This window comes from Mercurialis annua, linkage group LG1-X, assembly GCF_937616625.2.
Source record: "Mercurialis annua linkage group LG1-X, ddMerAnnu1.2, whole genome shotgun sequence".
In the NCBI taxonomy this organism is placed as follows: domain Eukaryota; kingdom Viridiplantae; phylum Streptophyta; class Magnoliopsida; order Malpighiales; family Euphorbiaceae; genus Mercurialis; species Mercurialis annua.
In genome coordinates, this window is record NC_065570.1 from 12,232,262 (window position 1) to 12,285,395 (window position 53,134).

General features: G+C 33.5%; 6 protein-coding genes and 1 long non-coding RNA gene across 10 annotated transcripts; 2 read left to right on the forward strand and 5 right to left on the reverse strand.

The window, feature by feature from the left end:
• Window positions 1-1,219: 1,219 nt before the first annotated feature.
• LOC126654784 (uncharacterized) lies at window positions 1,220-3,152 on the reverse strand. 2 transcript variants are annotated; one of them, XR_007632696.2, is made up of 3 exons: window positions 3,025-3,152; window positions 2,107-2,189; window positions 1,220-1,467 (listed from the first exon to the last, which is right to left on the reverse strand). It is a non-coding gene; the product is annotated as an uncharacterized LOC126654784 (long non-coding RNA). The 2 variants fall into 2 exon arrangements; XR_007632697.2 differs by having other exon boundaries at window positions 2,103-2,189.
• A 1,407-nt stretch (window positions 3,153-4,559) lies between these two features.
• Window positions 4,560-5,617, reverse strand: LOC126654776 (germin-like protein subfamily 1 member 20). Its single transcript, XM_050348757.2, has 2 exons — window positions 5,431-5,617; window positions 4,560-5,176 (listed from the first exon to the last, which is right to left on the reverse strand). Exons 1-2 carry the CDS (start codon window positions 5,606-5,608, stop codon window positions 4,635-4,637), a joined length of 720 nt encoding a protein of 239 aa, XP_050204714.1. The 5' UTR covers window positions 5,609-5,617; the 3' UTR covers window positions 4,560-4,634.
• A 12,089-nt stretch (window positions 5,618-17,706) lies between these two features.
• Window positions 17,707-23,606, forward strand: LOC126654770 (dehydrogenase/reductase SDR family member FEY-like). The gene is made up of 8 exons (XM_050348746.2): window positions 17,707-18,096; window positions 18,263-18,383; window positions 18,490-18,607; window positions 19,120-19,256; window positions 20,389-20,490; window positions 20,944-21,036; window positions 22,493-22,565; window positions 23,073-23,606. Exons 1-8 carry the CDS (start codon window positions 17,825-17,827, stop codon window positions 23,333-23,335), a joined length of 1,179 nt encoding a protein of 392 aa, XP_050204703.1. The 5' UTR covers window positions 17,707-17,824; the 3' UTR covers window positions 23,336-23,606.
• A 1,847-nt stretch (window positions 23,607-25,453) lies between these two features.
• LOC126654727 (G-type lectin S-receptor-like serine/threonine-protein kinase At4g03230) lies at window positions 25,454-29,909 on the reverse strand. 2 transcript variants are annotated; one of them, XM_050348690.2, is made up of 8 exons: window positions 28,461-29,904; window positions 27,563-28,081; window positions 27,332-27,481; window positions 27,047-27,255; window positions 26,651-26,861; window positions 26,248-26,485; window positions 25,995-26,145; window positions 25,454-25,929 (listed from the first exon to the last, which is right to left on the reverse strand). In XM_050348690.2, exons 1-8 carry the CDS (start codon window positions 29,719-29,721, stop codon window positions 25,639-25,641), a joined length of 3,030 nt encoding a protein of 1,009 aa, XP_050204647.1. In that variant the 5' UTR covers window positions 29,722-29,904; the 3' UTR covers window positions 25,454-25,638. The 2 variants fall into 2 exon arrangements, with proteins under 2 accessions (XP_050204647.1, XP_050204655.1); XM_050348698.2 differs by lacking the exon at window positions 25,454-25,929 and having other exon boundaries at window positions 26,000-26,128; window positions 28,461-29,909.
• Window positions 29,910-30,185: 276 nt separating this feature from the next.
• Window positions 30,186-34,960, reverse strand: LOC126654742 (subtilisin-like protease SBT5.3). Its single transcript, XM_050348710.2, has 10 exons — window positions 34,824-34,960; window positions 34,635-34,750; window positions 34,419-34,516; window positions 34,173-34,340; window positions 32,418-33,043; window positions 32,190-32,290; window positions 31,739-31,975; window positions 31,525-31,642; window positions 31,038-31,257; window positions 30,186-30,813 (listed from the first exon to the last, which is right to left on the reverse strand). Exons 1-10 carry the CDS (start codon window positions 34,890-34,892, stop codon window positions 30,287-30,289), a joined length of 2,280 nt encoding a protein of 759 aa, XP_050204667.1. The 5' UTR covers window positions 34,893-34,960; the 3' UTR covers window positions 30,186-30,286.
• Window positions 34,961-37,063: 2,103 nt separating this feature from the next.
• LOC126654751 (subtilisin-like protease SBT5.3) lies at window positions 37,064-42,465 on the reverse strand. Its single transcript, XM_050348721.2, has 10 exons — window positions 42,297-42,465; window positions 42,098-42,213; window positions 41,896-41,993; window positions 41,297-41,464; window positions 39,465-40,087; window positions 39,271-39,371; window positions 38,810-39,046; window positions 38,600-38,717; window positions 38,283-38,496; window positions 37,064-37,703 (listed from the first exon to the last, which is right to left on the reverse strand). Exons 1-10 carry the CDS (start codon window positions 42,372-42,374, stop codon window positions 37,183-37,185), a joined length of 2,274 nt encoding a protein of 757 aa, XP_050204678.1. The 5' UTR covers window positions 42,375-42,465; the 3' UTR covers window positions 37,064-37,182.
• A 4,521-nt stretch (window positions 42,466-46,986) lies between these two features.
• On the forward strand, window positions 46,987-51,827 carry LOC126654754 (subtilisin-like protease SBT5.3). 2 transcript variants are annotated; one of them, XM_050348732.2, is made up of 10 exons: window positions 46,987-47,192; window positions 47,309-47,424; window positions 47,586-47,683; window positions 47,768-47,935; window positions 49,264-49,889; window positions 49,982-50,082; window positions 50,180-50,416; window positions 50,501-50,618; window positions 50,691-50,904; window positions 51,114-51,827. In XM_050348732.2, exons 1-10 carry the CDS (start codon window positions 47,124-47,126, stop codon window positions 51,632-51,634), a joined length of 2,268 nt encoding a protein of 755 aa, XP_050204689.1. In that variant the 5' UTR covers window positions 46,987-47,123; the 3' UTR covers window positions 51,635-51,827. The 2 variants fall into 2 exon arrangements, with proteins under 2 accessions (XP_050204689.1, XP_050204693.1); XM_050348736.2 differs by lacking the exons at window positions 46,987-47,192; window positions 47,309-47,424; window positions 47,586-47,683 and having other exon boundaries at window positions 47,774-47,935; window positions 49,254-49,889.
• The last annotated feature ends 1,307 nt before the right edge of the window (window positions 51,828-53,134 follow it).

The window sequence follows — 53,134 nt, forward strand, 5'->3', positions numbered from 1 at the left end:
CCTAACCTAATATAGACTCTATGAAACCTTAATCTAAACCCTGATCCTATTTAAACAACCTTATAATAATTAAATAAGGGGAACGATAATAATATACAACACATAAAAAGAAAAAAAAACCTAATTTGTACTACACTTGGCCAAACCAATCCCCTATCACAATCCAAATTCATGAGTCGAGACCGGCGTTAGGAAATAAGAGTGATGACTCCGAAACCGATAGTAAACCTAGAAACGCTATAAATTTTTTGCTTTTCAAATCATAATAATATATAGGTCAAACGTTGTAAAAAGGCTAACCTTTTACAAAAGTCCTAACCTTTCAATTTTGTCGATTTTGGCCAGAAACAGATTATTTTGTCTCAATTTTGTCCAACCCTTAATGGACAATCAATTTTGCTGATGTGCCTATGTGGCGTGCCACACAATGTGCCACCGTTGCAATTATTAGGTTAAAAAGCTAATAAATTCTTAAATTTTTTTAAAAGAATATTTACACCCTCAAAAACGAGGAGCTGCTGCTCCTCGTCGGAGGAGCAAATCTGCTCCTCTAACCGAGGAGCAACAGCTCATCGCCCTAGGAGATGTTGCTCCTCGTTTTTGGAGCAGCAGCTCCTCCGTATTTCGAACAAATATTATAATTTTTTAAAATTTTCTTAAAATTTTTTAGCATTTTAAATTAGTTTGGTTGAAAAAAAATTCTGGCGACAGTGGTGGATCGATCGAAAAAAAATGGGACGGTTGGAAAACGGGAGAGACGGCCGAAAACGGTGCTGGTGGTATTTAATCGGGTAAAATATGTTAAAAAATTTATAAGTATAAAATTGATAATTTTTTTAAACATTAAGAGATTAAATGTACTTTTAACCTGATAATTGTCACGGTAGTATATTGTGTGGCACGCAACGTAGGCGCTACATCAACAAAATTGATTGTTGGACAAAATTGAGACAAAATAATCCGTTTCTGGCCAATATCGATAAAATTGAAAGATCAGGACTTTTGTGATACTTTTGTAAAAGGTTTGGTCTTTTTACAACATTTGGCCTAATATATAAAATATGTTTTTAGAAAACACTTTTATAAACATAACATCATTCAATGAAAGCATTTTCTGAAAACCAACATTGGGTTCACTATAGACCAGGGCTTTTCACACATTTCTTGTATTTCATATTCTACCAAGTTTCATTTATAATATCTTTGCCATATAAACCAATTTATGATATAACAACTAGTAGATCATCCATATATTATGAAAATCACGCAGGTTTTCAAACCATATATATATATAACAGTTCATATTAAAGTTGTGTAAAATAGAGTGAACTACTAAACTAAGATAACACATTCTCATATTATAAAACTACTACAACTCTAGAGATAAGATATCAGTCATCTTTATATAATTTAAAAATGCTTCCGGAATAAAAGATGGAAGCCCGGCCACTTCATAATGCTATGAACCTGAAAGGGGAAAAAATACTAAAGGGTTAGTTAAAACTGAATGAGTTCACTATTACTAATGCATATTAAATAAAATAGGACCACATATATATAAAACAAGTACAAACATAATCCAAATATTAGATCCGATCAAAACCCTAATTCCAAATTTATATTATAAGCTACTTGTACTATATCCATATTAGACCATGTCAAATCAATCCAAACCATGTGGCACGGTCCCGAGATTATCAACCGATTTACCGATACTATTTCTTAATCTCAAGTTGTGAGTTCCGAGAATCTCTACCGAGTTACTCAGTAGATATAGGTTTTGAGAATTCCACTCCATCAAGATCCCAGTCCCGAGAGGTTCTACCGAGTTTACCTCGTATCTAACATATAATGCTCAACTTTACTTTTCATTCTTATACACTAAATACGAACACATAAAAATTTAATCAACATCGGTGATAACAAAGTCCTATTGATGCCCAATAGGTAGCTCGTTTTCTCGGATCACTAAAACTGGTTTTCATAATACTATTCATGGATGATATAATAAGCATAATAGATAATATCATACGATATGCGATGCATTTATTATAATATAATATAATAAAGAATTTTAATCGCAAAAGTAAATGTAAACTCACATACACGGCTATTTCCAATCAACCACGTATATCAAAACCGCCAACCTCCTTGAACTCCCGATCCGATAGCTGGATGACCCGTCAAATCTAACATAGGACTATAATATTATAATATAATCATATATCGAATCCCTAACTTTATTCGTATCATATAACTTATAAACTTTAAATGATTTCATTCTGTAACATCTCTTTTAAAACTTAAATTTCATTCTCGGTATAAATTTATAATCTTTTTTTACTTGACTTGATCAAGTTATAACTTGATTACGTCGTCGCACCGTTTTAATAAACCAATTATATTTCATTTTATTACTCTTTTTAATATAAATTCCTAACATTTTAACATTTTTAAAATATACTTTCCAACCAATTTTCAACATGCTTTAAATCACATTTTTGAAATTCCAAAAATTATATTTTGGAGTCGTACGCACACACCAGCGTAGCCTCCGCTGTGCTCAACACAGCTGTCAGAACACATCGGCAGCCCTGCTGCAATGTGCAACAGTAGCTGCAGATTATAGCCACTGCAACAATTGGATTGCAGCAGCTGCTGCTGCCTGGCTGCTGTAGTAGTGGCGGCTGCCCCGCATTTCCGTTCGCCGGCCCGCACCAAATACACACTAAAATCACCTCGTTCTGGCATTTCGCCATCCCGTAATTTATTTTCAAAGTTAGTTCCTAGCCACGTTCTAATTTTAACCAAAACAGTTTTAATACCACACTTTTCACATTAAATCTCATTTTAAAGAATTAATAATCCATTCCAATATTAAAACCTACAATCACTTCAATCCTAATCAAATCCACAATTAAAACGTTAAATCGATACGAATTGGATCGATTCGATACGATTAATGTTATATATTTAAATATAATCCAAATTATATAAAACTGAACTCGAATTAACGATTATTACCTCATATACATGCGAATAATCGAAAGTCGAAACCGAGAAATTTGACGAAGAAATCGTAAACCTAATTTTTTTTGCCAATTTTCCTCTCTAGAATGAGCAAGCAGGCAGGTGAACATTTCAAAAATGAAACAAATAAATTCTGCCGTCCCAAACTTGCATTTGACATGTTTATATATATTTGGCTAATTGCTAAATCTTTCACTAGCTCAAACTTGTATTTTAATTCAATTTTTTAATTAGTCGTTTGTAGTTAATACGGAAATTAATTTCAAATTTCATGAAATTTTATCCAAAAATCCAATAAAATATAAAATGAATAAAAATATAACTTTTATTTGCACGAAACATATATTTTATTTTCTATAAATCTTTAAAGAGTATCCAAGGTCGCGCTCAATCCCAATTAATTATTTAACCGACGTCTAAATTTTATTGAATTTTGACGATAACTTTTTAAAAACATTTAACGAATATTAATCCTGAAAATATTCGCTCAGGACTTTAAATTATTTTATTTTAATTTTCTAATCTTTTTTTAGTTCCGGTCACACCCGCTTATTAAAAAAATTAAATTTCTAAATTTAAATTTTAACATCCTATAATTACGATATATTTTTAAGGACATTTATTAATTAAATTTATGCTTAAATTTAATTTACGTACTCCCGACTACAAAAATAACGATATATGGCCTAAATTGATAATTTAAAATTACGGGGTATTACATTCTCCCCTCTTTATAAAATTCGATCTCGAATTTAAAATTTAAACCACGCAGCTGGATAACTCCATAATGTTATTCACACGTCAAGTTATATGCTTAACATAGCATAAGCTTACTTCAATGAGATTATCTAAAAAATCTAAATAATTTTTTAGTAGGTTTTAATAAATTAAAAGAAAAACATATTTATCTATTCACCACGGCTTTAATCATTTTTTATGGGTTAATGTCATAAAAATTTATCGATTTTACACGTTTTTTCATTTTAATTAATCATGCCATTTAAAAATCGTCATGTTCATACACGAACTATCAATTTTTCTCAGGTTCATACACCGTTCAAAAATCCGGTAAAAATTGCTGAGTTGGCAACCAGATAGTGACATGTGATAAGAACCAGATAGTGACACGTCAACAATTTTTGCCGGATTTTTGAACGATGTATGGATTTGAGAAAAATTGGTAGTTGGTGTATAAAAATGACGTTTTTTAAATGGCGTGATTAAAATGAAAAAACGTATAAAGTTAGTGATTTTCACATTATCTCTTCTTTTATATATTCTCTATTTTTAAAATCGTGTCATATTTTTTTTTAACTTTTGCTAAACATACTCGCAATTGCTTTAGAGATGATGTGGTGAGATTGTATATACACCATGTAAGATTATTATTTATAAACAATTTGACAGTTCTGTTTTGTAGTAAAAGAGGCTGATGTATGTAGTTGCAATATATAGAAGCATATAATTCACTTATTTTTGTTATATATAATCTTTATTTTTCATCACAAGACAATACTCATAAACTCAAATCCAAGACCTGGTCCGGCCTTTTACAATTATTATGTTGCAAAATCTACATAAAATTGAAATACATGACAAATATTTTAAGTCCAGTCTTGTTTCTGGAGATTCACCACCGTTTTTTTATCAAGTTGGAATGACTTGACAAGAACTTCAGGGGAAATAGGCGGTGTTGATCCAAAGATTGTATTCGGTACTAATACAGCATCTGGATTTTGGCCATTGTATGCTACAATTAAAACGGCAGGAGTTTTTCCAATATTCCTCACAAAATGAATTAAGCCAACTGGAACAACAAAAACGTCTCCGGGGCGTAGAATTTTTGCAAACACACGATGATCGGGATTCGATGTGATAAAACCTACATAGATAGTACCCGCTAGGACGATACGAATCTCTGATACTCGAGGATGATAAGTTGGAGGAGTTATACCATTGGGTGCAAAATCAATACGGCCTATGGATATTCCGAGGCTATTTAATCCTTTTATTTCTTTAACTGTAACATCAGTTAAATTTGATCTTATTCTATTATTTGTGTTACTTGGTATGTTCAGTCCTGAATAGAAGAAATCATCTGCTGTAACTAACTTTGGATCCTTGCATAATTGTCCATTTTCAGTTACTACATCAAAACATATTAGTCTCAGTATGTCTAAGCACAATTATAAAGTAGCAAAAATTTATTAATATTGTGCAATTAATGTTAATTAATAAATTGATAAAACATTTTTAAATTAGGTCAAATATAATTCAAACCAAGATTAAATAGTACTAAAAATTAAGACAATTTGAAATTTATTTGACTTTAGTATATAATTTATCATACAAATTTATGGACTAAAATAACTTTTTTTAACAAAAAAAGCAATGTTTTACCCGCAAGCTTGGAGCCACTTGGTGCAAGTGCAACACAAAAGTCATCAAGAGGTGCAGGATCAACAGCAGTGACAAATGAGAAACTCAACGCCAAGAAAATAAAAATTACTAAGAATTTATCAATTCCCATAGTTTTGTGTATGGTAAATGTTATAATTTCATCCCTGAACCATAGCATTTATAAGCATACCCCAATCTTCCCTGACCAACTACTAATTTCTGTTTCATGAAAAGTTTATTATTATGGGAAAATATAGAAATCAATCCTTTTTTACCCTTCGTATCTAGAAAAGGAGCAGCATTTAATACTTCTAATTATGGACTAAAATCATAATTGACCACAAACAAATAAAAGTGACAATTTAGCATCAAGCCTTTTGCATCCAACCATTCTAATTCAGATCTTTGCTTGTATAATATTTTATCTACTTTGTTCTATCTTATTTTTAGTCGATTAATCTGCATATTAATTTAATTCAATCTACATGTGAGTGTCTAATTTTTTTATAAATTATTTATTTTATTTTTATTGTTTAATCTTTTTTTATTATAAGTGTTACTATTTAAAAAAATTAATTTTAAATTAAATAAACTAATAAAATTGAAACTTGTATACTACAACGTGAGAGTACACCACAATAGTATTAATTTTTTGCGGCCAAATATTTGGTCACCAAAACTTAAATTTTCGCCTCCAAAAATTTTAAGGGCTATTAAACTTCATACAGTTCGTAAAAAAGGGGTTGCTTATAAGATAGTTTTGGTCATTACTATCAATATTTTTAGAATCGGACTAGAGATCGAACCAGCTACATGGGGGATTCATGGTTCGAACAGTTCAACCAGGTTAGTTCGAATTTTTCAATTTTTAATAATTTAAATTTACAAAATATATTTTAAAATTTTTTAAATAAAAAAATAATAGAATATTTAAATAAAATATTTTTAGAAAAATTTGTTGTGCAAAATATACATAATGAATGATAAATGCTCAAGAGTATGTAAAATAATTATTTTATATGAGAGAAAAAAGATTTGTTTTCCTTCAAATTGTGATAAATAAAACTTATATAATTAAATATTGTAACATATAATGATATATTTAAAATAAAATTAATTATTAAAGTTTTTGTATGAAATATGATTGTAATTGATTAATATTTTGGTGTCTATAGAATGATTATTTTGTATAAGAAAGTAAAAGATAATTTTTTGATTTTTATAAATAATACAGTAAAATTTTAATAAAAATATGACAATATATTTAAATTAAAAAATAAATTCATTATGAAAAATATAATTATAATAATTAAAAATATTTAAAAATATTTAAAATAATTGTTGTATTTACATTTGAAAAAAATAGGTGAGTTTTATGAGAGAGAATGTGTTGAATATAGAAAAAATGGTATAAGAAAGATAAATTGCAAGTTACATGAGCGGTAAATTGAGATAGACACATGGATAGGGGACCAAACAATTACTTTTTGGACAAAAAAAATGAGTATTTGACTAAAATTTAAGAAAAACCAGGTTCGACTGGTTTTCGAAATAGAGAGATTTTACCAGTCTGCCTCGATTTTAAACGGTTTTTTAACTCGTAGAGTTTTACGTCAAATTGGACCAGACAATAGACCGGTTTGCAGTTAACCCGATCTAACCAGCCATTCCGGTCCGATTTTAAAAATATTGATTACTATATAGTCTTTCATAATCTAACTTTAGTACTGAAGGTGAGTTCTTGACTAATCTCCAAATTTTATGCCTTAATGTATCATTTAATAAAAGATAACTTACTGATGGATTCTGGCATCTCGACGGCATTAATCCTGCAAAACAGTGTAGATGGCTAATCGGACGGTTTGTCCGATTAGCTCTCCGATGCTTAAGTCAGTTTAGGCTTAAGAGAGAATATTTGTATTTGTTATAAGTTGTGTGTTTAGGCATACCTCAAGCTCCTTTTATAGTAGTTGAATGTATACCTTGTAGATATGGAATAGGAGAGTGATTCCTATTTAGTAGGGTTTGACCCTGATTAGGAGTGTCCTTCCTTATTCAGACAGGAGTCCTATTTAGGAAGATATTCCTAAATAGTCTCGTCTTCCTAAGTTGGAGGCTATCTTCCTAAGTTGGAATTTGTATCCAAATAGGACAGATACTCCGAATATACGTAGATCTTAGTGATCTTATCTGAATCCCGGAGTCCACGTGCTTTGTCCGAGTCCTCAGGGACTCGGTTTTTATGATGTCGAATGATGTATTCCAGTCAAGGCGGATCCGGTGGATTCGGCCATTTGGGCGGGAGTCTGGTGTCGTCTGAGAATAGATCTTCTGCGACTCGGCTCCATTATAAGTAGAATAGGATTCGGTATCCATCATTAGCCCCCCCCACAAGTGAGTTGAAGTCATGGTATTTTATGCCTTGGAGTATCTCAACTCTATTTGAGGCGAGTCGTTTTGTATTCTGGCGTTCCTTTTTGCTCTTCGAGCAAGATTCCAGTTTTTCTCCTTTTTCGCCATGTGTCGTTCATCTATTTGTTATTTTTTGAAGGTAAGACATGTGTCCATTCATTCTATCTTCCTATGTCTTTAAACTGTTGTATTTGTTTCATTTTTCATCTTTTACTCTTGGTTGTTCGAAAGTAGCTTTTCCTCATCTTCAATCTTTAATTCTCGTGTTTTCTTCTTTTGGCGAGACTCTTGGTGAATCTCGTTGATTTATTTTGATGTCTTATCTCTAGGTATTCGTTTGTTCATATTTTGAGAGTTTTACTTTCTTTTTTGGAAAGATATGAGTTCTTTGACCTCCTCCACAAGTACACTGATCTCAAAGGGTATTTATGCCCGTTTTTTAGATCATGTCTTCAATTTATTTCGTCGATTTTCCTTGATTTTAATTCTTTTCGGGCGGACTGCCTTCCTTTTTAAGATTTGTTCCTCTGATTTTGGGCGAGTTGCATGTGTTTCGTTGATTTGGGCATGTAGCCTTATTTCTTTTGATTTAAGCGAGTCTCCTTATTTTGGCACATGGCCTTATTTTACCCGAATCATTTTAGACTCGGTCTTCTGTTTTGAGATTTTTCGCATTCCTTTTGATTGACGTTTTGCCTTTCTTTCGCATTCCTCTATTTCTTGGCGTTTCGTCTTTCACTTTATTTTGCTTTATTTAGTTGATTCGCCTTTCGCTTTATTTTGCTTTGAGTTGGTTTTGATCTTTGATATTTTGCCTTTAGAGTTAATCTAAACTCTATTTTTGGCGTTTTGCTTTTATTTTTAGAGTAAATCTATACTCTGGTTTTTTGGCGTTTCGCCTTTATTTTAGAGTAAATCTATACTCTGGTTTTTTGGCGTTTCGCCTTTATTTATTCCTGATTCCTTTCTTCTTTGCTGCATTGCATGAATTAAAGATAGCTCGCACCATTGGGTATGACAAACGTCTATACTTAACAATGGGCGATTGGCACCGTCGGGTATGACAAAAGATCTATACTTGACGACGGGCGATTGACACCATTGGGTATGACAAAAAGTCTATACTTGGTGATGGGCCTTTTGACTTCTATCTTATTCATACTTCTTTCCCTCTTGGGGTTTTCTTCAAAGTTCAGACGAATCTATCTTCTTTATCCCTCTTGGGGTTTTCCTTTGGATGAGTCTTCTTTGGATGGTTCATCTTTGTCAAGCTTTTTTTTTCTTGGTTTATTCTTTTTGACCGAGCCCTATTAAGGCGAGTCTCTTCTTGTTTAAGCTTTGCCTTATTTTTCTTTGGCGGAGCTTTCTTTGTTTATTCTTTTTGACCGAGCCTTATTAAGGCGAGTCTCTTCTTGGTTAAGCCTTGGCTTATTCTTCTTTGGCAGAGCCTTTTTGGTTTATTCATTCGTTTTGCCCGAGGTCTTTTCCTTCATTTTTACATCGCTTGGTTCTTCATGATCTCAAGTGGTGTTCTCTTTGTTGATTTCTTTCTCCATCTTCATTATTGTTCTGAGTAAAATTCATTTGATTTCTTGTTTCTTCTCTTCTTTCGGATTTTATATTTATTTTTTCTTTTCTTGCCACCGATTTTTGTTATGCTTTCTATATTCTTTTACTCCTTGTAAGAGTTCTGTTGCCACCATCTCTCGTTTCATTTCTTTTTTCTGGATTTTTTCTTGTTTTTGTAATTATTAGATCTGAGTTATTTGCTTCCGCTAATTGTTTGTCTTTTATTTCTTTTCTTGATCGTATTCTTCGTGGAATTTGTATCTCTTCCTTCAAGCTCCCCCATAAATACACCGATCTCAAAGGGTATTTATGCCCGTTTTTTAGATCATGTCTTCGTTTTTCGCCTCTTGGGCCGTTTTCGTTCTTCCTTTTGTTGCGTTGATAGGGGTGAGCACTTCAGTTTCACGTCGTCCAGGTCGAGTTCTTCAGTTTTGATGTTCTTTAGTGTCTTGACTATATTTTCTTCCATAACTTCTTCCGCTATATATGTGGTTTTGCTCCGATGTGTAAATTCAAAGGATTCACCTTTGTCTTTCTAATTTTTCTTTTTGGATTAACTCCGTGGGGCTCTTTTTACTTTTGCTCTTTCTTTTCTTTTGCTTTTCTTGGAGTATTTTCCCTTTGTTTCTCTCTTCTTGAATTTGGTCCGCTCATGACTTCGTTTTAGTTTTCACTGTATCAGATGGTATCTCTGTGATCTTTTGGCATTGTCATTGTTTTCCTCATTCCTTCCGTTTTCCTTGTTTGCTTCGTTGTTTCTAGGGGTATTACGCCCTTCTTCTTTATTTTTCCGGTGCCGTTTCCTCTAATTTCTTGATCTTCAATTTTTGGTTTTTGGATCGTTTCTTTGATTTTTGCCTTTTAGGGCAATTTCTTCCTTTGTCTTCTGGGACATCTTAACCTTCGATCCTTAGACCATTTCTTCAATTTTCGTTTTCGTCTTTTGGGCGATTTCTTGGTTTTTCTTTGACTTGCAATTTTTGCAATTTTTTAAGCGTTTTATTTTTTTTCTTTGGACAGATATGTGCCCTTCGATCTCCCCGCAAATACATTTATCTCATAGGATATTTATGTCCGTTTTTGAGATCACGTCATTCAATTTATTTCTTTGATTTTGATTTTTCTTTTAAGACAACCATAATTTCTTTTTGAATTTTTGGGTCTATTCCGACCTCTAAGTTCATTTTTTTATACTCAAAAATCAAATCATATTATATTTAAAATTTTGAATTGTATTTTATTCGGTTTAATTTATTCTAAAAATTTGGTCATAATTGACTACTATGGATCAAAAAATATAAGGCGGAGATCGTTCCACAATCGGATCCAATCTTCTCAACAGCTTTAATTCTAACAATCTATAGATATTATTTAGCATCATTAAATTTTTATAAATCTCCATACCTGAGTCTTAATTTTGGAAGTCAAGAGACACTTTGATCCTCCTGCCCACGTCATCTAATAAAGTAGCCATAGCTTTCCACTTTCCAATTTCCATAATGAATTATTCAGCGAATAACGTCGAGACAAGCCTCCATGATTTGTAGTCCATTGAGTAAGTAAACTTTGATTTCATTATTTGTGATTCCACTGGACATATTTTATGGTAAATTCATTGATATTTTTCCTCGAGTTTCCTTGAAATTTATTTTGTATTACGCAGCTTTTTTGTTGGCCAAATTTTGCAGCTTCCTTTTGTTTCCCAACTTTGTATCTGCTCGCTTTTTCTTGCTTAATTTTTTTTATAGCTATTATTTGCTCGCTTCTTCTTTAATCATTCTTGATGACAATTTTTTTATTTTTTCTTGATTCTTCAGATTTAATAGATCTGTTACTTCTATTTGTCGTTCTTTTGGATTAGTCCCGTCGGATGCCTTCCTTCAATAAAAATTTATTTTGGATTCAGAAAAGCTCCTTCTAGTTTGAAGTTTTCAAGCTTTTCCCACAGACGGCGCCAATTGATGGATTCTGGCATCTCGACGGCATTAATCCTGCAAAACAGTGTAGATGGCTAATCGGACGGTTTGTCCGATTAGCTCTCCGATGCTTAAGTCAGTTTAGGCTTAAGAGAGAATATTTGTATTTGTTATAAGTTGTGTGTTTAGGCATACCTCAAGCTCCTTTTATAGTAGTTGAATGTATACCTTGTAGATATGGAATAGGAGAGTGATTCCTATTTAGTAGGGTTTGACCCTGATTAGGAGTGTCCTTCCTTATTCAGACAGGAGTCCTATTTAGGAAGATATTCCTAAATAGTCTCGTCTTCCTAAGTTGGAGGCTATCTTCCTAAGTTGGAATTTGTATCCAAATAGGACAGATACTCCGAATATACGTAGATCTTAGTGATCTTATCTGAATCCCGGAGTCCACGTGCTTTGTCCGAGTCCTCAGGGACTCGGTTTTTATGATGTCGAATGATGTATTCCAGTCAAGGCGGATCCGGTGGATTCGGCCATTTGGGCGGGAGTCTGGTGTCGTCTGAGAATAGATCTTCTGCGACTCGGCTCCATTATAAGTAGAATAGGATTCGGTATCCATCACTTACACTTGTGGCATTTGAACTTTTTAATATACTATTTAAGGGGCCGTTTAGTTCAATGTTAAAAATTAGAATGGGAATGAGAATGATTGTTTTGATATCTTGTTTGATTCAATAAATTAGTATAGAAATGAGAATGGGTAAGAGTAGGGGTGAGCAAGAATCAAACCAAACCGAAAGATCAAACTGAACCAAACCAAACTTCGTTATTTGGTTCTGTTTTTTGGTAAAAACGGTTTGGTTCAGTTTCTATTTTGGTAAAGTTTGGTGTTCGGTGTTTGGTTTCTTTGGGTGTTTTGAAAACCGAACCGATCAAAAAAATCGAATTAACCAAACTTTAATATAAAATATATATATTTTCAAAAAATAATATCCATATATATATTTATATTAATATGTTTGTTATATTTATATCTTAATTATTGTTGATGTATGGCAAGGATACAACGGAATTGATGTAGTGCAACATAATTATTAAAAGGGTAATTAATCGTTAAAAAAAATAGAATACGATTACAATTTTAATTTAGGTCTATTTATTTTATGGACAATCATATGTTCGTTAACGTAAACTCTGATATCACATATAAGTTAATTTACATGAATCTTAAGATTTTTGAACAATATGATAATCACAAATAGATAATATAAAAAAGGATAAAGGAATACCTCCTTCCATGGCGATTGCTAGTGCGGAACTATAGAATAATTAATATAATGAAGAGTTTCGGTTTCTCTCCTCTTGCCTATATATCTTTTAGTTATGTGTTTGTTAGTGTGATTTTGTGATGGTCCAAAAGCACTATATATATGATCAAAATTCCAATTAGAATTTCTCCTAAACTTTAATCTCAACCGTCCATCAAGTTAGAGTCATAATTGGAAAAGATCTCCTGTTTAATAACCAAATCAATTAGGTATGTCTTACTTCCTATAGAAATAAGATTCCTAATTAAACCACAATACGGAAAAGGAAATAGGCTTGTGGGTCAAGTAAGGACCCTTAAATTATTTTTTTACATATTAGACTCTAATTATTTAAGTAGTATGTATATATATATACTTTTTCAACTTACAAACCCTAATATTTGTAGCTATTAATGGAGATTTTTGTTTTATTATGTTATAATGTATTTATAGTTTGAATTTATGGGCTTTATTATATTTTTTTATTAAAAATTATAGGTTTTACTTTAACTTTTTTTATGAGCTTTTAAAACCTAAACCGATAAAAATTATGGAAACCGAACCGACCGAAGTTTTTCAGTTAAAAAAACTTTGATGTTTGGTTAAATAAAGAACGGTTTGGATTGAAATTTTCCGAAACCGAAAACCAAAAAAAGGAAAAAAAAATTTAACCGAACCGACCGATGCTCACCCCTAGGTATGAGTGTAATTGTTTTTAAAATATTATTTATTATTATAAATTTTTAAATAATTTTTTTTAAAGTATATTTCATTTTTTAAAATATATTTTTTATTTATTTAAAAAATAATGTTATTTTTTAAATAAAGAATTTTTTTTTATTTTTTCAAATTTTTTTTTATTTTTTTTGTTTTATAAAAAAATATTTAAAAAATATTTTTTAATATTTTTATATTATTATATTATTATTTATTAGTAAAATATTAGTTAACTTTTGATTGCCATGGAAATGCAAAGTCTATTCCTTTGGGGGGGTAAGGGGAATGCGTGATTTCCATTGAAGAGATAATCACATTCCCATTACCTAGTGATTTAGATAAAACAAACATGAATAATGGGAATGATCCATTTGCATTTTTCCCTTCTTTTTTTACGAACCAAACAGCCCCTAAGTGCATATTTTATTTGCGTGGAAATAATCTGACACACGAATCTTCAAATTATATTCAAGTTCTATCTAATTTGATGCTTTAGTCGGTTCAGTTAAAAATATGTCACAACAATATATCCAGTACCGTACTAATCCAGGAATTTGGAGTCCGAGCATGATTAGTATCAAATTATCAGTATTAATTCAGAGGTTAAGAAAACCAAGAAAAATTAATGTCAAAACTACTTAAAAGTTAAGGTTTAATTTGAAGACTAAGATAAAAAGTCTAAATTTTGTTTTTTTTTATTTGACGAATGATTATGTCTATTGATAAAAATGACTCAGCTAGTTATAAAGACAAAACCCCGAAAATAGAAAACCATACTCTAATAGGATTAAAACTCTTAAATAAAAATAGATTAGAAAATATCTAATCTAATTGGTACAACGGGTTGCATATTCAAATAAATCCATCAAAACTCATGATCCATCTCTCATATTTTGGATAAGTGTAAAGAAGACCTCCAACAATTATAATATAAATGGTCTCTCTTCTTTAAGTGATTCTTCAACTTTCTTATTGACCTTTTACTTTCTTATACATGAAATAGAAGCATTTAGTGGATATTAACTACAGTCCCACGATTGTTTCAAAGCAAATTTCGAGAACTATATAAAAAGAGAATTTTCACTTTCATCTCATAGCTCAATAAAAGTATGCACCAAACTTCTATCTTCTTTATGCAATTTCTTTTAACCTCTATTATCTACATCATTGATCGCGTCGATCCAACCGTTGTGAAAAAAGTTGCCGAAAAAATTAAGCAGTACCTATTTGAGACTTATTCTACTGTAGAGGTAATAATTCCAATTGAAAACGATCATTACTGTATCGGTCAAATCTTTAGACAACTATCTCCTTTGTGCGAACCCGCATCTATGTTCCACAACTACTCCCCCCTAGATTTTTCCGAACATATGGAGCCTTTATTTGGATTCAAGAGACTTTTAGAAATTGGCCGAACCCCACACACGATTTCCAATCTTGGGTTTGGTGATTAAGGCCTGAAGCTAGTCGGCATACTAAATTTGATAAACATCGTCCTAATAAAACATGCCTTGTTCCAGACAATATTTAATGGGTTTAACACTGTTTTGGTCCAAGTCCATAAATGAGTTTGCTTTCCACTTTGCCCCTACAAGCATCACTCTACTGGATATCACATGTATTTTAGGCGTACCGATCACAAGTCATAAGATAATTCCAACTCTGGCAGCAGACACGCCGAACCTAGAGAATGGTCGCGATAAGACATGTATCAATTTTGGCAATTTTTTGAAAGCTTATATAAAACCTGGAGGCGAACCTGTTCGCAAGGAAATGTTGACTTAATTCTTCAGTAGATTCGTTGTTTGCGACACTTCTTAAAATGTCAATAAGGATACTAGAAGCTTTCTACTACACTTGTTGATGGCCAAACTTTGAATCTTGGCGAGTGCATGGCGATCATTTACCGAGGCCTTTTTGATATGTTATCAGTAGCTGAACCTAGTGCCTGTAAAGTCTCAAGTGGACCGATCTGGATAGTATAATTTTGGTATCTATGTATTTCGCAGGACACATTGAGATTGACATTAGAGTAAAAAGTCAATGTCACACATACACTTTGCTCAAGGCTAAGCCCAAAATTGTGAATGTGTCTCTAGTGATCGACTTCTTTCTAACTAAGAGGCAAAGACCGCCTAACTCTTACTGTCCCTTAATCACTTGAAATTGTCCAACGATCTAGCCTGGCTATGGCTGTAGCGACCTCACTGAGGTAGAAGCATAAATAAAAAAAACACTTGCGGGTGTGAAGGTTACTTCCTCAGTACTTCGCTCGCCAACTTGGGTGATTACAAGGCTTACCCAACTCTCGGGTTATTGATTCTGGGAGTCATTGTACTTTCCCAAAGTTGCAAAATGGTCACCGAACAATTTTTTGTTCCAAAATGGTCACCGAACAATTTTTTGTTCCAAAATGGTCACAGTACTTTGTGATTAGTAACTTCCGGCGATCACTAAATAAAATCCGGTGACTTTTGTCCTATGTGGCTTGCCGGAAGCTGACTCACACTTTTCTTTTTGCCGGAAAATGTTTAAAAAATTAGGGAAGAAGATGATGATGTAGAAAAATAAGAGTGATATCGACAATGACATGGCAAAAAGAAAGGTGTGAGTAACCTTCCGGCAAGCCACGTAGGACAAAAGTTACCGGATTTCATTTGGTGATCGCCGGAAGTTACTAATCACAAAGTATAGTGACCATTTTGGAACAAAAAATTATTCGATGACCATTTTGCAATTTTGGAAAAGTACAATAACTCACAGAACCAATAACCCCCCCAACCCTCTGTAGCTTGATTGGAACGAACATAGTTCTCCACAAAATGAACTCACCTCTCTTATAGACATCAAGTATTTAGGTATACTTGAACACAAAGTACTTACCCCCAATCGGAGATATCCCATTTCCAAAAAACAATCATATGACTGATTCATTGTTCGTCGACTAGCAAGGGAGTAATGTGAATCAACACTTCAAATTTCAGACAAATAAAATTCTAGAAATGCATAACTTTTATATTCCTCCTCTTCATTGAAAAGCATCTCACGAAGAAGTTTTTATTTACAAAGAGGCCAATCCAATAAATCCGGAGGTAAAGATACTTCACTTTTTTTTTTAAATCATACATTTATCAAATTTTCTAAAAAAAATTCGACTTCTATTTGATCCCTAATACTCAATAAGTTTTCAAATTTCAATTAGAAATTTCTGGCTAATTTGAAAATCTTGTGCTGTTGTGGAGGAAATTCAAGAGAAATATCCAACTCCCTTACCTAATGATTAGGAGGTAATTATGAAGAAGCACTAAACCAATGTTAATTAAGAAAAGTCTTCTGAGAAGAAAACTCAGCAAGTTCGGCAAAAGGGGAAAACTGGGCAAAGTTTGGCAACTCAAATGGTAGACGAGGACGTTGATGTTTTTAGTTTTTGATGTCTTGAGACAGTTTGATTATTTTTTCAAATATCGGTATTCAATTGAATCAACGATTTTTGATGCCTAGATTCTAATATTTTATATTTGAATCAATAGAGTTTAGAAGTTAATTGCTGGAATTATTTGATAATCAACCGCTTTTAAATTATCCTTGTGTTTATTTGGGATCCGCTATATTAATATCTCAAAAAACAACTTTTAATGTATCCACTGATTTACTGTCACGTCAGGTGGGTTAAACAAATTGAGTTAAAAAAGAGGGACATCAAAGTTGTTTTTGAGATAGATTTAAGTAGCAATTTGCCCTCTCAACTTGTAAACAATGGGAATTAACGCATAAATTAATTTTGTGGGCAAATTAGTCATGAACTTGCTGATTGTGGGCAATTAGCCCCATTTAAAAAAAAAGTTTAAAATTTGATGGGGCAATTGAGGGACAAATAATTTACAAATTTAGGGGGAAAATTGTAAAATGGAGCTAATTGCCCATAATATACAAATTCATAATTAATTTGTCCACAAAATTAATTTGTGTGTTAATTGCTTATTGTCTGTAAATTGAGGGGGAAAATTGCTACTTAAATCTTTTTGAGATATATAACTTCTTCAACCAATTTGATGTGATAATAAAACAGTGGATTAAAAGTTGTTTTTTGATATATATATTTTTGGAGGGAAATTAAAACGAATAAAATACTGTCACATAAGGAGAGCTTTAAAGATTACAAAATGGCGACTTAAATAGCATTTTATACCGATATATGGTCCTAAGTCTTAATCTGCCCTTCCAAATTCCAACCTGGTCCTAACTCTTAATCTGCCCTTCCAAATTCCAACCTGGTCCTAACCTACCCTGATCAACCTAACCCTCATATCTAGTTAACAGCTGTTTAGAATTAGATTTTTAAATTCCCCTAGGCACTTTTCGGTAATTTTGTCTGCCCATAGAGATTCTTTCTGGTAACAGTTAGCTGGCTAAACCAGAGTGTACAGATTCTACTGGACGAACAGACGAGGAGATCTCAAATCAAAAAAAATGGCAACCAAAACGACGTCGTCTTCCTCTTCTTCGTCATCCTCAACAGCACCGCCACCACCGGAAGCAATTCCACCGCCGTCAATGGCGAAAAGAAAAAAAGGATTAGGATGGATAGAATGGCTAAGAGGATGGATGTACGTAATCCACGAGATGCTATTTCAAAGAATAATGGCGAGTCACTTGCAAAACCCTATGCCTTTGCCTCCTGTTAATGACCTCACTTGCATTGTTACTGGATCCACCAGTGGTATCGGCTCTGAAACCGCCAGGTTTTTTCTTCTGTTCGGTTTCTTTTTCGAATAGAATTCAATTGAACGTTATCTGTTTGATAAAATGACAAGCTGGTGTTTATTTTTCCATTTGGATTTCTTATGCTCCTAATGTTTTGGGTTTCTCGCTACTACCAACTACAGCAACTGATTGAACTGAATGCAGGCAATTGGCAGAGGCAGGGGCGCATGTTATAATGGCGGTCAGGAACACGAAAGGCGCTCATGAGCTGATTCGTAAGTGGCAGAATGAGTGGTCAGGAATTGGCCTTCCTCTAAATATTGAGGTGAAACTGATTTTTGTTAACATTTGTATATTGATGTTCATGTATGATTGGAAAAGGTTAATGAAAAATTGATGTTTTTGACTTTTTTTTTGTGTGGTTTATGAAGGTAATGGAACTTGATCTTCTGTCGTTGGAGTCTGTTGCGAAGTTTGCTGAAGCGTGGAATGCGCGTTCTGGACCTTTGCATGCTCTTATTAATAATGCTGGAATATTTGCTATTGGAGGTTGGTCTTTTCTAAACATTTACTTGTCATTTGCTGCTTGGTTTTGTTTATTTTGTTTATATTGTTGCAGCTTCATTATATTCCTTGTTTTTTAATTTAAATTTGTGATGGAGTCCACCTTTAAACTTGTGCTTTCAGGGCCTTAGAGAGCTTGTCTTTATGTGTTTTCAGCATGCTTAGATAGTGTATCTTCAGTTACTTGGATTTGTTTTATGCTCTCTATATCTTTGTTGATTTTTTTTTTTGCCAAAGATCTTTGTTGATTAGGCTGGGAGGTTATCTTCTTTTTTCTCTTTTCAAATTTGCGTGTTATCAAATAGGCTATAAAATTGGGTATTCCTATAAGCTTGGTTGTTCACTACTCATAAATACTTTTAGTAACAATAAGTGAATAGTACATGAACAATTATGTATGTTTTTTTTCAAGCGTTATCAACCTTTGAAGTTAGATATGATTTTCACATCCATTACATGGTGTCAAAAACTGATGATCGATTTTTTCTTGTATTCAGAACCACAAAAATTTTCAAAAGATGGGTATGAACAGCACATGCAAGTGAATCATCTAGCTCCAGCATTGCTTTCAATATTGCTTTTGCCATCCCTAATCAAAGGCTCTCCTAGCCGAATTATTAATGTGAATTCAGTTGTAAGTGTCGCAGTAAATAAAACTATAAAATACAAACCATTTGCTGCATTTTCATGTATCTTTTATGACCATCTTTGCGAATTCATGGAACATTATCTATCATCAGCTCTGAATGGTAGAAATTTGTGACTTTTACCATTTGCTATTCTGTTTAGCAGCTGCTGTTGTTAAGAGCAATATAGTCGAATACTGCTTTTGTCATCCCTAACTAAAGGCTTTCCAAGCCATACTATCAATATGAATTCAGTTGTACATGCTGTGCCATAAAAAATTTCTTACCTATTATGCTGATTTTCATTTAAGAAACATGCCAGCATCTTTGTAAATTTATGAAACATTAGTTACCGTCAGTAGTTGAATGGCATACATTTCTGAATTTTACCTAGTTGAATGGCATAAATTTCTGAATTTCTCCTACTACGGTGTTTAACAATTAATATTGTTGATCAGATAAAGAAGAAGTTTATTCACTAAATAGGAAGGAAGCTTGTGGACTCTCGCGATCATGTAGAACTGCATTTTAAAGTAGTATTTTGCTGTCTCTTTCATGCAATTGCAAAAACGATTCTAGGGTTTGTTTATAGTGAATATGCCAAGGGATCTATTTTAGATAAGAAGAATAGAAAAGACAACCAAATTATAACAAAACAACAGTAATAAGAGGGAAGATGGCCATTTCTTTCAGATAACACGTAGCAGGAAACTCATGAAGCAGTGGCTACCCAGGGAAGCCTTGATCTTCTCTTCCCATGTTGCAAAAACCTGCAACCAACTATATTAGGAATCTATGCGAAAAAGGAAATGAAGAAGAGGACAGGATGGTACCACCTAATCATTGAGTAATGATGTCAAATTTGATTATCCTCTTTTGAGATCTGTAATTTCCTTCAACAAAAGACACCAATAGCCTGGCTTGTATTCCCCATCAAATACTTCATGGAGAGAACATTTTGTTTGTGCTGTAGTAGATCTAAAGAAAACTAATTTCTAGTACTTTTAGTTTGAATATGTAACTTCTCTCATCAACCGCTTTTATCTAGTTCACTAACATGTCATCATCATATAACATCTAAGTTTTTCTAGACCTTGCTATTTCATGTGGGGTTGGTTTTAACATTTTTTTCTTTTGCAGATGCATTACGTTGGCTTTGTTGACACAGAGGACATGAATGTTGTTTCTGGGAAGCGAAAGTATACAAGCTTATTGGGCTACTCTAGCAGCAAGTTAGCACAGGTGCTCTTGTCATAAATTATTTCCTCAGTAGTTTAATTGAAGAAGCCTTTGCATTATTGTTTATGTTTTTTCCAACCTTGCTTCCATATAAGTTCATGTCGCTTTTATGTGACATGGGATTGAGTGATATGTTTTTTTACTCCCCTCCACTTCCTCAAACTTTTACCCCATTCTTGAAGGGGAACAAGCTATTTGAAGGTTTTTCTTCCCTTTGCTCCTGAGTTCAAACAATACATTACTATTTATGCTTTAACAGGTTGATTGTTAATGCTTGTAGTTGTGCATAGAGTAAGTCCTTGATTAAATGGATACTTGATTAATTTTATTACTGGTTAAGCGCACTTGAAATTTTTCCCAAGTGAGTGCGTGAATGTAGAGGTAAAAGTACACCTCTTTCAACATTTGTGACCATTTATGTAGTGAATTTTAAATGTCGTGGCCTTTGAATTGCAGGTTATGTTTAGTAGTGTTCTTCATAAGCGCCTTCCTGCAGAAGCCGGCATCAATGTAGTATGCGTCTCTCCTGGAGTTGTCCAGACCAATGTTGTAAGTCTCCTGAGAGATATTAACTTTATTTTTTTAATTTTGTGTAAATACATGAGCATGTTTTTGTGTGTTTTCTACTCTTTCTTGTATAGAGAAGTAATTTGTATGATCGTACTGGACTGAAAAGGTTTCAAGGGAATGTGATGATAGAATGTTTTGCAAGAGTGAGAACTTTTTCGTCCTGCAAAAGAGATGAAAATTATCGATATTTCTCTTCAAATAACTTGCTCTGCTGCCACTTATTTTACCGTCTTTTAAAAGCATGGCCTGTTTTTCTAATTTATACGTTTCCGCAATAATCTGAAGTTATAAATTTTCATTTGAGCCTTGTTTTGGTACTTCTACCATTGCTATTAAGTGTTTCAGGAACCAACTAATATTTTACTAGAATCTATCCCTGATACTGGCTGCTGAGTTTTTCTAAAGAATGCTAAAATCTAATCATTTTTCTTAACAATTTTGTGAGAATTTGTGCATGGTCTTCAAATATATTTAACCATGAATTCTTGATTCCTTTGTCATTTACATTAGACTTAGATATGCTTATTCAAAGCTGGTTTATCCTTGTGATTTTTATTAAAAAGCTTCAAATCATATATAATTCATGCTGTGCTTTATGCCTATTGGTCTGCATATCGTATGTGCTGTCTGCTTTGATTCGTGCCTCTAATCATTCCCAATACTAAATAGCTCTAGTCATCTCTGCAAGTGAATGTTTAATAGGATAACAAATATAGAAATAGAATGGTGAAGCACCCACCATTCAAAATAAATTTGGGAACTGAATATTTTCGACAGGTAGAGTAGAAGATACACCTTTAACAAGAGTTCCATCGGATAAGTTAGGTTAGGATGTGGTTTACCACTGACCATAGTTGATGATATTATCCATGTTAATTAACATTGATATAGTTAAAGTTATAGACATTAATGTCCTTTTCTCTTTGATATAGCATAACATAAATTTGGCTTCATTTCTTCACAATCACTGCCGTCCTTCCACCCCACAATCTTCTCCCAACACATTGGAAGCATCAATTATTTCTAAGAAGATTTCTAAGGATTCATTTTATTGTTCATTTTTGAAACATCCATCTTAGTGTAATCTTTAGCTCTTTTCATGTTGGTCTTTTGTCTTCTGTTGCAATGGGCACAATTCACTTATCTTGTTGTTCCAGTTTGTTCATACAATTAAAATTCATTGGAATATAGAGCTGAAATTATAAGAAGCAGAACTAACAAATTATCAGTTCAGTGAGTTTTTTTTTTTTTGAAACTCAGATCAGTTTAGTGAGTAAGTTAATTAATTCGAGTGAATAGTTTGATTGGAGTATTTCCTTTTAAAGTTTACATTTTTGTTGCCCAACTAAACATCTACTCAGATTACATTATTATGTATGTATGTCAAATTATATGATCATGCCTTACACTGTATTTCAAATTTATCTGAGCGCAGGCAAGGGATCTTCCCAGAATCGTGCAAGCAGGTTACCGCCTGATACCGTATTTTATCTTCAGTCCGCAGGAGGGTAAGTCTTCCAAATGCCAGTACATTGTTTCTTATCAACTGCATTGGACAGTAACGCCAGCTTCTTATAGTGATATTATCAAATTTAAATGAGTGGTGATCCTTAAATTTTTGCCTAGTCCAATTAAATTTGAGTTCTAGTAATCTATTTCAGTAAACTAATATCTATTTACATACAAAAGATCAAATGAAACATTCGATTTTGTTTCCATGTGCGATACGCTTTCCAGAGTTCTTTTAATCAAGGGCCAAAGTTGATTTAAAAAAGTGTCCATGTTTGTTCATTCGAAAAAATTAAGCTGCATCAATAATTATTATATGATATAAAGTAATAGAAAATGATCTTTCCAATCAAAAATGATAGTGGATAAGGCACATAATAGTTTGTCTGGAATGATCTCACGGTGAGCCTACCTTAAACTTTTTAAGGGAAAAAGGAGTGTGGCAAGTATTGAAAGAAAGTGATGAGAAGCTCAATCTAAAGTTGTTCAATTCGATACTGTTTCAGGTTCGAGAAGTGCTCTTTTTTCAGCCACCGATCCTCAAGTTCCAGAATACTGTGAACATTTAAAAGCAGATGAGTGGCCTGTTTGTGCGTTCATCTCTCAAGATTGTCGACCAACAAATCCTTCCGAGGAAGCACACAGTATTGAAACTTCGCATAGATTGTGGGAAAAGACATTAGAGATGATTGGCCTTCCTTCAGATGCAGTGGAAAGACTTGTGGAAGGGGAAGAAGTTACATGTCGCTATGGAAACCATCAGGAGTAGTCTGTGTTGCTGTAACACGCAAAATTATTAGTTCTTACTGGGTAGCTTACGTGGAAAGGCCGTTCCTGCATGATGTATCTGTAACGTTTTAAAATCAGTTATCAAGTAATTTTATTTGTTATAGGATTGGATTTTCATCACTGCTAGCAATTGTTATATTTAGTGATACGGAATGGCCGCAAAAGTTTGTAACCATCTTCACTGTAACCCTCTGAATAAAATTCTTAGAAAATGTTATTAGAAATCAATTGATACTTCTACTGTTGTTTGAGGAGGTAGCGATAAAAAATGTAAGTATTTCATTTGGATTTTTGATAGATTTTTGTATTAAAAAGCTACATGACTTGCATGGAATCAAAGTATAAGATCATGACAAATGCAGTTGATTTAATGAAAAAATAGTTTACTCTATAAATTTCTTTTGATCTAAGCTCGGCTTCATGCTTTCAGAACACTGAAATTGGACTCCTTACGAAGTGCACTCCATCGGACCATATCAGCCTACCAAAAGCAGAGTCGTGAGTCTCTAGTCCCTCTCTTTATTGTCGCTTTGAATTTTTTCTCTTGATACATCTTGTTAAATTTCAAACTCGCCATACAGACCTTGAATGATAATCTTCTAGACACTCGGACACAGGACTTTATATATGCCTGCCGTTCCCACATTCTTTAAGGTTCAAGTCAATGTTACATTATCTAAGAGATCGGGGATAGTGATTGCTGGGTAGTTGAAGTCCAGCAGACTAATGTTGGCTGATGGGCACTTATACGACTTGTCGGAAATTGACATTGCGGATTTATTGTAGCCAAGAGAGCATAGAAGATTCAAGTAACCAATAGTACTTAAATCATAAACCAAGCCTGGATCAATTGCTCGATCTGGCATGAGTTGGCAATAACTGTATCCGAAAGGGGTTGCTTCCTCAAAGAAAATTGGCCTTTTGATATTACTTCTGGTTCTTGCTGAAACATTGTAATCATTTGAGGAGACTGAGGGGTTACTAAAGTGAAGTGTTTGGCAAGAATTAACTTGTAGTACCTGTGGTCATGATTTCAGTTTTAATTGCAGAAGGACTCCAATCAGGATGCATGCTTTTCAGAAGAGCAGCAATTCCAACAACATGAGTGGTTGACGCTGAAGTTCCTGAAAGAATTGCAAACGGAACATCGATGGTCTTTCCGTTGAGATGTCGGCCCTTTGTTCCCTACATAAGCAGCTAAAATGTCGACTCCAGGTGCAATGATATCAGGCTGAAACGTTATAGTAAGAAATCAAACATTAGCTTTAAACATAGATGGTTATGTTGCACGGAAATCTCTCAAGTTTTATATTTCAGTGTTCCATTTTCATTTTCAAAACCAAATCTATATTTATAACCTATTCTCGTGATAAATGTGGTTTCACCGTTTCGTGTTTTCCATTTTAGCGTTTTCATTTCAGTGTTACATAGATAGATGGTATCTTCCAAATCAAAAGTAGTAGTAGTTAATGCAAAGCTTGTATATTCAAATTAGACCAACGTTTGAATTTACGGAGATTCCAGGTTAGTGGAAGTGACAGAAGAAAGGTTGAAACCTTATCACGACCGGTTAATACACTTCTTCTTCTCGCATTATCGAAATCGAGGTATTTCTCTGATCATTTATCTAATTATTTGAGCACTAGAACTTCTTGCTTTGCCAGAAGATGGAGTCTCTAGATTACTTCTTGACATCGGTATGTTTATGTTTGTACTCGTATGCATGTTCTTCACATAGTCATAATAATACTAAATATACGTTCTCAGTAATTTGAGATTTTCATTAGCATAGATAACAGTGGGAGAATTGATATTTTTATATAACATATTTTCTTCATCAATTAGTTTGCCCCGTCGATATGCAATGCTAATTAGTATTCGATCAATGAAAATTATGATAAATTAAAATTTTATATTCTTCATGTATGATTTTTGTTAGAACCGTTTTTGCCTCTTCTGAATTTTATACTGTCATTAAAATTATCAAGTATTTTTACAAATGCCTATTCTAAATCTTGTTAATTTGTTCATTAGAAGTGTCTGAGAATTTTTTTATTTCCTATTACAAAAAAAATCCGAATGCCCATTTGCTCATGCCTTTGCTGTAATTTCTGCATAGAATCACAATAACCATTTTGGTCACATATTATTGCTTATACAACAACTGCTAACCTGCCGCTATACCATAGCCTTTGCAGTGTATATAAAAATGTAAGCGAAAATGGAAGAATTGAAGAATGCGAAATAAAAATCACTTCCTCACTATATTTTAAAATTCTTCGTCTAACTCGAAAATTCCAACGACTTTTCGTCTTTATTCGAGGAAGACGGAGTATATGATACATCTGTTGTATCAACAAATGCTGGCTGCTTAGGGGATGGAAATGTTGCAGTATCACTAGTGTTGCTCAGCATGGCAACAACATTTGACATGGTGGGACGATCTGCTGGATCTTGTTGTACACATAATAGTGCAATGTGTAGACACTTTAGAAATTCATTTCTTATACAATTTCCGTTGAGTGTACCGTCCATCAAATTTAGAGCCTTGTCTTCTTCCCACAATCTCCATGCCTGGCAATGTCATGTTAGTTAAATTATCAAGTTAAGGAATCGTTTAGATAATAAGCAACACTTACATAAGCTAGGAGGTTCAAGGCCGGTGTTGTCTTAAAAACTCCGATGCTCCTTCTTCCACTCAGAATCTCTAGGACAACTACTCCGAAGCTAAAAACATCCGATTTATCTGAGAATACTCCGTCTAATGCATACTCTGGGGACATATACCCACTGCATTTCATCAGTTATCACCATTTATGTTACACCGAAATAGAAAAACAAATCCGGGGCTGAATATAATTCTGTAAAAATATAATCCTTAATTAATCTTACTATGTTCCAATGACTCTGTTTGTGGTTCCCTCTGTTTGTTTGCCTTCAAATATCCTTGCCAGACCAAAATCAGAAATCTTGGGGTTCATTTCTTCATCTAGTAATATGTTGCTTGTTTTCAAATCTCTATGAATAATCCTCAGCCTTGAATCTTGATGCAGATAAAGAATCCCTCGAGCAACTCCCGCAATGATGTTGAACCGCATCTCCCAATTCAAATGAACGCTTAGTTGTTCATCTTCAAGGCGACATATATTAATAACAATCAGTAGTTCACGACAAGCTTCTTTAATGCATTATATATTCGGAAAAATATTGCAATATTAACATTTCATGATGGACCACTCTTGTATAAGTGAAAAAAATTTCCCTATACCGATATAGTTTATCATGCAAGACTTACCGAAAAGGAAGAAGTCTAAGCTTTTATTAGACATATATTCATAAAGCAATAACTTCTCTTCTCCTTTAATGCAATAGCCCAAAAGTCTGACGAGATTTCTATGTTGAAGTCTAGCGATCAGCACAACCTCGTTTTTAAATTCCTCTAATCCTTGTCCTGAAACACTTGACAATCTCTTTATAGCAATTTCCCGACCTCCGGGAAAAACACCCTGAAACCGACATTGTAATTATGGTTATTCACTGTCAAACTACCAATCCACCCAAAAGTTCTAACTCAGAGATGCAAAGGATTAGACTCTAGACTTTACGATTATAAACACTCTGATATTATATCAAGTAACCAATCCAACAATTAGGGAATAGAAGAAAACTTAATGACTAAAGAAGAATTTACCTTGTAAACAGGCCCGAATCCTCCTCGTCCAAGCTTGTTAAACTCCGAGAAATTATTTGTAGCGGCTAGTATGCTGTCTAAATCAAAAGAAGGCACATCTATGGCGTTTTTGTCCTCTTCCTTGAAATCTTCGGAGTCTATAAAGTCCTTGACACGTTTCTCAGTGCCATATAAAATAGTTGCATTTCTTTCGGTGCTTTCTCTTCTTTCTGAATTCAAGAAAATAAAAATAAGTGTAAACTACATGTTTATCACATGAAGATGAAGAACTTATATTCTATTCACCTTTTCTTCTGGCCATTTGTCTCCTCCATATGAAAGTAATAGCACAGGAAAGAAGTATGACACTTGCAATTGTCAATCCAATTCCAATGATCAACGCCAATGGTTTCTTTCCTTTTGAAGATTTTCCATATAATTCATGGTTTTTCACATCTACAAGGAGGCAAAAGAATTTTTTTCTGTTAGTGAACGCTTGAAAATGGAAATGGAAATGCATTATGATAAGATATTCACCAGAAGTACAATTCAGAGCTGAGCCATTCCATCGAAAGTTGGCATTGCATAGGCACCTCCTCTGCATACCATTTGATGTCACATTGCATACCGAATATGGCCAATCCTTACAATCAGCAGAAGTTTCGCAGCTTGGCTCAACAGGTGGATCCCAACTTATCTCTATTTCAGTGATATCTTTTGATGAAATATCAGGACTAAGTTCTGCGTCAGCCCCGCAGAATGGTGTCACTTTTTTCAATTTGAAAGGTAACGAGTCTAATGACTGGTTGAGCATCAAAACTGTGCTAGTTCTGGCATTGCAGTTATCTAATGCTTTTGCTTGGATGACAAATGTTCCTGTATCTGGATTGATGTTAGTGACATTGTAGATGCCACCGGGTGCTTTAAACCTCAGCTTGCCCTCAGACGTGTTGCAGTCGAAGCTGAAGTAGGTAGGGTCCCCGCAATTTAACCCAGTGCTTAGAGGATAAGGAATCACATCTGCTCCACAAGCTCCACAACTTCTGATAGTTGATTCTGCAAAAAAGGCGAAGGTCGTCTTCTATATATAGTGAGGAATGAAATGCTGAAACAAGCAAAACACGAAAACTGAAAATAGAGTTTCGGATTCTCAGAAGTCTTTTTCTTATAGGAATTGAAAAGTTTCCGTGCAACATGGGTCATCATGTTAAGCTCAAAACATTAACTTCCTTCAAATGACTGAAGTTGGAAATCTAATTATTGTTGGTTACTAAAACAACATTGTTCAAACGGGAAACCAGTTTTTTTTTTTCGAATCTATCGACGTTCTAAAAGAAGTTTTGTTTTCAAAAATAGGGGCTTCTGAAACATTTCCGAAATGCTTAAACATTAATGAAGTTAAGGTGCGTTATGAGCTATCAGTAAAAGTATATACCCAAATTTGATACCCGAACAAAGAGGTCATGACCGCCATTAGCATACTCCTCCTGCAGATTTTTAAGATCCTCAGTCCAAATCCAGCAAGTAGAATTAATAGGTTTGATATCACTCCCTGTACTGTTTTTCTCTTCACTATAGGAATAAGCTAGGCACCGACAATTTTTGAGACACTGATCTCTACATTCTGTCACATTTTTAACATCAAGCTTTATTTCTGTGTTCTCGACTCTCATCATTTTCAAGTTCAAGAACATGTCGTCATCTATGCCACACGCAGTTGATTTACTGATGCATCCACTAGTAAAGATTCCCTTGCTCCATTCATCTGCAAGTTTAGGCTTGAAACCTGCCAAACATTTACATAACATCTTGTTGTTATTATTGCAGCTGCCAAATACCCCACAAGCTTCAAGAACACTGCACCGATCTTTTGGCTGCTGCCACTCCAATGACCATTCACCTCGATCCGTCAAGCTCCAATATTGTATTTCCCCATTAAAACTTATCACGACCCTTGTATTATTGTAATTGTAAGATGATGAATAAACTGTGGTTCCGTTGAGTCGAACACTTGTGTAGTTCAGCAAAAGATGCGATACTTTAGAAGGTACCTTTTCTGATGTGAAGAATTCACCAGAAACTCCACTTTTCCAATGAGCTATATAATCATTCAAAATGACAAACTGGTTCTTGTTATTTTGATCTTGCTTAAACATGAACTTTCCTGGTGCTGGGTCAACTTGACTAGTCCATGAAGTCAACATAATAATATGCTTGAGATTCATGCCCGGAAGGAATGTATCGGTTGGGTGTTCAAAGCTCTGCCATACCATCATTCCCACTTGATTTGTTAAGATCAAATTTCCAGAATCCATTAATCTAGCCTCCAGCTTGTATCTTACTTGTGCTTTAAGGTTTGTAGACCAAGAAGATTTTCCAAATGGATCAAAAACTTCCAAGTTACCACTTTGAACAGAAAAATAGCCACCTGTATTCAAAAGTGGCTTTTCTCTATTGGCAACCCATACAACTGTTCTTGGGTCCAACTTGTAATACCATATTCCGACGTACCGAGCGTTCTCAGAAGTTCCGGCAGGAGTGAAAAAACCAAGTTCAAATCTCCCACCAGCTGAAATAAGAGTTTCTCCATCTCTAAGAGTGGTGTTTACTGCAATGGTATCTGCAGCATATGAATATAGAAGTAGAGAGCACAATATGATCATCTCACAGCAAATACAGATGATAACTGCTGCCATATTGTCTAGTATAGATTAGAAGAATAGCGTATTATGTCTGCTGCTCTTTCTTAGCCATTAGACACTCATCTTTCTATAGAATAGTCAATGAAATAATTTTCCCATGTTTTGGTTAAATTGTTACCATGGGGACCAATTGCTTTGTATAGTAGAGATCATAATTCTGTGACATCACAAATGCCAACAGCTTAAAGACAACCAAAATATAAATGCATTCATAGTCTATCGCAACTTGCAACTCGTAAACGGTAGCCACACGTAATTTGTAATAGATTTGAGTCGAGTCGGAATGTTTTTATTTTTAAAGATTTGATCCCATTAGTATCTAGATCGATCAAACTGTACATGACTTGTATGAAATCATATAGTAATAACATAGTTTTTGAAGAAAAATTTCAGTTGAGATTACATTTATTTAGTACTTACCGTTAACCTTTATTGATTCAATAACTACTTTTAAGAGATTACCTTGCAATGCACTTCAAATAGACTAATATTCGATTTACTACAAGAAACGAGTAGAATACATTTTACGATTTCATTATAAGCGCAAGAATTCATGCTTTCAGAAAACCGTAACTGGACTCCTTACGGAATGCACTCCATCAGACCATATCAGCCTACCAAAAGCAGAGCTGTGAGTCTCTAGTCCCTCTCTCTTTATTGTCACCTTGAATGTTTTCTTTTCATACATCTTAGTGAACTTCAAACTTGTCGGGTCGACCTTGATTGACAATCCCTTAGGCATTTGAATACGGACTTTATATACCCCTGGAGTTCCTACATTCTTTAAGGTTCTAGTCACTGTTACATTATCCAAGAGATCAGGGAGAGTGATTGTTGGGTAGTTGAAGTCCAGCAGACTGATGTTGGTTGATGGGCACTTATACGACTTGTCGAAAACTGACATTTCCGTTTTGTTGTTACCAAGGGAGCATAGAAAATTCAAGTAATCTTTAGTACTTAGATCATAAACCAAGCCTGGATCCATTGCTCGGTTTGGCATGATATGGCCAGAACCGTATGAAAAAGGGCCTGCCTTGAAATTTTCCTCGGCGAAAATAGGCTTTCTGACATTATCTCTAGTTCTTGCTGAAATATCAGAAAAGTTATATGCGGAGTTTGTTAGGAAAAATAGAATGTTGTCTATATTGCACGGAAACTTTTGAGACCTACATTTTAACAACGCTTCAGAAATTGTATATTTACAAGCTATTTTTATAGAACATATCATTTTTCCGTGTCCTAATTCAGCATTCTCCATTTCAATGTTTTCATTTCCGTGCAACATACAATGTTGTGCAAGAAAGTAGTACCTGTTGTCATGATTGCAGATTTAATTGCAGAAGGACTCCAATCAGGATGCAATGTTTTAAGAAGACCGGCAATGCCAGCAACATGAGGAGCTGCCATTGAAGTTCCAAAAAGAATAGTGAACGGAACATGTCTATGGTCTTCGTAATTGTTTGCAGTAACCGGCCCTTTGTTTTGTACAAATGCAGCTAAAATGTTGACTCCAGGTGCTAAAATATCAGGCTGAAATACATGTAAGAAATTTGATGCAAGTCATAGTTATTTGTGATGCAAGTCATAGTATCTATATTACCAGAAAATTGTGGAGTTCTACGTTTTGACATTTCGTTACTTTTTCTTCCCCGAAACACTTTTGAAAATTTGAAATTTCAGATTTATAGCTTAAAAAAATGTTGTTTCTCTCTGTTTTTCTTTCAGCATTTACCCGTTTCACTGTTTTCATTTCCATGTAACATAGATAGTAGTTAATGGTTGAAGTGGATAATGCACCTTAAGGATTTCTCGAGTAATCCGACTAGGTCCAGTAGATGAAAATGCAGCCACGACAGGTGCAGGTGCAGCGTCTTTTCCATACACTGTTCCACCACTTATATAAGCTACCGGGGACCTAAACATCACGAAAAAACATTAGAGTTTTATGCTAAATGCTGACATATCCATATATCCATTACATAGGTTGCAAACATGAAACATGGAGCTTTACTTAGTACTGTTTATGTAAGACAAAATCCGTTGACCATCGTCTTCAAAAACAACTGAAGTAGGAACGAAGTGAGGTTCAAAATCATCGGCAAATTCAGATCTAGCAATTATCACTCCAATGCCACCAGCTTGAGACACAACAAAGCTCTTATCAATGTCCGAAACAAAATTGCTTGCACAATAAACAATTTTTCCTTTAACCTTGCTTGGTTCGAGGGATCCATGAGCGCATGACTGCCTGCAAACCAAATAAGAAGAAACCGACATTTAAAACTGCGTAATTCACGAGAGATTCTTAGGTTAATCCAGTTAACTCAATCGCCATTTGGTGTCATTTCTATTAATTGGTAACTGTAACCCAAAACCTACATATACAGTGAACTGGATTCACCTAAGAATTTCTTATAAATCAGTAATGTTAACATAGTAAATGGAATCATTTCTCTGCTTACGCTTCATCGGAGGAAGCATTGGCAGCCTTGGCATCCAAAGCGTAAACCAGCGGATAATACTTCTTAGCAGGTAAAGTATTGGTATGGAAACTGAGGCTTCCCTGCTCATACATTGAGAAACAAATGATAGATTAGTCAAATTACATTATCTATTCCACTCTAGATAAATTCATTTAGTAAATAATTTATGATCACTTCTACATAACTCAATATAAATAAAATGCAAACCTTGATTTTCTTTTTATTTCCAAGTGTGGTATCAGAAGTAAAATTGCGATCAATAGTACCAGCTCCAACTGTGAGCATCCAAGGTGCTACATTTCGCACCCTTCCTCCTTCGCCCTCTCCTTGATTCCCAGCCGATGCAACCACAAGAATCCCATTACTAACCGCATGAAAAGATCCAACCGATATAGCATCCTCCGCGTAAGGGGAGGGGCGACTACTAAGGGAAAGGTTTATAATATCAACACCATCATGAATAGCAGCATCAAATCCAGCTAAAATATCAGCAGAATCGCAGCCTCTCCAGCAAACTTTGTACGAAGCAACTCGAGCATTAGGAGCACCTCCTTTTGCAGTTCCATTGGCTGAACCAAGCAGGTTAGCACCTGGAACAAACCGACCGCCAGCTGTGGAAAGCGTGTGCGTGCCATGACCATCTCTATCTCGAGCATCGATTTCCGAGGAATTGAGAGCAATGCCGGAAGCTTCAAAGCCCTTGCTGAAGTATCTTGCCCCTATTAGCTTCTTGTTGCATTTGAAACCATTTTTTGTATCACATTGACCTTTCCAATTTGATGGTATAGGTCCCATACCTTCATCATTGAAGCTTTCCGATTCCGGCCACACACCTATATATGTGAATTACTTTTGAGAAACTAAGTACCAATTAGTGCAGTATAATAAAATAAGGTTGTATGAATAAAAATTCTAATGCTAAACTGGACTACATTATGGGATAGAACTACAACTATGGGACATACAAAGTAAAGACATAAAATTTGTCAAGATGGAATGTTTTATACAAACAAATATGGACAACCACTCCACTCAAAAGGTATCAAAATTTTAAGTAAAAATCAGAAAATTGTGTTTATATAAACCGAGTACATTACACACAGCAATTCAATTTAGAATCTATATAGTTTAAATTTATTTATTGAGACATATATTATATTTTCATTAATCAAGTTCAAAACAGTTATTACACGTGTCAAACATCCAGTAAATGGATATATATACATACGGGGTAATTTTCTAGAAATAAATACTATCTTGGTTTCATTTATATATTCCATTTCTTTTGAAATGACTTAAAAAGTATGTTTCATTTTTATAATTAGTCTTTTTAATTTTTCTTTATTATTTATATATTCAATTTTAAATAATGAATTAATATAAAAGAAATTTGAGATTTTTTAGTTAAAAAAGGTGCCATCTAGAGTATTTTATTATATAAATAAATGTAACTTCATCCATTTAGCACAAATTGAATGAATAACAATTCATTTCATCAAATAGTTAAACAGATAAAGTACTTTATAAACAAAATAATCACAGAAAATCTCTATCACAAAGTGTCTGCAGTTACTTAATTTTTTTTATTGAGTTAATATTACTTTTTCCAATGTATAGTTGTTGGATGAATAAGAATCACTTTTCAGTCAGTGGCAAACTAACAAATTTTTTATAAGATGGATAAAATTATAATGAAAGTTTGTAAAATGGGTAAAATGGACAAAAATGTAAATTTTAAGATGGTAAAACTATATTATTCAATTCTATAATGTTTTTATAAAAGAATTCAAAGTTATTCATAGAAAAAAAAAAGAATTCAAAGTTACAAGGTGGACAATTGCCCAACATAATCTCTTTCTTCCTCGATCCGCCTCTGCTTTCATTCGATTGTTAAATAAGTAAAATACGCTAAATATTATTTTATCCGCTTATCATATTAAAAGTGAGTAGTGTAATAATTACCACTGTCAAGATTTGCTACAATGGCATCTTCTCCAAATCTTGCTTTTGGCCAGAGAGAATGAGCAAGAACTTCTCCATTTCTTTCTAATCCAAGAAACTCCCATGATCTTGTTGTATCTAGCTCATATTTTACTTCACTCGGAAAAATCGATACGACCTCCGGATGCTCTGATTTCACATTCAACACAAAACAAATCAAACTCTGCATCACAAAACAAACTGAACAAAATAAAAATAAAATCATACTCGAAATCTTTTCGACTTCTTCGTCGTCAAGAACCGCAGCAAAACCATTGATAGAGTTAGTATACGAATAGAATATAGCCTCTCTTGCCTTCTCCTTTCTGCAAGCATATATGTGACATTAATTATAAACTCGAAAATATAATTGGTTAAGCGATAAGCAGGATTCTGCTATATCGCGGATTCAATTCCTCCCACAAGCGTTAGTTAGTTAGTTACATTGTCATGCAAGAACCAAGAAGCTCATAGTGTGAATTAGCAACTGCAGTGGCATGATCCAGTGTGGACGAGAGTTGAGATCCATGGGAATGGCCTCCTAAGTAGACCACATAAGACTGAAAAAAAATAGAAAAAGATAATTATATTTTGGAATTAAAGAAAATGATAATGTAACTAAAGGATGATTGCCTTGCGGGCAGCTTCTATTGGGCTCTGCAACAAAAACAAGAGAGGAAGGATAAAGTAAAAAATCCTCATAATATGGTGTTGCTCAACTGGGCAGACTGACCGACAAGTCAGTGCAAGCAATTATAGAGCACCTTTAGTTGTAGATGTACAGATATCTAAATTGAAAAATGGAAAAAGACATTATTTGGTCGGTTCGGTTTGGGCAATTATAGAGTACCTTTAGTCATAGATGTATAAATATTCTATTAAACTGATGATTTTTGATCGGTTCGGTCCGGTTTGTTCGATTTTAATATAAAAAATTGATTTTCAGATACCAGTTCAGTTTGGAATCTGAATTATCCAAATTAACTGAACCGACTGAAAAAACAGAAAAATGATTTTTTTTAAATTTTTTTTAATTCTTTCTTCTACTTTTATCAATTTTAATCGAACTGACCAATTTACCGACCTTTTCAGTTTTGATTTTTATTCGGTCGATTTGATTTTGATTTTTTATTCGATCGGTTCGATTCTAACTACTCAATCGATGATTTGGTTTGGAGATCGTGGGTTGCTCACCCAACTTAGAGTTTTGCCTTGTTTATTTAATTTATTGATAAATATAAGTGGGGCAAAGTATTACCGAGAAAGAATAGCATTTTTTTTTTCATTTTGTACATTTTCTTTTATAAACTTTCTATTAGATTCATCTGTCTTTATCCTTTATTTTAAAAGACCAACCTGTTGTTTGATATTTGATTGAAAAAAAAAATTGAATTATTGAACATCATTTTTTTATTATAAATAATTATGAACTTCATTTATTATTATTTGATATTTGATATTATGATAATTTAATTTTAATTTTAATTTTTTAACAACATGATATTATTCAATTAATATAATGAATTATCGCTTATGTGGCCTATAAAAAGTTATGTGGTGCTGATTCCTTTATTGCTACATAAATAATTATTGATTTGGATTGTGATGGTAAACTTTCATTTTAATAAAATGAAAGTTTAATTATTAAAATTTTAAAATGAAACGATGGTTGTAGAAGTGTAAAAAGTTTATAGTTCATTAATCATAAAAAAATGATCTGTTTGATATTGTATATTTTTTAAAAAAATTCTAAAATATATTAACTTCTTAATATAATTATACAAATTTAAATTGATAGTTAAATTTATATACTATCAATTGTTAAAAAAAATATTATATATATCAACTTTTGAGATTTCATTTGATAGGAAAAGAAGATAATAACAGCTGCCGTTGGCATTTTCTTAGCCATTAGACACTTAATATCTTTTTATATATTTCGCAAAGCAATAAATCTGCCACTACAGAACATGCTCACTGACTATGGCATAGTCAATGCCCCAATTTTAAGTAAATGTTCGTTCCTCTATTTTATTACTTTTATTTGAAAAGTCTCTATCTCAAAAATAGTATTACCGGTTCTTTTACTTATTTTGCGATTTTTATGTGACTAGATAAAAAAATATTATAGTAGAAAGACTGGAAAGATAAATTTTTCGAAATAAAGACTTCTCGAATATAAGTATTAAATTACAAGGGCTTCGAAATAAATTTAGCATAAATATTCTAATGCCAAACCCATCATGAGTTTTATGTACTTTTATTATTTGGTTTATTTGTTTTTTTTATATTGTCTTTAGTTTTTATATTTAATTTATTATGAATTTTTAAATTCTTTTTGGATGGAAAATGAATATGCACTACTATCCCGGTGAACCGCGCGTGAGGACAAACTAAAAAGAGACTAGATAAACAAAAATATAAAAACATATTGGATAAAAAAAAGTAATCCAATGATTAAAATCCACTTTATCATTTTTCACGTGGTAATGGTAACAGCGACTAGATATACACATATAAATCCCGTTCAAAAATGGAACTACTAGATCATATCCATTCAAATTTCTTGTATTTTCCATTCTTATTCTCATTCTCATTTCAAAACCTCCAATAAATAATTACTATTTGGTTTTAAATCATACAATATTTCAACATTTTTTTCTTTACTTATCTATGGAGGTAAACAATATATCACTTAGTATCCGTATTTGATTGCTTCTGCAAAAGCTTTGAGAGAAATTTTAAGTTTTTGATCAAACAGTACATGACTTGTATGATATCAAATAGTAAAACCATAGTTTCTGAAGAGAAATTTCAAGTTGAGATTACATTTGTTTAGTACATATCATTAACCTTAATTGATTCAACAGCTATATCCAAATATTACTTGCAATGCACTTCAAATAGAGTAATATTCAACTTAATTTAAGAAACGAGTAGTATACATTTTATGATCTCAATAAAGGCGCACGAAACTTTTGAGTTCATGCTTTCAGAAAACCGTAATCGGACTCCTTACAAAGTGATCTCCATCAGACCATATCAGCCTACCAACACCAAAGCTGTCTAGTCCCTCTCTCTTTATTGTCACCTTGAAACTTTTCTGTTGATACATCTTGCTGAATTTCAAACTCGTCGGATCCACCTTGATTGATAATCCTTTAGGCGCTTGAACACGAACTTTATATACACCTGAAGTTCCTACATTCTTTAAGGTTCTAGTTACTGTTACATTGTCCAAGAGATCAGGGAGAGTGATTGCTGGGTAGTTGAAGTCCAGTAGACTAATGTTGGTTGAGGGGCACTTATGCGACTTGTCGAAAACTGACATTTCCGTTTTGTTGTTGCCAAGGGAGCATAGAAAATTCAAGTAGTCTTTAGTACTTAAATCGTAAACCAAGCCTGGATCCATTGCTCGGTTTGGCATAATATGACCAGATCCGTATTCAAGAGGGGTTGCCTTGAAATTTTCCTCGGCGAAAATAGGCTTTCCGGCATTATCCCTAGTTCTTGCTGAAATATGAGACAATTTAAATGCAGAGAGTTTGTAAGAAAAAACCAAATCTTGGTTTTGTTGCATGAAAACCTTTTGAAACCTATACTTTGGCGTTCTGATTTTGGCAATTTTTTTTTTGATTCACAACTTTAATTATTTTCTAAACTATATGCTAAAAAATAATTTGGATATTCTGATTCGCCAATTTTATGAATTGAGACAAATTTATCAAATCTTTCAATTTAAACCTATTTTTGAGCAGATAATCCTTATTTTAAACCAAATTACATTTATAAACCGAAATTAGAGATCAGTTGTGTCAAATAATCATCCAAGTAACCAAAAACCTATAAAAATAAGTTCTGAAAATAGGTATAATTTGAGAATTGGATGTATATGTCTCAATTCGTAAAATTGATAGAGCAGAATGTTCAAATTATATTTTGGGGATATATTTGACAAAATGAAAACACTTTTGAAATTCCGAAATTTTATACCTACAATCTAATTTTATGAAAAAATATTGTTTCTATGTCTATTATTTTCAGAATTTTCTATTTCCATGCAACATATAATGTTGGCCAGGAAAGTAGTACCTGTGGTCATGATTGCAGATTTGATTGCAGAAGGACTCCAATCAGGATGAAAGGCTTTAAGAAGACCAGCAACGCCAGCAACATGAGGGGCTGCCATTGAAGTTCCAAAAAGAATAGTGAATGGAACATGTCTATGGTCTTCAGGTATAGAAGCCGGCCCTTTGTTTCGAACGTAAGCAGCTAAAATGTTCACGCCAGGAGCTAAGATATCAGGCTGAATCACATAATAGTACAAAATCCGACGTAAGTCATAGTTATTTGTAACAATTCTTCCGAATCAAACTACTAGTAGTAAATGGTTGAAGTGGATAATGCACCTTAAGGATTTCTGGAGTAATCGAATTAGGTCCAGTAGATGAAAATGCAGCGACGACAGGTGCTGGTGCAGCAGCTTTTCCATATACTGTTCCACCACTTATGTAAGCTACTGGTGACCTAAACATCGCGAAAAAAAACATTATTCTGAATGCTGACATATCCATAAATTCCATTGCATAGTTTGCAAAGATGAAAACAGAGAGCTTTACCTAGTGCTGTTTATATAAGATAAAATGTCTTCACCATCTTCTTCAAAAATAGCTGTAGTAGGAATGAAGTGAGGTTCAACTTTATCTGATAATACAGATCTAGCAAAGATCACTCCAACGCCACCAGCTTGCGCCACAACGAAGCTCTTATCAACGTCGAAAACAAAACTCCTTGCACAATACACAATTTTGCCTTTAACCTTGCTTGGTTCAAGGGATCCTTGAGCGCAGGACTGTCTGCAAACGAAATAAGAAAAAATCTACATCATAAATGCAAATTCTCAAGTGAATCCAGTTAACTCAATCACCCATTGATGTGGCTTCTATTTAATGGTAACTTTAATCCAATTACGTCACAGGAATGAAAAAGTTCATAATTCTACATGTGATGAATTGGTATCACCTAACCACTTTTCATAATTTTATGTTGACATGGTAAATGTAATCATTTATCGTCTTACGCATCATCAGAAGATGCATTGGAGGCCTTGGCATCCAAAGCATAAACCAGGGGATAGTACTTTTTAGCAGGTAAAGTATTGGTATGAAAACTGAGGCCTCCCTGATCATAGATTGAGAAACAAGTGATAGATTAGTCAAATGACTTAATTAAAGTAAAAAATCGACAAGATTTGTGTTAAAATAAAATGCAAACCTTGATTGTCTTTTTATTTCCAAGTACAACATCAGAAGTAAAATTGCGATCAATGGTCCCAGCTCCAACTGTGAGCATCCATGGTGCTCCATTTCGCACCCTCCCTCCTTCGTCCCCTTGATTTCCAGCTGAGGCGACGACAAGAATCCCACTGCTAGTAGCATGGAAAGATCCAATCGATATGGCACTCTCCGCGAAAGGGGCAGGACGACTACTAAGCGAAAGATTTATAATATCAACACCATCATGAATAGCAGCATCAAATCCAGCTAATATATCAGCATCAGTGCAGCCTCCCCAGCAAACTTTGTATGCAGCAACTCGAGCATTGGGCGCTCCTCCTTTCGCAGTTCCATTGGCTGAACCAAGCAGGTTAGCACCTGGAACAAACCGACCGCCTGCTGTAGAAAGCGTGTGTGTGCCATGACCGTCTCTGTCTCGAGCATCGATTTCAGAAGAATTGAGAGCAATGCCTGAAGCTTCAAAGCCCTTGCTGAAGTATCTTGCCCCAATGAGCTTCTTGTTGCATTTGAACCCATTTTTTGTATCACAATGACCTTTCCAAGTTGACGGTATAGGTTCCATCCCTTCATCATTGAAGCTTTCAGATTCCGGCCACACACCTATGTATGTGAATTTCTTTGATTAGTTCAGAAAACAAAATCAGAAACTATGACTTAGACTTAGGGGTGAGCATTCGGTCGGTTCGGTCAAAACCGATCCGAAAATGGCTAAACCGACCAAACCGAATGTTGTAATATTTTTGACCGAACCGACCGAACAAAGAACATTAACCGAATCATTTTCGACCGAATTTTTTTCGGTCGGTTCGGTCGGTTCGGTTAAATGGGCTATTTATGGGCTTTTTCAATTACATATGCTTTAAAGATCAATTAATTTTTTTCACAAATTCAAATAATTGAATTCTATGAAAATTAGAAAGAAATCAAGCATTTTCTTACAAATCCAAACAATATACTATAGCAAAAATTAAATTCAAAAAAGATATCAACTACTTTTCATAATAAGCATTCAAAATTTAAAGTATTCGGTCGGTTCGGTTAAAGTGTAAATTTTAAATTCTTAACCGAACCGTTAACCGATAACCGAAAATTTATATTTTTTTAACCGAACCGACCGAATGAAAATTTATCACCGAACCAAACCGACCTAAATTCACCGGTTCGGTCGGTTTGGTCGGTTTTTTTAAAACTTTGCTCACCCCTACTTAGACTAATGGATATGGTCAAGTGCAGATATTAAACTCCCTGGGTCACTCAAGTCTCAGGAAATCTCAAAAAGGTCACTAAAATCAATTTTCATACAAAATGGTCACTGAACTATACCTTTTATTACAAAAGAGTTCACCCATATAAAACGACGTGAAAACCCAGCATTTTTACTTACGTGGCAAACCAAAAGTACAAAAAAGAACATAGTTCAATGACCTTTTTGTAATTAAAGGAATAACCTAATTACTTTTTTGTAATTTACAAAAAATTTAGTGTTCTTTTCGCAACAATAGAGATATTTTTGTAATAAAAGGTATAATTCAGCGATCACTTTATAAGAAAATTGACTTTAGTGACCTTTTTGAGATTTTCTGAGACTTGAGTGACTCAGGGAGTTTAATATCCGGTCAAGTGCCCTCTTCCAACTTAACACTGTTGAATAAATAACAATCACTTTCAATAAAATAGATGAAGTATTACTGAAATTAAATTATATTTTTAATGTAAGACGAAATATATAAAAGAAAAACCTACATTTTTTTATCATGATATTAAACTTTGTATTAAACAAGTACTAATAGAGTTTAGTGTATTAGTTACCACTGTCAAGGTTTGCAACAATGGCATCTTCTCCAAATTTTGATTTTGGCCAGAGAGAATTAGGAACAACTTCGCCATTTTTCTCTAATCCAAGAAACTCCCATGATCTTGTTGTTTCTAGTTCATTTTCTAATCCATTGGGAAAAACTGATACAACATCTGGATGCTCTGAACAATTAATAATCAAACTCAGCATACTTTTTTTTATATAACAAACGGTCAACGAGACTCTCACCTTTGTATTTCGGAATCAAATAACTTTATTTTGACTTTATGGGTTAATTAAGTCCTTAAACCTGCATTTTCGGGTCAAGTAAGTCTTTTTTTTCTTATTAGTCAACTAGGTCCTTAAACTCTTAATTTATATCAAGTAATCCCTTCAAATGCGTGACTTGAGTTGACTAAATAAGTTAAAAGTGACTAATTTGATTTAGAAATAAAAATTTAAAAATTTAATTGATAAAAAAAAATAAAAAATGATTTATTTAACCTCCTGACGTAAGTTCAAAAACCGTATTGACTTTTTTTTTTAAAAAAAAAATTACTTCTTAAACGGGACGGAGGGATTATAAAAGAAACCGAAAAAAGTAAAATCATACTCGAAATCTTTAGGACTTCTTCATCATCAAGTACAGCTGCAAATCCATTGATAGAGTTGGTATATGAATAGAATATCGCTTCTCTTGCCTTCTCCTTTCTGCAAATTCCAAACGCCAACGTTTCAAATGAGTAAATAGTATATAGCATATGATATGCCATTAATTATATACTCCAAAATCGAAGTAAAGAAATATATATCACATTGTCATGCAAGAACTCAAAAGCTCGTAGTGTGAATTAGCAACTGCAGCGGTATGATCTAGTGTCAAAGAGAGCCGAAATCCATGAGAATGGCCTCCTAAGTACACCACATACGACTGCGAAAAATGGAGGATAAATAATTACATTTTTTCAATTAAAGCTGAATGTAATTAAAGGATGATGAAGTATTTTTGCTTGCCTTTTGGGCAGCTTCTATTGGAGTCTGCAACAAAGAGATGAAAAACAAAAGACAAATGATAGACATCAAAATTTTCATATTTTTCTTGCTCAACAATGATGGAGTTGCCTTTAATTATAGAAATGTTTCAAGGGGCAACCCATTCTGTCTATATCCAATTCGAAAATGAAATTGTATTTGTTGGAATATGCTTAGAATTCTAATTCCTATTTGGATTAGGACTCTAATGTGGAGTATTTAGGTGAAGGATAACTTTGTTGTCATTGAGTAATTAGGAAGTATAAATCCAATTAGGATTAATATTCCTAATGCCATATAGACTATTTATTCACTATATATACACTACCTTATTCACCTTTTAGAAGACACCAAAAACCGAACACACAATGTAGACATTGATGTGAATAAGGGGAAAAGGGGGTGTGTGTGATGTGAGGAATATAAGTTAATTCTTATCCTTTTGGTTTACTTCTTGTAGAGAGTTAAACACTTTGTGGGTTTTTATTCTAAGGGCATATTTACTAGAGATGTTCTCTATTTGGTGGTTCTCCACCAATTTTGTACTCCTTTTGATGATTAGTGGATGGCTCGAATCTTTCCCCCGTGGATGTACGCTTTAAAGCAGAACCACGTAAATCTCTTGTGTTATTTATTATTTTGCTATATTATTGTTTGTTGATCAAATCCATAATTAAATACCTACTAATGGTTTCGATTCCGCTGCGCATACCAATCCGGTCAAGAACCGGTCACGACAATTGGTACCAAAGATTCAACAATCGGTATCAATGTTACAACAATTGGTATCGGAGCCAATTTGGTTTTCAGATTTATTATGGATTATGATTATTATGGCAAAGTATTATTTGGAGGATTTTGCTAGGCGAAATTACTTTACACAAAGAAGATTATTTGGAGATAGAGAAGCCACCAAATTTGGAAGTGCCGAAAGTCGTCAATTGAAGACAGACTTGGGTATTAAAATTCTTAAGGAGATTTTTGTGATGGAGATTAATATGCTACTTTAAACTACAAAGAAAAAGGTATGACTTTTCTAAACACACAACTATTTGAGGATTTTATAGAGCCTTTGTAAGATGAATGATTGGGGTAATCTCTTTATACTCTCATAAAATTCTATTAGTAATATAAAAATTACTTTTAAGAGTTTGTTGAATGAAGAGTTCGTTTGGGCATAATCAGATTTTGATAAAATCATGATATTGCAAAAGAGATTTTGTTTTAAATAAGTAGCAATCTTAGACACAAGATGGATTACAACGTTTGTAATTTGGAATAGCATCATTATTGGAGCACTCATAAGTCAATTTGTTTGGAGATAATTAGATGAGGACTGAATGCTAGCGATTACAGGCGAATCAGGTTAGAGAACCAGTCTACGCTTAAAATTGCAGCATAATTGTTTTTTTATCCGAAATTTATGCAGATTCAGGTTGTTCATATCACATTTGTGCCAATTTCGATTGGTTTTCCGTCTACAACTGAGTTGATAGTGGAGTGTAGTTATGTGTAACGGTCAATACATGCAGAATTTTGGGATATTGGTTCAGTTAAGGGCAAGATGCATAATGAGACGGTTAGAGCAATAATGAATGTTTAACATGATTTCTATATGCACATGTCTGGTATCTCAATATATAAAATTACGAGTTTTATGGGTTATTTGGCGATGAAGTGAGATTGAATGCTGCACTTGTGATGTATGCTCATTGAGTTGGTCGACTTATGAAGATTAAGGGTTATGCTACGACCTCAACATTTGTTTTTTGATTAATCATTATAGGCTACTAATGACGTTTGTTTCTGTTATCAGTTTTAAGACCAACAAAATTCGAAGCTTCGTGAAATTTTGATTGATACGCCCGAAGATAGTAAATCTTCAAGTCATTTTGGTTTCAGCAAGTTCAAGACGTTCTTGAAACTTGTATGGTCCTCCTCAAAGAACCTCTTTTGGAATAAGTTCAGTTTGAACTTAAATGGAGAAGGTGGAGCACAACAGTAATCACAGTTTATTGGAGAATTCAAGTCAAGGTGGAGATTGTTGGAATATGCCTAGAATTCTAATTCCTATTTGGATTAGGACTCTATTGTGGAGTATTTAGGTGAAGGATAACTTTGTTGTCATTGAGTAATTAGGAAGTATAAATCCAATTAGGATTAATATTCCTAATGTCATATAGACTATTTATTCACTATATATACACTACCTTATTCACCTTTTAGAAGACACCAAAAACCGAACACACAATGTAGACATTGATGTGAATAAGGGGAAAAGGGGGTGTGTGTGATGTGAGGAATATAAGTTAATTCTTATCCTTTTGGTTTACTTCTTGTAGAGAGTTAAACATTTTGTGGGTTTTTATTCTAAGGGCATATTTACTAGAGATGTTCTCTATTTGGTGATTCTCCATCAATTTTGTACTTCTTTTGATGATTAGTGGATGACTCGAATCTTTCGCGCGTGGATGTACGCTTTAAAGCAGAACCACGTAAATCTCTTGTGTTATTTATTATTTTACTATATTATTGTTTGTTGATCAAATCCATAATTAAATACCTACTAATGGTTTCGATTCCGCTGCGCATACCAATCCGGTCAAGAACCGGTCACGACAATTGGTACCAAAGATTTAACAATCGGTATCAATGTTACAACAGTATTCATAAGATTGCAAATCCGAGTAACTTAATATAAAAACTCACACCCTGTTCGGCCTGAATTAATCAATACAGTAGTTCTAAACATCGGACGATATATATTTTAAAAAATGTATATACAAAATCGTGCATACTTAAATCGAACCCAACTGATTAAGCTTAGTTTCTATTATTTACTTTTATATATATATAAATTAACATTTGGAAGAAAGTGTTTTATTTTAAAAAATTTAACATGATTATACTAAAAATATAATTGTTTTGATATTAAAAACATTTTTAATCAGTCTAAATATTGATCAATTATTTTGCAGTGCCACGTTACTTTATGAAAGAGACAATTGTATATAGGAAAAATATAAATAAAGGGGCGGCTAGTGCAACAGCCTAATTATTTCATTTTACGTGGCCCTCTATTTTTCCATTATTGCCGATCCATGTTGGTTTCGAAGTAGCACATAGTTTGTATTTAGTATGTGTTAATTTTGTTTTTTGTTATCGGATAATATATTTTTATTTTTATTTTTATTATTGATAGCAAAAAAATGATGTAAACATTAAGGTGTTAGTCTAGTTGAGATATTTGACTGCATTTTCTAATTTCTCGACTTTAATTGTACGTAAAAAAATGAAAGAGGGGAAAGGATTTTTCTTGGCTGAACTCGTTTTCATGTCTCTGCATTTGACGAGTTTTTTATTTGCGATTTTCATATAAAAAATATGAGACTCGAAATTCTTTTACTTTGGAACTTTCATCTTTAATTCGAGATCTTTCTCTCCATGCAAGGAGTGACTATGTTAAATTAGCCGATTTTAATTGATTTTGCTAAAAAAAAATTCAAAAATCTCATATCATTCAAAATCGGTTAGTTTAGTTCATTCACAAATGTCAAAATTTTCAGTTTGATTCACGGACGGCAAGAAAAAATTTCAAATATCCCAAATGGGCTAAATTAGCTGATTTTGACAGATTTAGTTATAACTGACAAACCACAAACGTTTGATATTTTATTGAAATTAACCCTATTTATAATAGTTATGTACTGTTTTTTTAAATCGAATATAACTCCTCAAATATTAGTTTGGGATGCAATTTTTTATGTTTGATGTTCTCAAACGTACATGCTTCTTTGCTAACTCTTTTCAATGCTACTATTATTTTTAGTTAATATGAAAAACATTTTCACTCAAAAAAATCAAAAACAATTAATCCTCTTTTCTACTCCCTCCGTCCCACTTTAGAAATCCCATTTGACTTTACACACAGATTAAGAAAACATTAATTATTCTTGTCTTTTCATGTTTTTTCATGTTTTGCCCCTATTAATGATAATGAAATTTTCCATAGAACTCTTTTAAGATAACTAAAATAAGGGTGAAATGGGGTATTCAATGGAAAAGTATTCTAAAAATAGTAATAAGACTTTTTAAATGGGACATCCCAAAATAGAATATGGGACTTCTTAAACGGGACGGAGAGAGTATCAATTTAATATTGGAACCGAATAGGACAATCATGTAATTAGTGAAATCAAAACGCATTATCACTTATATTTCCTCTCAATTTTTTTGAATAGCAAAAGAAAAAGGAAGAAGAAAGCTTGAGATAAAGAAAAAAAAAGATAAAATATTCTTACTAACAAAAAGAGAAAGAATATGAGGAAGCAATAAAAGTCCTTTCCTATCTTTTGGTTTATTGACCAAAAAAATATGGACCCACAAATTTGTGAAAAATAGAAGTTTATGTAACATTAATAATTGAGGTGTTACAATAGCCGACCATTTGTTTATTTTTTTCTTATGTAATAGCCAATTGATATAATCCATGTTAATACTATTCATTATTAATTAAAATTGTTTTTATGTCAAAATATTGATTTTCTAAGATAATTTCTTTTTATAAATCAAAATTGAAGTTCTTCAAAATTTTAACAAATCGTATACGCAAAAGTAAAGCAGAAAAACTGAACTTACTCAAATTCAATTGATTTAGGTCGGTGACTTTTTATATTAATTTAGCTAAATTTGTAATGTGATAATTTCATAGTATTTTGTTTTAAAATTGGATTTAGACAGAATGGTCGCCTCGCCTCTATAATTGCTCGCACTGACTGGTCAGCCACTCTAACTAATTGAGCAACAAAGATGAACTTTATTTTTTTTCTCTTGTTTTTTCTCTCTTTTTTGCAGACTCCAATAGAAGCTGCACAAAAGGCAAGCGAATTCTTTACGGAACTTAATTTGAAAGCCATATTTCGATCCGGACATTTTCGAGATTTTCTTCAATTGAAAAATATACTTATCCTTCATATTTTGCTGTTTTTTTGCAGTCGTATGTGGTCTACTTAGGAGGCCATTCTCATGACTCTCAACTCTCCTCCACACTGGATCATACCACTGCAGTTGCTAATTCACACTATGAGCTTTTGGGTTCTTGCATGACAATGTAATTAACTAATTCATTTTTTTTTTATATAAAACGGGAGTTGAATGAACGTTTGTGTGAAGAATTGAACCCACGATATAACAGTATCCTGCTTATCGCTTAACTAATTCTATTTGCGAGTTAACAATTAATGCCATATATATGCCGTTTGAAATTTGCAGAAAGGAGAAGGCAAGAGAGGCTATATTCTATTCCTACGCGAACGCTATCAATGGCTTTGCAGCGATACTTGAAGATGAAGAAGTCGAAAAGATTTCGAGTATGATTTCAGTTTGTTTATTATATACTAATCGTATTGATTATATGCAGAGTTTGATTTGTTTGGTATTGAATGTGAAATCAGAGCATCCGGAGGTTGTATCGGTTTTTCGGAATGAATTAAAATATAAACTCGAAACAACAAGATCATGGGAGTTTCTTGGATTAGAAAGGAATGGAGAAGTCCTTCCTCATTCTATCTGGCCAAAAGCAAGATTTGGGGAAGATGTCATTGTTGCAAATCTTGACAGTGGTAATTAATACACTACTCACTACTTATTTAAATATTTTGCTGATTCAAATACTTGTTTTATTGTAAACTAAAGTAATACTGTTAGTGTTATCCTAAAAAATACAAGTAATAGCTGTTTGGGTATATTTGGAATGGGATCCCATTCCTCGGATAAATATTTAAAGTCATGGTAATAACCAATCCTAAAATCCATGTTTTTTTTTGTTTACTTTATCCTTATTCGATTTGTTTGCTTTATTTAATCCCTTCACTATAAAAGAATTGGGATAAAAAGTCCACATATGGACGGAACTTGGAAAGTGGGGGCTCTAAATTAAAATAGAGCCGAAAGATAATTGCCAAAATTCATTCTGGTGTTTTTTTATTTAGCGTTTTTTGTTTACTTCGTCCTTTCCGGCAATGTCGACCCTTAGGGTGGTGAAATTCACGGCTCGTCGGTAAATGTTTTCCCACATTTGTGTTATGGGTCGGTGAAAAGGTTTATCTAAACATTTGTGCTATTTTGTTAGAGAATGACTAGGTGATGAGTGCCCTGCAACGGCTAGTCGATATATTTTTGGAATCGGCAAAAAAATACGTGTGTGGAGAATGCCCTAATTAATTAAAATTTAATGAAAATTAAAATAATAAAGAAATTTTATGTGTTTAATAGTGCAGGTATTATTTATAGGACTAGAAATTTTAAAAAATAAGTTAGTTAAGAATTTAGCAAATTTTACCAATATAAATGTAATTTATGTTATACTCTTGTCTAGTGGCAAGTGATAATCACTCCCCAACTTTCGTTCGTCTACAGACTTTTTTGAGCTATTTTTGGTAGTAGATGGACGAAGTAAAAAATATGGGATTGGAATGAAGTAAGAAAAACATAAAGTTTAGGGACTCATGATGGATTTTGCCTTGAATGAGAATTTTTTTATTAGAATTTTATATGTTCAGCAATGAATAAGAAATTTTAAGAGTTAAAAGAAAAGGAATATCAAATTTTAAAGACGGGTTAAGCCTTTTTTAATCAGCTCTAAATTTAATGGAGTAGGCACTTTGCCATATGCAAGTACATAGTTTTGTAATCGACAAATGTTCATTTTGCCCCCTCAATTTGGCATAAGTAATTGGAAATGTTCATAGATTCGGACAAAAACATACACATGTTGGTTGATTTGGCTCATTGTAACCTTTTTAACTGAAATGGAAAAAAATAATTGGATTAATTGGAGTTAAAGAGGTAAAACGAGTCAAAACGACTATTTTAAAAGTATTTTTTGTTCGTAATTTGATGACGCGAAATCGATCTTTATGTATGTGTAATTGTTTATAGACATATGTAGGTGTGTGGCCAGAATCTGAAAGCTTCAATGATGATGGAATGGGACCTATACCGTCAAATTGGAAAGGTCATTGTGATACAAAAGATGGTGTTAAATGCAACAAAAAGCTTATAGGGGCAAAATACTTTAGCAAGGGCTTTGAAGCTTCAGGCACTGCTTTCAATTCTTCTGACATTAGTGCTCGAGACAGAGATGGTCATGGCACACACACTCTTTCTACAGCCGGCGGACGGTTTGTTCCGGGTGCTAACCTTTTCGGTTCAGCCAATGGAACTGCAAAAGGAGGTGCACCCAATGCTCGAGTTGCTTCGTACAAAGTCTGCTGGTCAGGCTGCACTGATGCTGATATTTTAGCTGGATTTGATGCTGCCATTCATGATGGTGTTGATATTATAAACCTTTCGCTTAGTACTCGTCCTGCCCCTTACGCCGAGGACTCCATTTCGATTGGATCTTTTCATGCTACCAGTAGTGGAATTGTTGTCGTCGCATCAGCTGGGAATCAAGGGGATGGAGAAGGAGGAAGGGTGCGAAATGGAGCACCATGGATGCTTACAGTTGGAGCGGGTACTATTGATCGCAATTTTACTTCTGATGCTGTACTTGGAAACAAAAAGACAATCAAGGTTCGAATTGTATTTAACACAGATCTTATCAGTTTGTTACTTTAATTACGTAATTCGACTAATCTATCATTTGTTTCTCAATCTATGATCAGGGAAGCCTCAGTTTTAATACCAATACTTTGCCTGCTAAGAAGTACTATCCCCTCATTTACGCTTTGGATGCCAAGGCCGCCAATGCTTCTTCTGATGACGCGTAAGTTGCGAAAGGATTAGATTAAGTGTGTTAACTTCAGTGGATTCACCTGAGAGTTTGCATATCTAATGTAGGTTTCTTCTTATTTCATTTGCAGACAGTCCTGCACTGAAGGATCACTTAAACCAAGCAAGGTTAAAGGGAAAATTGTGTATTGTGCCAGGAGTTTTTCTTTCGACATTCATAAAAGCTTTGCTGTGGCTCAAGCTGGTGGCGTCGGAGTGATCTTTGCTAAATCTGAATTATCAGATAAAGTTGAACCTCACTTTATTCCTACTTCAGCTATTTCTGAAGAAGATGGCGAACGTATTCTATCTTATATAAACAGCACTAAGTAAAGCTCTCTGTTTATCTTTGCAAGATGGGTAATGGAATCTATGGATGTGTCATCATTATAATGTTTTTTCCTCATGTTTAGGTCACCAAAAGCTTATATAAGTGGCGGAACCGTGTATGGAAAAGCTGCTGCCCCTGCACCCGTCGTGGCTACATTTTCTTCTACTGGACCTAGTCGGATTACTCCGGAAATCCTTAAGGTCATTAACTACTTCCGTTTGACAAATAACTATGACTTACGTCAAATGTCGTAGTATTAACATATATTACAGCCTGATATCTTAGCACCCGGAGTCAACATTTTAGCTGCATATGTACAAAACAAAGGACCAGCTTCTGGAGTTGAAGACCATAGACATGTTCCGTTCACTATTCTTTTTGGAACTTCAATGGCAGCCCCTCATGTTGCTGGCATTGCCGGACTTCTTAAAGCCTTGCATCCTGAATGGAGTCCTTCTGCAATTAAATCCGCAATCATGACCACAGGTACTTATTTCTTGCCTAACATCTTCTTTCCCTCTTTGTTGCACGGAAACAGAAACAATGAAACGAGAATGCTGTGACGAAAAACACCGCAATGTTATATTTTTTAAGAATATGTTATAAATATAAAGTTTAAGAGTTCGTTTCGATAAATTTCTAGGCAACATAGCTTTCCCTTACGCACTCTGCATCTAAATTGTTTGATGTTTCAGCAAGAACTAGAGATAATGTGGGAAAGCCTATTTTCGCTGAGGAAAATTTCAAGGCAAGCCCTTTCGAATATGGTTCTGGTCATATCATGCCCAACCGAGCAATGGATCCAGGCTTGGTTTATGATTTAAGTACTAAAGATTACTTGAATTTTCTATGTTCCCTTGGCAACAACAAAACTGAAATGTCAGTTTTCGACAAGTCATATAAGTGCCCGTCGACCAGCATTAGTCTGCTGAACTTCAACTACCCAACAATCACTATCTCTGATCTCTTGGATAATGTAACAGTGACTAGAACCTTAAAGAATGTAGGAACTCCAGGCGTATATAAAGCCCGTGTCCAAGTGCCTAAAGGATTCTCAATCGTGGTCGATCCGATTAGTTTGAAATTCGACAAGATGTATCAAGAGAAAAGTTTCAAGGTGACAATAAAAAGAAATGGAGAAGACAACTTTGGTGTTGGTAGGCTGATATGGTCTGATGGAGATCACTTTGTGAGGAGTCCCATTACGATTTTTTGAAAGCTTGAACTAATTAAACCTATATTCTAAAATGTTTTTTTTTTTAGTAACGAGGGAACCTCTGGCAGAGCCCGACCACCCTTTAGGGATATTCTAAAATGTTTGCTGCATTTTTCTTGATATCATAAAATGTATTCTATTCCTTTCTTGAATAAAGTTGAATATTACTCTCTGTGGAGTACATTGCAAGGCATGTTTTGGATGTAGGTTGTTGATCAATTAAGGTTTATTGAAATTTTTCTTCAGAAACTAAGGCATTAATGTTTGATGTACAGTTTGATTAATGTAGACAATAAAAGGATCAAATCTTCAAAATTTAAATATACAAACAGAGGAATTATTGATTCAAAGATCTATTAAAATTCAAAAGAAATAAAATAAAAGAATTCTTATATTTAAGGCCCTTCTCTTTTGTTTGCATTAAATTATTGAACTGCATAAGATTTAAAAAAGACTTAACAGAAGACTTTTCCAGACATTTATTGTTTAATTTACTATAGCTGTTGAGGATATTATCATGACAGTCGGCCGAGAAATTCTTTGATGAACCTAATTCACCACTTAGGATTATAAACCATCCATTTATCGTATGACACGTGGACACAATAAATGTACTAACCGATCAATAAATATCACATTAATTCATATTAAAATACAAACAATTAATGTGATATTTATTGATTGGTTAGTACATTTATTGTTACCACGTGTCACACGATAAATGAATGGTTTATAATCCTACGTGGCGAACTAGGTTCATGCAAGTATTTCTCCGGTCGGCCACATGATCCAAGCTATTTAAAGTCTTGTCTTGTTAAATTTATTTATTAATAATCTAAGTGGGGCAACGTATGTAGAGAAATACTAGCATATTTTTTTCCATACTATACATTTTCTTTTATAAACATTCTAATAGATTTAGCTACGTACCTTTACTTATATTTTAACCAGCCACCCTTTAGGTAAGAAGAAATGTACAACTTGATGTTTGATATTATAGGTTTAATTTTTAAGTTTTGTCATAATACTAACTCTTTAACATAATTACATAAATTAATTTAATTTTGGATTAAAATTCAATAAAAAAATGTAATTGTATATACCAAATTGTTTTCTCTTTTTGCCATTTTAAATTAGGGGTAATGTCATAAAAATTCACCAACTTGACACATTTTCTCATTTTAATCACACCGTTTAAAAATCGTCATTTTCATACAACAACTACCAATTTATTTTCAAATCCATACACCGTTCAAAAATCCGGCGAAAATTGATGACGCGTTACTATCCGGTTGCCAACTCAGCAATTTTCGCCGGATTTTTGAACGGTGTATGAATTTGAGAAAATTTGGTAGTTTGTGTACGAAAATGACGATTTTTAAACGGCGTGATTAAAATGAAAAAAACGTGTAAAATTGATGAATTTTTATGAAATTGACCCTTTTAAATTAGATGTATATTTTACGATTAAACAATTTAATGAATCTGAAAATTTTAAAT

What these genes read in the sequence shown, in the direction of transcription:
- LOC126654776 (XM_050348757.2), bottom strand. Translation starts at nt 5,608, where the DNA reads ATGCTATGGTTCAGGGATGAAATTATAACATTTACCATACACAAAACT. An exon ending in AAGTGGCTCCAAGCTTGCGG is followed by an intron (nt 5,177 to 5,430) that starts GTAAAACATTGC and finishes GTTTTGATGTAG; the next exon opens with TAACTGAAAATGGACAATTA.
- LOC126654770 (XM_050348746.2), top strand. Translation starts at nt 17,825, where the DNA reads ATGGCAACCAAAACGACGTCGTCTTCCTCTTCTTCGTCATCCTCAACA. An exon ending in GCCTTCCTCTAAATATTGAG is followed by an intron (nt 18,384 to 18,489) that starts GTGAAACTGATT and finishes TGGTTTATGAAG; the next exon opens with GTAATGGAACTTGATCTTCT. An exon ending in GAGTTGTCCAGACCAATGTT is followed by an intron (nt 21,037 to 22,492) that starts GTAAGTCTCCTG and finishes ATCTGAGCGCAG; the next exon opens with GCAAGGGATCTTCCCAGAAT.
- LOC126654727 (XM_050348690.2), bottom strand. Translation starts at nt 29,721, where the DNA reads ATGGCAGCAGTTATCATCTGTATTTGCTGTGAGATGATCATATTGTGC. An exon ending in AGCTCTGAATTGTACTTCTG is followed by an intron (nt 27,482 to 27,562) that starts GTGAATATCTTA and finishes GCCTCCTTGTAG; the next exon opens with ATGTGAAAAACCATGAATTA. An exon ending in CTTAGACTTCTTCCTTTTCG is followed by an intron (nt 26,486 to 26,650) that starts GTAAGTCTTGCA and finishes GTCGCCTTGAAG; the next exon opens with ATGAACAACTAAGCGTTCAT.
- LOC126654742 (XM_050348710.2), bottom strand. Translation starts at nt 34,892, where the DNA reads ATGAGGATTTTTTACTTTATCCTTCCTCTCTTGTTTTTGTTGCAGAGC. An exon ending in AGAAGTCGAAAAGATTTCGA is followed by an intron (nt 34,341 to 34,418) that starts GTATGATTTTAT and finishes ATGTGAAATCAG; the next exon opens with AGCATCCGGAGGTCGTATCG. An exon ending in GAAATAAAAAGAAAATCAAG is followed by an intron (nt 32,291 to 32,417) that starts GTTTGCATTTTA and finishes ATGTATGAGCAG; the next exon opens with GGAAGCCTCAGTTTCCATAC.
- LOC126654751 (XM_050348721.2), bottom strand. Translation starts at nt 42,374, where the DNA reads ATGAAAATTTTGATGTCTATCATTTGTCTTTTGTTTTTCATCTCTTTG. An exon ending in CAATAGAAGCTGCCCAAAAG is followed by an intron (nt 42,214 to 42,296) that starts GCAAGCAAAAAT and finishes CATTTTTCGCAG; the next exon opens with TCGTATGTGGTGTACTTAGG. An exon ending in TGTTGCAAACCTTGACAGTG is followed by an intron (nt 40,088 to 41,296) that starts GTAACTAATACA and finishes TCACATACATAG; the next exon opens with GTGTGTGGCCGGAATCTGAA.
- LOC126654754 (XM_050348732.2), top strand. Translation starts at nt 47,124, where the DNA reads ATGAACTTTATTTTTTTTCTCTTGTTTTTTCTCTCTTTTTTGCAGACT. An exon ending in TGTTGCAAATCTTGACAGTG is followed by an intron (nt 47,936 to 49,263) that starts GTAATTAATACA and finishes AGACATATGTAG; the next exon opens with GTGTGTGGCCAGAATCTGAA. An exon ending in GAAACAAAAAGACAATCAAG is followed by an intron (nt 49,890 to 49,981) that starts GTTCGAATTGTA and finishes ATCTATGATCAG; the next exon opens with GGAAGCCTCAGTTTTAATAC.